The 71,333-nt window shown below is 47.0% G+C and overlaps 2 protein-coding genes across 5 annotated transcripts; both read right to left on the reverse strand.

Annotated features, from left to right (window-relative positions):
- Positions 1-17,224: 17,224 nt before the first annotated feature.
- On the reverse strand, positions 17,225-38,362 carry DEF6 (DEF6 guanine nucleotide exchange factor; the record flags this gene model as incomplete). Its single annotated transcript, XM_084259284.1, has 11 exons — positions 17,225-17,451; positions 17,607-17,697; positions 19,123-19,321; positions 19,431-19,597; positions 20,579-20,877; positions 21,085-21,193; positions 23,415-23,561; positions 23,649-23,885; positions 25,793-25,990; positions 26,621-26,761; positions 38,267-38,362. 11 exons carry the CDS (start codon positions 38,360-38,362, stop codon positions 17,225-17,227), a joined length of 1,911 nt encoding a protein of 636 aa, XP_084115410.1.
- A 2,409-nt stretch (positions 38,363-40,771) lies between these two features.
- Positions 40,772-54,370, reverse strand: ZNF76 (zinc finger protein 76; the record flags this gene model as incomplete). Of its 4 annotated transcripts, none has more annotated exons than XM_084259600.1 (13): positions 40,772-40,876; positions 42,339-42,452; positions 42,983-43,147; positions 43,766-43,929; positions 44,021-44,254; positions 45,049-45,154; positions 45,407-45,516; positions 46,106-46,181; positions 46,489-46,605; positions 48,577-48,776; positions 49,807-49,884; positions 49,987-50,067; positions 54,298-54,370. In XM_084259600.1, 13 exons carry the CDS (start codon positions 54,368-54,370, stop codon positions 40,772-40,774), a joined length of 1,623 nt encoding a protein of 540 aa, XP_084115726.1. The 4 variants fall into 4 exon arrangements, with proteins under 4 accessions (XP_084115726.1, XP_084115725.1, XP_084115728.1 ...); XM_084259599.1 differs by having other exon boundaries at positions 45,049-45,228; positions 45,391-45,516; XM_084259602.1 differs by lacking the exon at positions 44,021-44,254 and having other exon boundaries at positions 45,049-45,228; positions 45,391-45,516.
- Between the last annotated feature and the right edge of the window lie 16,963 nt (positions 54,371-71,333).

The following is a 71,333-nucleotide window of genomic DNA, read 5'->3' on the forward strand; positions in this document are numbered from 1 at the left end:
ATAAAATCTTTAAAATGAAAAATCCTGACAGTATGTTATCAATAAAAATCAAGCTTTTAAGAGAAAATTCAAATTATGGAAAACATCCACCACTGTGAGCTTGGCAGCACTCCAATATTTGATGGCTTTTCTGATAAGATTAGTGGTGATACTGATCAACATAATTTAGTGATACTGCAAAAAGATATATGTAAACATCTACAGATCCATATAACTCAGTAAGCCAATATTTCCCAATTGCCATTCAAAGTGCAAGATAGATGGGTTTTGGGCCTCCCCAGTGGCGCAGTGGTTGAGCGCTGGGTTGCGAAGCTGCCACCAGCTTTTCAGCGCTGGTTGGATCCCCAGCTGCTCCCCAGCCACCGGAGGAGGGTCCCACATGGCACACAGACCTCTCCTGCTGCCCACTGCTCCCCTCAGCAGTGTACTTCAGTCCTTCTGCCTGCTCTGCTCCCCACTCTGGCTCTGGTGAATTTTCTCACCCTCCCGCACTTCTGACTGTACCCTGTGCTTGTATAAATAAATAAATAAATCTGTACCAAAAAATTATTTTTTTTTTTTAAAAAAAGATAGATGGGTTTTGGGCCTCCCTGGTGGTGCAAGGGATTAAGACGCAACCTATAAGGCTATATGTAGCCACTGACGCACGAGTTTGATCACCAGCCAGGAAGCTACCCATGTGGAGCAGCAGACCTCTCCTGACTCACCCGCTGCTCCCCTCAGCAGTGCATTTCTGTCAATCCACCTGTTCTGCTCCCCACTCTGTCTCTGCTGAATCTGCTCACCCCCCACACCTCTGGCCTGTACCCAGTTCTTGTATGCATAAATAAATAAATCTTAAAGAAAAAAAAGATAGATGGATTTTAATGTCACAAAAATATGAAAAGTTTGTTGATAAGGTATCAGACTCTACATTCCAACCAACCTTTAAGAAACTACCACTCGAGAGTTTTGGTATAGTATCAAAAGGAATACACAAAATTATCTGCAAAAACAATTAAAATAGTATTCTCTTTCTCAACTTCATATTGGTGTGAGGCCAGATTTCTTTCACATCCTTCAAACAAAACAACATATGTCAATGTCCAATGAACACAGAAGCAGTTATGAGAATCCAACTGTCTTCTATTAAACCAGACATTAAAAGAGATTAGTTACTCCTCTCAACTTTGTTTTGAAAGTAATTTTTCATTAAAAATGTCATTTGTAATCAAGGCAATGGGTTTACTATTCTTATAGTAAATGAATTAATAAATCAGTAATTTTTAATTCCTGCATTTTAATGATAACGTGCTAAGCAAATGTTTTAGGGATCTTTAATAATATAAAGAGGTCCTGAGGCCCAAACCGTGAGAATCACTTTTACAATATTCTAAAGGGGACTTCAAAAAAACCAACTTTCTCTAAAGGCCAAATGAGAAACTATGTTTCTTCAGAGACAAAGTCAATCTTCAGTGGTGACTCGCTCCTCTAAATAAGTTCACTTGTATAGCATCATGTTCTTGGTACCCACCAGTTCTCCAACATAAAAATCTTCTCTCTTGGACCTCCCCGGTGGCACAGCGGTGGAGCGCTGGGTTGCAAAGCTGCCCGCAGCCTCTGCAACGCCCGGTTGGATCCCCAGCCACCAGGTGAGGGTCTCACATGGCAAGCAGACCTCTCCTGCTGCCTGCTGCTCCCCTCAGCAGTGTATTTCGTTAGTCTGTCTGTTCTGCTCTCTACCCTGACTCTGGTGAAATCTCTCGCCCTCCCGCGCTTCTGACTGTACCCAGTGCTTGCATAAATAAATAAATAAATCTTAAAAAAAAAAAACTTCTCTCCCCAACTAGGTTCCATACACTTGAGAGGTTGTAATGGCACCTGGCCCACAAAAGTATCTCAGGTGGGAAAGACTAAGTTGGAAAAACCACAGCTCTTTGAGAGTAACACTGAAAAATCTGATAAAGCGATAGCCTCACCTTTGCCAGTGGAAACTAAGAAAGAAAACTTCTAGCTGGGACTGGAAGCTCAAAGCTCAGGAATGAACTGGATAAACCACCTCTGGACATGTGTAACTGACAACACTATGGCCAGCAGCTGCAACAAATGACAAAGCAAATGGACTCAACTCAGCAGCTTTCCCTGATCAAGGGGAACTTCCACCCCATCCCTTCTCAGGGAACCTCAGAAGCCTCACAACCCCCCTTCTTCCTCTGTCACATTTCCTTCAGAGGAAAGGACTTGGGATGGGTTTGAGAACAGGAGGGGCCCCTGCCTGAGGTCTTCCTGCAAGATCCACAAACAACCTGACCCCCACAGCCTGACAGACACATGGGCTCAGCACCCTGTTAGGCAACAGGAAAACCCGCAGGGTGTTAAAGGCAGAGAAAGGGAAGTGAAGCCCATAAACAGCTACTGGAATCACTGAGCTTCAGAGATTAAAACAAATCAGACAGGAGCCCCGTGTTTCCCCTGGACTCCAGCAGGAACCTCACCACAGCCTGGCCTCCCAAACAGTTGGGACAATGAACATCAAATTCCCTGGAGTTCTCTTTCTGAGTTTATAAAATCTGTCAGGCGTCCTGAGAACAAATAGGGATATAGCAGTGGGACACCCAAAGCACTGTTCAGCCTCTGGTGAGAACCCACCACCCAAGCAGAGATGGAAGAAACAATTCTATCTATTGTGCCCAACTCTCAAATATACCAGCAAACTACATACCCACGAGACAGGGATTGAATCTGTTTTTGTTGTGTTGTTTTTTTGTTTTTTTTTTTTGACCTATCATCTCCCAAATGCCCGGTATTATGTCTGGCACATAGCAGGCACTGAAAACTGTTCAATGTTTGCATAAATGAAAGAGAATAATGGACAGTCACTTTGTGGTCGGGTACCCATATGGGCGGAGAAGAAAATGTGTTCATTTATTCATTCAACAAGTATTTATTCAGCCTCTCCTCTATGCTAGGTACTACCCTAGACACAACAGGAAACAAGTTCCTATCCTTGTGAGGTTTATGGTTTAGTAGGTAGAAACATAAAAATCTCAATGCTCCCCCCAAAAACTGTTAGCTGTAGATAGTCAATAATTACTTAACGTGTGCAAGTAAAGAGTTTCAAATGCAGTGACAGTTACCCAGAATTTGGGGTTCAGCTCTAGAGAAATTATTTCATCTGCTAGGAGAGGATCCTGTATGTAGGATGTGCCAGTCTGTTGTCAGAGACCCCTGTTTGAGGAAAATGAGATTACCTCTTTGGTGCATCTGTCCTCATCTGTTGGTGAGCAGAAGCCACTGTGTGAGTACCACCTGCATGCCCACACCACACAACACTGCAGGATAGAAAGAAACCCAACAGTTTTAGCTGAGAGGTACCAGGAGTTAGAAATGCAGCCCTAAAGGGGTTAAGAGGCAGAACTATGAAGCTATCCACAGCCACTGTAGCACGAGTTCGATCCCCAGCCAGGGAGTTGCCCACATGGTGCAGCAGACCTCTCCTGTCTCGCCCGCTGCTCCCCTCAGCAGTGTATTTCAGTCAGTCTGCCTGTTCTGTTCCCCACTCTGACTCTGATGAATCCTCTCTCACACACCCCACACCTCAGCCTGCACCGCAGTTCTTGTATACATAAATAAATCTTTAAAAAAAAAAAGGAAAGAAGAAATGCAGCCCTAATCTATACAATTAAACACCAGAGTATTCTCCAAGGCAAACTGGCTCCTCCTCTTTCCCTTACACATACTGAGAAGTTACGCTGAGCCTGAGTCAGCAAATATTTCCCAACCCTGGAAGTAGTCTGCTCATTTCCAAGTAAGCAGATACCAGCTTTGCTGATTTTACCAGGGAGGGGCAGAAGGAGCTGGCAAGGTGAAGCGCTGCAGCCCAACACCCGCTATGGGTGGCACTCATAAATTGAGACGCCCTGAGTCATGCTCCATTCCTTGACCAAAGCCCGTGGAGACAAGACTGAAGTCACACCCTAATCTGAGGTATAAAGGCCAGGAGACATCTGCCAAGGAAGGGCACTCAATGCCTAAAACCTGATGCAAGGGCTATTTCCTCCCTGCCATGCTTAAGCAAGTGTCGACCTCTCCTCTGACTCTGTGGAATTCAGCTGCAGCAAGGAGCTCCTTCCCCTGGATCCAAAGGCACAGAAAAATGCTCAGGGACATCAACCCATCTCCAAGAAGCTGCTGAAGGGATAACATGATGCAGACAGGGCATTATGCATCAAACTTCTGACACACACAAGCAAGGGCCTAGCAGGACAAAGTCCATAGAGATGCTGGGTAGGGAGGAAAAGTGAGCATTCCCACCACGGACAATATTGGGCAGTGGGGCAGCTCCTAGCATTTCCAGGCCATAACAACAGCACTGAAGGAAGGGTCAACAGTTTAGCTTCCCAGCCAGCAAGGACACCCTGGGACATGAGTCTTGGTGACAGGATACGGCTGAAGCCTTAAGAAGTGACAGGTCTAACTCCTGAGAGAGGACACTGTCCCAGGACCTGCCAGGATCAGCGGGCCCTAAGACAGCTTACACAACAGCCAGGACAGCTGCATTCTATTCAAAGCAGAGTGCTACTAGCTTCCCGGGTGAGTGCCCAACACTGGCACCAGGCCCTTGGGAAAGGGTCTGAGGGATCACAGGTGGAGTTGGAAGGTTGAGTAAGGACAATTCTTCCTGAATAGGCTGAGGCAGGCACCAAAGAAGGAAGAAAACAGCGGTGGAGACATAAGGAGAAAGGCAGACAACAAAAAAGTGGTTCATTACTTAGTTCATGTCAGGGGTCTGCACACACTTATGAAGAGGAGGCAGGCTGACCCAGGATTTGCAAAAAGTGTTAGGTGGGAACTCTGGTAATTGATAAACGTGACTACCCACTCAGAAGAATGGAACTACCTGGCAAGGACTGGGCTTGACCACGTCAAGCCCTGCATAGCTGGCCCCTCTGCAGAGTATTATTAATGGGTAAGCAAAGTGAGAGGAGCAGCAAACTGCTCAACAAAACAAGTGAATTCCTTTTCGCAAGTCAGAAAATGGACTAAATTACTGGCAAAAACGCAACCTCAACTTCATTAGGATGACCCACTAAGGGCCTCCCTGGTGACGCAGGGTTAAAGTCTCAGCACTATGAAGCTATTGCCAGCCACTGCTGCACAAGTTCGATCCCCCACCAGAGCTGACCCACATGGCTCAGCAGATCTCTCCTGTCTCGCCTGCTGCTCTCCTTAGCAGTGAATTACAGTAGATCTGCCTGTTCTGCTCCTACTCTGTCTCTGGTGAATCCTCTTACCCCCTGCACCTCTAGCCTGGACCCCAGTTCTTGTATGCATAAATAAATGAATAAAATAAATTGGAAAAAAAATTACCCAATGCCCCCCCCCCACCCAAGTGCTGCTTAGAGGGGGCTCAGCGATCCAATTAGAGAACTGGTTCAGTCACGCCCCCACCCCCCATGCTATTCCTTTCACAGAAAAGGGTCAGTACACAAGAGGATTCCAAAACTTTAAGTCTGGTCTAGCTGATTCAGTTGGCTCTCCACCAAGATCCTTAGGTTGCCAATTCTGTGTCCAATTCTGGCTCAAAGACAGAGAGCACAATCCTCAAAAGAGGAGACCTAGAAACCCAAGCCAGGTGAAACAACGGGCCTTCATTTCTAAACACGAGAGTGGGTCACGCTTTCAGCGTCCTCCGGGATCAGAGTGGGCAGAAAGAGAGGATATGTTGTTTCCTCAAAATCTCTCTAGGGGACCAACAGCAAATAAAAGAACTCAAATTGAAGGTATCTGAAAAGAGCCTGCTATCTGGCCAGGTTAAACACCCAGACCCACTGCAAAGGTAGTGGGCTCTCTAGCCCCCAGAGAAGATGGTCTGTGTAACTGGAAGCAACTTATATTCCTAAGACAGTCTAAGTAATGCACCCACAACCTGTCCAGGCAGATACTGGCCTGACACCCTTGCTACACCCTGGGCAAAGGGAACAGAACTTCGGTGCCAGCCTCTCTCTTGGAGCCACAAGAAATTAAGCTCCCAAGGAAAATGGAGAGAGAAGAACTTCCAGGAGAACCTGCCCCAGTGACCGAGATCAGAGGCTCTGACACATTCAGTTGGTCAGAGATGTGTGAGGGAAAATCAGCAGCTGGCAGAAGCCACCAATAATAAAAGGGACAGATGCCAGGCCCAGGACTATCAGGCCAGCAATCTATTTCAAAACTCAAACAAGAAAAAAAAATGTTCTGGAGTCAATACAGAGGAAAGAGGTTGAGGACCACAGGCATTCTCTGGGGGCATAGATTCTCGATACTTTTATCAGCTCTTTGGGATGGGGGATAAGATGGAGGGTAGAAGTTGAGGGCAAGGATATGCTAGGGTATCATGGTTTCAATGTGGAAAGACACAGAGCCTTGTTTCCTGGAAGGGGAATAGAGTTGGATCAGTCCTCCAGCTACCCCTGGCACTCACCCAACTCAGCAGCCAGTCTCTCCCCAAGGGTTCCTGGAAGTCAACAGACCCATAAAGGGGAAGTATTAAAGCTGAGACTAGAAGAATGCTCTACAAATTGGCCATCATCACTGATGCAACACCCCAGTAAATTCTCCCACACAAACATACCTCCCATTTACCTCAGACATTCAGTCCCTTATTTTAATCAGGGGTTGAACACCTCGACCCCACTACAATCTCAACTGCAGGTCGAGGGAAAGCTTAGTAGTATGTGGAGCTGATGCCTTTCCCTAAAGCAGAAGCAAGGAACTTGGGATTTGGGAAGGGAGAAATGCAGGGGACCGGGCTGATTTGAAGGAAATCAGAGAGGGGGGCAAAAACATGGTTTCTGGGGGGATGCCAGCATGGAGAGTCAAAGGTAGATAGGGATTGCCTGCTGGGACTGAAAAGTCTAACCCCCTGAAGAAGATGGGGAGCCGGAATATTTGAGGGAGCTCAGGCAACGGGAAAAGGAGGGAAGAGGGAAGAAAAAGAGAGCAGAGACTGAGGGCAAGGACGGAGGGCGACGGCAGGGGACAAGGGAACAAGGGCAGAGGGGATCCCCCAAGGAGACCCTGCTGAAAGAGGACCACGGATTTGGGACACCAGAGAAGGCTTGAAGGACGAGGTCAGAGGCAGGGTGAGGAGTGGGAGAGCCCCCTGACCCTGACACCGGGCTATCAGGACACAGAAGTGGAAGGAGACGGAGCCACGAGGCCCAAGAGGGGACACAGAGTCGGGGCGGGGAGGCCCGGGTGCGGGCTCCACAGCGATGGAGCTGCACAGGGCTGCGGGCGCAGGGACAGCGGGGCGGCGCGCCAGAAGAGCAGCCGGCGACAGCGAGCGATGACCGCCGGCCGGCCCCGGCAGGGGCATCTGGAAGCGTCAAGGGCTCTGTCCGCGGACCCCGGCCGTGCCCCCGCCCCACTCCCCGCCGGGCCTGGCGCCCCAGTCCCTTCGGCCGCCTCAGCCCCGGCCCGCCGCTTTCCCCCACGACCCGCCTACCCGCTTCCCGCGCCCCGGACTGACCTGTCCCGGCGGCCTCCCGCGCCGCCGCCGCCGTCCCGCAGGTTCCGCAGGATCCTCCGGCTTCTGCCAAAACTTTTCCCATTAATCCCCAGCTCCGCGGCGGCCGCGGCGTCACACGCTGCGCGACCCGGCCCCGCCCCTGCCAGCGCGACGTCACCGCGCAGCTCGGGCCTCCTCTCTCCACGCCCCCTTCCGCCCAGCTCGCGGCCAATCACCGCGCCTCCCGGGGGCTCCCCTGCTGCTGCGTCTCCGCCCACCGCACGCTCCCCTGGGCCCGCCTGCAGCGCCCTCTGGTGCCCGACGCGGGCGCCGCCGCTGAGGGAGGAGCTGGGAGGGAGCGCCGGGGCCGGTATAGCGAGTCTGGCGAGTGTCACAAAAGGGGGTTTAAGGCAGCGCAGAGGTCAGCTAGGACAACGCCCTCAGCCTCCCAGTGCAGAAACGGTGAGACTAGGTGCGTGACTTGGAGTAAGAAGCAATGCTGAGGCTAGAACCCGACTCCACTGGAGGAGACTGCGCTGCCTGTAATTTTAGTAAAAGGGCATGTGCTCCCTCGACACTTCTCCAGCTGGAAATTTATGGTACTGAGCTTCTTACCTATCTTCCCGTGTTCTTACCTAATCGCCCACCTCAATGGGGAGTATCCTCCCTACTGTTGTAGAAAGTTCCCGTGTTCTTATCTAATCGCCCACCTACATGGGGAGTATCCTCCCTGCTGTTGTAGAAAATTCTGTTCACACTTCTTGACGTGGGGCTTCGGAGCCTGTTATCCCATGCTGGCCCGAGGTGCCATAAAAAGGTACCGAGCAGAGGGGGAGGCAGCCTGGTGGAAGAAGTTAGTCAGCTGGTGGGGAACGGAACTTGACTCACAGGAATATGATCAATGGGTAATTCCCTCTTCTCCACCGTCTTTAGAGTAAAGATTACCCCTCCCTTCTTGCGTACTCTCCTCAGGCCACACCCTCAAATATCTGGATGGTACAACTATGAGTGATTTTTCTCCTACTTCTCTTTTTCCCTCTACGTTTTGAAACGAATGTGCATTACTTTTGTAATTCAGACTTCACCCTCTTGCCCTTCGAGGTTGAAGTCAACAATGGGTTTCTGCAAATTTCTGGGGATTTATATTATTTTAAATAGCTCTGCCTCTAGTCTTGTGGTTGTACAGGGGTATTGCAGTCCCAAAGTTCAGAAATGTAGAGATGAAACTCAACCTTCCTGAGGATGGCCCATATCTTCCTACACAAAGGATTCACAAGTATACCACACAGTGTGACGCTCTGGGCCCTGAAGCAGGGTCACGTGATGCATTATTGTTTAAATTTACTCATCAGACTGTCTTTGAAGTCCTTTCCACACCCCCCACAGAGCTTTTCTAACTGGCCCTTCACTCTTTAGGAGCTGCCCCACCATATTCTCCTCTATGTCACCCTCTCCAGAGAAAAATACGAATTCCTCTGGTTTTCCAAGTTGAAAGACACATCTTAAGATATCTCTTAACTGCTAGATTTCCTGGCAACACACTCAAACCTGAAGATCTTACTTTCTATTCTTTTTTTTTTAGATTTATTTATTTATGCATACAAGAGTTGGGGTACAGGCCAGGGGTGGCGGGGGTGAGAGGATCCGCCAGAGGCAGAGTGGGGGACAGAACAAGCAGACCAACAAGAAGTACACTGCTGAGGGGGGCAGCAGGCGAGCCAGGAGAGGTCTGCTGTGCCATGTGGACCCTTGCCAGCGAGGCTCTCGAACTTGTGCTGCAGTGGCTGCGAATTGCTTCATAATTTGCATCTTAACCCCTCCCGTCACCAGGGAGACCCTTACTTTCTATTCTTAAGAGGCTTCTTTCCACTAATAAAGGCCGCTGTTGCCTTAAAAGAAATTCTAAGGGCACTGTTAAGATCTATTTTTCACTTCATTTCATTTTTATTTTTTTAAAGATTTATTTATTTTTTTTATTTATGCATACAAGAGCTGGGGTCTAGGCCAGAGGTGCGGGGGCAGGAGTGGGGGTGGGTAAGAGGATTCACCAGAGACAGAGTGGGGAGCAGAGCAGGCAGATCTACTGAAATATACTGCTGAGGGGAGCAGCTGGTGAGACAGGAGAGGTCGGCTGCACCATATGTGGGTCACCTCCCTGGCCGGGGATCAAACTCAGACCACAGTGATGATAGACCTAAGACTTAACCTCTAGGCCTCCAGGGAGGCCCCTGAATTATTATCTTTATATTTTTTTATTTTGGCATTTTTTTCATAATGGAAACTTTGTTTTTAAAAAACAAAAACCTTCCTCATACTGAGCTAAAAGTTCTATCCTCTGGTGCACCCAATTTCTGGTTGTAAGCAGCGGCAGTATAAGAGCAGCATCCAGCACCAGTGATGTCATCCATGGAAGCAGCTAAGTCTATAATCAGAGGTGGCAGTTGGGTTATCTTCCTAATAACTGTTGTGTGTCATGATTTTGGGTATTTTTCCTGACTACCCAACCTCCAAGCTGGCTCCCTTCCATATAGAATCCTCTATACTTTCTTTTTCTTTTTTTTTTTTAAAGATTTATTTTAGGTGGCACAAGGAGCTAAGTCTCAGCACTATGAAGCTATCCACAGCCACTGCAGCACTGCATGAGTTCTATCCCCAGCTGGCCAGGGAGCTGGGGTGCAGGCCGGAGGTAAGGAGGTGAGAGGATTCACCAGAGACAGAGTGGGGAGCAGAACAGGTGGATTGACTGAAATACACTGCTGAGGGGAGCAGCAGGCAAGACAGGAGAGGTCTGCTGCACCATGTGGGTCAGCTCCCTGGAAGGCTGGGAATAGAACTCGTGCGTGCTGCAGTGGCTGAGGATAGCTTCACTACTAACCCATTGTGCCACCAGGGAGGCACCTCTATACTTTCTTAATAAATTTCCTTTTGTACTTAAATGGGTCAGTTCTGTTACTTGAATCAAAAATCCAGATTAATACAGCTTTGCCCACAGGCACAACTCAAGGAAGGAAAAGTTAGGCCCTGCAAAACTTCTGCAACTTTTTCCAGGCTAGGCTGAGATCTCAGCTACCAAAACCCAATGTGATACCTAGTTACAGTGTAACTGAAATACAAGTAAACACTGCAGAATAAGAAGGCTAGATCTGCTATGAGATTCAGGTGTCTGCGGTGGCTGTTTCAGGCTCCAGCCAGCAAGTGGGGGGGTTCCCTAGCCAACAGATACCAGCCTCCTCAGCATCCTCTCTTCCCTCTCTCACCTACTACAGAGGGGCGATAGTGGCGCTTTTTAGCTGGCATTTGATGAGCCTGGGTAGATACTGCTCTTGAAGAGGAGATGCCTTGCATATCCTAGCAACGCTACAGTGGTCGTTCCACCAACGCTACAGTGGTCGTTCCATACTCTCTTCACATACAAGTCATGCAGAGAGGACCTGGTAAAACCATGACTGGGCTGTCCAAGTGGCTCCCAGAGTTTATGGGTATCTCAGAGGGCATCAGAGATTGGACACATTCTCCTTTGTCCAGGATGTTGGAAAGGACAAAGGAGTTATTTTTCTTTCTTTCTTTCTTTTTTATAGATTTATTTATTTATGCATACAAGAACTGGGGTACAGGTCAGAGGTGTCAGGGGGTGAGAGGATTCACCAGAGACGGAGTGGGGAACAGAACAGGCAGATCAACTGAAATACACTGCTGAGGGGAGCAGCGGGCGGCAGGAGAGGTCTGCGCACCATGTGGGACCCTCGCGGGCAGCCGGGGATCGAACCAGCGCTGCAGAGGCTGTGGTCAGCTTCACAGCCCAGCATTCAACCGGTGCGCCACCTGGGAGGCCCTCATCATTAGTTTAAAACTTAGTAGTTACAGAGGATGGATATAATTTCTGCTATTATAAATATTGACATTTTAATATAAAACTGCTATATTACACTTTTTTATTACACTTTCATATGTACTGACTAATACTCTTATCCCATAATGACTTAATACTCACCATCATCCATCTTAAAAATAATGTTTTTCTGGGCCTCCCCGGTGGTACAGCGGTTGAGCGCTGGGCTGTGAAGCTGCCCGCAGCCTCTGCAGCACCGGTTCAATCCCCAGCTACCAGCGAGGGTCCCACATGGCGCGCAGACCTCTCCTGCCGCCCGCTGCTCCCCTCAGCAGTGTATTTCGTCACTCTGCCTGTTCTACTCTCTGCTCTGGCTCTGGTGAATTCTCTCACCCTCCCGCACTTCTGACTGTATCCAGTACTTGTATAAATAAATAAATAAATCTTTAAAAAAAAATGTTTTTCTTTAGCAATCAAATTTTACATTGTCTCTTTTTCTCCTTGTACTTCCATTACATTTCCCCCTCAAAAATATCATCTTAATGTAATGTATTTTTTTGTTTGAGTCTTTTGTTGATTGCTACATCACAAGTCTCTGCAACCAAAATATGTATGTAAGTTAAAATGGTTAAATGGTTTCAGCTTTTTAAAGTTCTAAGTGAAAACTTTTCTTCTGGTTTGAGTGGCAAATAATAATAATAATAATAATAATAATAATAATATCTGATTGGTGGAAACAACACAAACATGAATTTTATGAATATTAAATATAAATGCAAAAATATATTGGAAATATATTTTTAATTGAATTTATTTTATTTTATTTTATTTTTTAATATTTTCTTTTACATAATTCTTACATCATTTTTCATTTTGCACAATGTATGCCTTTTCATTTTGGTTATATTCCCCATACAATTGCACCCCCCTTATTTTGACCCTAATCTTCCTTTTCCCACCGGTAGTGTGTCTCTGGTTTATGGTTGCTTGTTGATTTTGATTTTTACTTTATTATAATTAGTCTTTCTCCTGGTCCCTTATGTAGCTTTTCTAAATTCCTGCTATGAGTGAGACCATCTGGTATTTTTCTTTTTCTTTCTGGCTTATTTCGATGAGCATGATCCCCTCTAGCTCCATCTATGTTGCTGCAAATTGCATGAGTTTATCTTTTTTGATTGCTAAGTAATATTCCATTGTGTATATGTACCACCTCTTCTTGATCCAGTCATCTATTTTTGGGCATTTGGGTTGTTTCCATAGCTAAGCTATTGTAAATAGTTCTGCTATAAACATAGGGGTGCAGGTGCCCTTTTGAATTAATGTTTCTGTGTCATTTAGGTAAATACCTAGGAGTGGAATTGCTGGATCATATGGAAGCTCTATCTTTAGTAGGTTGAGGAATCTCCACCCAGCTCTCCATAGTGGTTGGACATGTTCGCACTCCCACCAGCAGTGCAGGAGAGTTCCTTTTCCTCCACATTCTCGCCAACATTTGTTGTTGCTAGTTTTTGTTTTGTTTTTTTTTTTTTAAAGATTTATTTATTTATTTATACAAGCACTGGGTACAGTCAGAAGCACGGGAGGGTGAGAGGATTCACCAGAGCCAGAGCGGGGAGCAGAGCAGGCAGAAGGACCGAAGTACACTGCTGAGGGGAGCAGCGGGCGGCAGGAGAGGTCTGCGCGCCATGTGGGACCCTCCTCCTGTGGCCGGGGAGCAGCCGGGGATCGAACCGGCACTGCAGAGGCTGCGGGCAGCTTCGCAACCCAGCACTCAACCGCTGCGCCACCGGGGAGGCCCGTTGCTAGTTTTTTTAATATGTGCCATTCTCACTGGTGTAAGATGGTATCTCATGGTAGTTTTGATTTGCATTTCCCTGATTACAAGTGATGTTGAACATTTTTTCATATGCCTGCTGGCCATTTGCATTTCCTCTTTGGAGAACTTTCTTTTTAGCTCTTCTGTCCATTTTTGGACTGGATTATTTTCTTTGTTTTTGTTGAAGCTCTTTGTTGTTTTGATGAAGTTTTCTCATCAGCTCTTTGTAGATTTTTGTGAACAGTCCTTTGTCATTAGTGTTGTGTGCAAAAATTTTCTCCCAGTCGGTGGAGTTTCTCTTTGTTTTGGTTATTGTCTCTTTTGCTGTGCAGAGAAGCTCTTTAATTTGATGTAGCCCCAGCTGTTTATCTTTGCCTTCACTATCACTGCTTTAGGTGATGTGTCTGTAAACATGTCTTTGAGGTGCATGTCATGTAGTGTTTCGTCTATATTTTCTTCTATATATTTTATGGTTTCAGGTTTTATGTCTAGTTCTTTAATCCATTTTGAGTTGGTTTTAGTGCATGGTGTGAGGTAGTAGTCAAGCTTCATTCTTTTGCATGTAGCTACCCAGTTTTCCCAGCACCATTTATTGAACAAACTTTCTTTGCTCTAGTGCATATTCTTTACTCTTTTGTCAAAGATTAGTTGACCATAAATCTGTGGGTTTATTTCTGGATTTTCTATTTGGTTCCACTGGTCCGTGTGTCTGTTCTTGTTCCAATACCATGCAGTTTTGATTATTATGGCTTTGTAGTATAATTTGAAATCTGGGAGTGTGATGCCTCCATTCCCTTCTTTTTTTTTTCAGGAGGGCTTTGGCTATTCGGGGTTTTTGGTGGCTCCATATGAATTTCATCAATATTTGTTCCATTTCTTTGAAGAATGACATTGAAATTTTTATTGGAATAGCATTGAATCTGTAGATGGCTTTTGGTAGGATGGCCATTTTGATAATGTTAATTCTTCCTATCCATGAGCAGGAGATGTCTTTCCATTTCTTTTTGTCTTCTTCTGTTTCTTTTAACAGTGTTTTATAGTTTTCTTTGTATAGGTCCTTTACCTCTTTTGTTGGGTTAATTCACATTGGAAATATCTTAATGAAATAACTGGGCTACTTTCTTCCCCAGGTAGTTCAGATGTTCATAGTTGATTACTTATTCATAGAATGAGACTGCAGTCAGCATTAATTCTAGTCCTGTTTTTTCATTTTTAAGCTGATAACCCTGTTCACATAAATAAGTAAATGGGAATTGAATTTTTGTGTAGTTATGGTGTCTGATTCTAAGTTGTTTGCCAAAACTAATCACAGAGCTCTATTATAGAAAATATTGTTAATGTTTTTTTAGCTGACAGTGCAATCAAGTCTTTGCAGTTTTCAAAAGCAAAGATTTGGAAACCTCCTGACTTGAAAACAAAAAGAATTTGTAAGTTCAGCTTTTTTTTTCTTCTTTTTTTTTAATCTCCAAAGTTGTTCAGCTTTTGAACCATTTGCTTTCCCAGCACCCACAGTCCTATATCAAGATTTCATATTGTTGTTTTGTTTAATGTTCCAGGAATGTTAAGACTCAAATGTGAGTAGTTTGCTATAGAAAGATAATAACAATTAAGGTAGGAAACGTGAAATTGTAAAAGAGGAAAGCAGTTTTGGTAAAAAGAACACTTGGAATTTCAAGATCTGCAAATTGATGATCTTTAAACTCCTGTACCTAGAGGTTCCCCACTTCAATGAAAGTGGTGTCCTCCCATTCAAATTCCAGAATCCAGACTTCTTGTACCCATCAATGTATCCTGCTTCTTTCTGCTTGTTATTCTTATGCTCTCTTACCGTTATTTATTTTTTTTTTAACAAACTAAAATCCTAGCTCTTTTGTTTAAAGATTTATTTTATTTAGTTATGCATACAAGAGCTGGGGTGTAGGCCGGGGGAGGGGGTGGTGGTGAGAGGATTCACCAGAGGCAGAGTGGGGAGCAGAACAGGCAGATCTACTAAAATACACTGCTAAGGGGAGCACCGGGCGAGACAGGAGAGATCTGCTACACCATGTGTGTAGCTCCCTGGCTGGGATCGAACTCATGCTGCAGTGGCTGCAGATAGCTTCATAGGGCTGAGACTTTACCCCTTGAGCCACCAGGGAGGCTCTTTCTTATCGTTTTAAAATTTTAGGGGCCATCTCAAATCCAACTGCTACTTAACTCTTTCCTTTATTCTGAATTACTACCACACTTAGAGTTTGAATCTCATTCCCCAACCCTCAGATAGGCACTGTTACCTTGGAGCTTTGTTTCATGACACTTTAAATAGACTGTAAGGGAGCTCCTTTCAGTAGAGATTTGTGTACTTGCAAAAGACATTAACTTTGATATCAGCACATAAGCTCCAGGAGAGCAAGGACTCTTACGTGCTTTGTTCTGTGCCACATAGCCAGCACCTAGCACAATACCTGGTAATGCTCAATAAATAATTTATTGAAGAAATGAATAGACTTGAGTTTGAAACTGACTTTATCACTTTTAAGTTATGTGACAACCTGTCATTGTTTTATAATTTATGCATTCATGAAATCATTCGACAAATATTTGAGGGAAGCACTGTGCTAGCCAATGGGGACATGAGTTGAAAAAGATATTCCTTACCTCAAGGAACACAGGTATTTAGTTATGGAGACTACTATTATGTAGAGTGAGATGAAAAGGACAGCCAGTGTGCAGGCCCAGAGAAAGAAAAAGGAGAGAGTTTTAAGGCAAAGGCATAGAGAGTTTTAAGGCAAAGGCATAGAAATCCATTCATTCTGAGCTAGATTGTTGTGAGTCTCATGCCACACTTGGGAATGTGAACTTGACTGTCCAGGGTACCACTGAGAAACTGGAGAGCAGAAGGATGAAGGGCAGATATGTATCTTAGAAATCCCATTCAGATAGTCACAGGGAGAAGGATTAGCAAGAAGACCCAGTTAATGCTCTTATCTGGTTGAAAGATGGCAAGCGCCAGAGTAAGGCAGTAGCCATGAGAAATGGCCCCAAAGGGAGGATTTGAGAGTGATGGAGAAAGTCCAATCAGTTGGACTTGGAGATGGGTTAGATTGGAGCAAGATAGAGAAGGAGTGAAAGGTCAGCTTGCAAGTAGAGGATAGAAAGGCCCAAGCCATGGCAGTAGCCATGAGGATGAAGAAGGGGGGATAGATAAGAGAGTATGGAGATAGAGAGAATCTATTGGATTTGATGATGGGTTTTATGGGGGTAGGGGGAGTGAGAGGAGGAAGCAAATCATCCCAGATTCCCAGATCTGTTTCAGGTAACAAGGTCAAGGAGTCAGATCATATGTGAAGAGAAGCAAGTTGGGCAAGAGGTTGGGCAAGTAACCTAACCTCTCTGAACCTCAATTTCTCCATATGTAAAATGAGAATAACAATATCTACCTCTCAGGGCTGCCATGATAATGAAATCACCTATGAAATTGCAGGGCATAGAAGAGACACGCAATAAGCACCGTTGCATGATACGAACGTTGCTTGTCACATGCCAACCACTTAATCCTCCCAACCCTATAATGTAGACACTATTGTTATCTGTGTTTATAACTGAAGCACAGAGAAGTAGAGAAACTTGACTAAATCACCCAGTTAGTAAGTGGCTACTTTCCTGGCCACTGTCCTATATCTCACTTCTTAGACCCTTAACTGGACTTAAGGGAAGGAGGGAGGAAGTAGCAGGAGAGACGGACAGCAGACCTGATCAGCAATTCATTCCAAGAGCAGTTTTTATTTGGAAATGTGCCTCCACAACTTGGTGGCTGTCTGGAGGCAAGGTGGTTCCTGGCTTGCTTGTTTATTCTCTCTGCCAACACAAGGCAGAAGGTCCTTGGGGATTAAGGCACAGGGTCTCAAGGATCAGCATCCCAGATTGTCTCAGTGATCTGGGGCTTGGGGCTGGTGTAAAAGTGAGCCAGATTCCATGATGGACTATTTCATGCATCATGGTTGGAAGGCCTAGGCCCCTGGTGCCAGAACCCCAGTTCTTTCTTCTGCTGGTGCCAGGGTCTCCCACAGGCCAGCTGTGGCCAGGTCCTTGTGGGCACGAGGTCGAGGAGAAAAGAGGTTAGCAGAGACTAATCTTCTGGTGCTGGGTCCAGGTTATCTTCCTGAGGGGTGGCAGATGGGATGGGAGCCTCCTCCTCACCGTTGAGGGACTTCTGCTGCTCATTGCTGCTGGGTGAGGGGGTTCTGTTTCCCTGGGATCCCCAGCGGGTTAGGCGCTTTAGGGAGGAGTCACGGCGGACAAGTGAAGGGGGCTGGAAGCCAGTGAAGGAGCTGCTGCTGCAGACGGGACGCTTGTCTGGCAGAGAAAAGGCAGGCATACAAAGGGGATAGGTTGCTCAGCCCTTGGGGAGAGGAGAACTCCTGACCTTAGTGCTCTGCTGGCTCTGGAGATCTGGATCTCCTTCCTCCCTCCCCACACCAGGGAGAGCTCCAGGGTCCACCCTATCTCACCTCCAGGTTCAATTGGATGCATGAGCCGGTTCATCTGGACATTCCAGTGTTTCACGTTGGTGCTAGCCTGGCGCAACTTCCTCTGGGCAGCCTGTAGGGGCAGCGGGTGGGTGGTGGGTGGGGGGGGGGGTGGAGGTCAGAAGCACCATCCAAGACCTTTTCAGATTCACAGGCCCCTTAGAATCTGACACAGGCCATCTTTCCAGAAAAACCCATGTACGTATGTATGTTTATAAAGTTATCATATGAATAGAGCTGGCATCTAAGTTCAGGGGGCTTATGGGCTCCCAAAGGGTCAAGAATAATTATAGTTTCCAGGGCCTCCCTGGTGGCTCAGGGGTTAAAGTCTCAGCACTATCAAGCTCTTCTCAGCCATTGTAGCTTGAGTACGATCCCCAGCCAGGGAGCTTCCCACATGGCATGGCAGACCTCCTGTCTCACCCGCTGCTCCCCTCAGCAGTGTATTTCAGTCAGTCTGCCTGTTCTATTCCTCACTCTGTCTCCAGTGAATCCTCTCACCCCCGTATCTCTGGCCTACACCCCAGTTCTTGTATGCATAAATAAATAAAAAATAAATCTTTAAAAACTAATAACAATTATAGTTTCCATTTATTAAGCAGCTAAGATGTGCTAAGTATGTTTGTTATCTTACTTAGCCTGCAAAGCAGAAGTTAACAACAAACAGGTTTGAAAGAGGACAAGCAACTTGTTCAGGGACACACACTGAGCTCTAAATTACTGCATCGTGCTACTTCTCCAGGACCTAATACAAAACCCTCTTCTCCAGTGCTCAAGTAGTCATTAGTGGTGGTTGTGGGGTGGGTGAGTCAGAGAGATTTGCTTTCTTTCTGTTGTATATTTCTGTGTTCCAATTTTTTACAATGACCAAGTAAGCCAATAATGCAAAACAAAATAATCACAACTGATAGAAACAAAACATCAAAAATTAAAAAAACAAAAACAAAAACAAAACAGGGCCTCCCCGGAGGCACAGCAGTTGAGCCCTGGGCTGCAAAGCTGCCCCGCAGCTCTACAGCGCTGGTTCGATCCCCGGCTGCTCCCCGGCCACTGGAGGAGGGTCCCACATGGCGCACAGACCCCTCCTGCCGCCCGCTGCTCCCCTCAGCAGTGTACTTCGGCCCTTCTGCCTGCTCTGCTCCCCGCTCTGGCTCTGGTGAATTCTCTCACCCTCCCGCGCTTCTGACTGTACCCAGTGCATGTATAAATAAATAAATAAATAAATAAATAAATAAATAAATAAATAAATAAATAAATCTTTTTAAAAATAAAAATAAAAATAAAACAAAAAAATGCCTTTTCTGAGAGATTCAGGCTCTGATGAGGTCAAAGTCCAGGAATAGCAAGGTAGGGGCTGGAAAGAATAGTTTAAGCAATTTGCCGGTGGGCACACGGCCAGAAATGATGGACTCAGGGTTTTAGCGAAGGCTCCAGAGCCTGTACTTGAAGGTGCTGGCCCCGCAGACTCCATCCCATCCCATCCCATCCCAGGCCTCACCTCCACATCTTCATCAGCCCTCTGCCGGTTCTGCCGCACCTCCTCCAGTTGCTGCTGGGCTTGCTGCAGGGAGCGGCTCTGAACTGCCATCTCTTGCTGCAGCTCCTGCTTCTCCTGCTGCGCCCTCTCTATGTATCGCTCCTGTTCCTCCTTCAGCAGCAGCAACTGCTTCAGCTTCTCCTCCTCCTCCTCCAGCAGTCTGCAGGGTGTGTGCTATGTCAGCCAGTGCCAAGGCCCTTGAGGGTGCTCAGCAAGTGGGGTGGTGGGCAAGTCAAGGAGGAGACCCCTAAGGGTTCCCTCAGGCCTACCTGGTCTGGGCTAGGCGCACAGACTCTTCGTCTCGCCGCGCCTTCACCTCCAGTTGCAGGGCCTCCTGAAGCCGCTGCTGCATTTCCTCCAGCTCCTGGATGCGCTGCCGCTGCCTGGCCGCTTCCTCCTTCTTCAGCTCCATTTCAGCCTGCATGGACGCCCGGGCCTGTGCAGGCACACAGAGCCAGGTCAACAGGGCACAGGGGAAGGAGGCAGTAGGTTTGCTGCCCTTCTCCAGGCCTCTGCTAGGCTGCCTCAGCCAGCCTCTCCAAGTGAGGGTCTGGGGAGTTCCTTCATGTCCAGGTTTCCCGACCTGATCCCTTTCTGAGAGCCTGACTAGTTCAGATAATGCTCAGTAAATGAAGACGCGACATGGCAGGATGGGGCTCAAGTCACCTTCTTCCTAGCACAAGATTTAATAATTATTAGTACATATAATAAAATATATTTTTATGAAGGTTAGCATTAGGAAGGGGTGACTGTAATAACTGTTGTAACAAATGAAAATGTCTCATTTGAGCCTCACTATACTTCCATTAATAAAGTTCTGTTAGTATCAACATGTCACTGATAGGTAATTGAGGTACAGAGAGGCTGAGAAACTTGCTCTTCAGAGGCAGAGCTGGGGTTGAATCTAGTGTCTCTGACCCCAGATTTAGACCTCTTCAATCCTAGATTTAATTGCCTCTGCATGCCGTTTGTTCTGCATTCCCAAAACTGGTTTTGCTGTAAACTCAGATCAGGTCTAGTCCGACCTAGTCCAGCCTTGGCCCAAATTTACCCCCAAACACACAGTCATTAGCAGCTCCTGCCACCCAAGCTCCGCCTCCAGTCAAGGCCCGCGAACCAAACGCCACCCTACAGCGAACCAAACTCCTCGGCCCAGGCCCCGCCCCACACCGTCCCTCCCCTCCTGCCCCAGCCGGTCACGTTCTCGCATCCCCGCCCCTTCCCCCTCCCACAGGTCCCGAGCCTGGCACAGGCTCTGTCCGGTACCCATTTCTCAAGTCCAAGAGCTACGATTTACCAGACCCGGCCGTCCCAAGCCCCGCCTGCACAGGCTTCCTCATCTGGCCTCGCCCCGGGCTCGACTGGAACATCCTCTGCTCCCCCGATTCCCCTTGCACCCCGCGCTGCTCAGTCCCACCTGCTCGGCCTCGCGCAACTGGCCCTCGAGCGCCTGCTGCAGCTCGCGGTGTTGGCTGCGGCGCCGCTCCTCCTCCTCCTGCAGCAGGCGCTCGGCCTGCCGCTGCGCCTCCTGCAGCAGCTCCAGCTCCTGCAGCTTCCGCTCCTTCTCTTCCTGCAGCTGCTGCAGCCGCACCAGCTCGTCCTCCTTGGCTGCCCGGCGCCGCTCCCGCTGCTCCCGCTGCTCGCGCCGCTTCTGCTTCAGATCCTTGTGCAGCGACGTCTTCCCCTCGGCCTGCAGCCGGATGGCCGTCTGGATGGCTGGAGGCCGTGGGAGAGGATCAGCAGGGGGCTGGGGCGGATGCGGAGGGCCCAGGAGGGGTCTGGAGACGGCCCACCGCCCGCAAAGGGCCTTCATAGTTGCAAGGGTCCTGCCTCCCAGCTTCGCGCTGGGTAGTGTCATCTGCACCTTTTTACACGGATGAGGCCGCTGAGGCCCAGGCGGACCCAGGCGCTGGCAGCACTCACCTGCCGTCCACTCCTGGCGCTGGCGCGTGTCAGAGGCGCTCATTTCGTAGGTGCGGGTGGCGGTCTTCACACAGAACATACAGCGCTTCCCCTCTCGGTCAGGCAGTACCTGGCAGAGGGCAGGCGGCCCCAGTCAGGGTGGCCTTACTGGGGTCAGGGCAGCACGTGTCCTGGGGTGCCCCAGCTCAAGTCCCTACCTCACTCCTGGCTGACCGTCTCCCCTGGCCACCCCTCCACTCTGCCAGGAGCCTGCGTGGCCCAGATGTTCGCTGTGGGAGCGCTTGTGTAGGAGGGAGCTTAGAGCTTTGCTCTTTGAGGTGGGACGGGGCCATTTTCATCTCAGTGTCTCTCCACGGGGGCCTAGCCCAGAGCTGCCACCAGGTGTCTATGTGGGTCATGCTTGAAAATCTCTAGTGACAGGGTCCTCGCTATCCAGTTTACTCGTTGTCACATACTCCTGCCTGTTGAGAAATTCTTTATTCATTCATTCCATGGATATTTTTGAAGTGTCTGCTGAGTGTCACACGTTATTCTAGGCACTCGGCATAAAGAGCGTGACTACCAAGTCATCCCTGCCTTCCCTAAGCTTACCTTCTAGTAGAAAATAATAGCTATCGTGTATCAAGCGTCTTATGTTTTAGAGTCTGTATGTTTTATGTGCATCGTTTTGTTCACTCCTCCCAAACAACCTAGTTAGGCAGGCTTTATTAGCTCCACTTTGCAGAGAAACTGAGACTCTAAGAAGTCCATCAAGTTGTACAATTCATACCATTTGGTACTGGTGGAGCTGGAGGTCTGCCTAGAGCTGTGCTCTTTTCACAGTGACACCATTTTCCTTATATAACAAAAATGGGGGGCCTCCTGGTGGTGCAAGGGGTTAAGTCTCAGCACTATGAAGCTATCCACAGCCACTGCAGCATACATTCAATCCCTGGCCAGGGAGCTACCCACATGGCACAGCAGACCTCTCCTGTCTCCCCCTCTGCTCCCCTCAGCAGTGTATTTCAGTATATCTGCCTGTTCTGCATCCCACTCTGTCTCTGGTGAATCCTATACCGCCCCCCCCCCACTCCCAGCACCTCTGTCCTAAACCTCAGCTCTTGTATGCATAAATAAATAAAATAAATCTTTTAAAAAACGGACAGAGCCTAGGATGGCTACAATAATAATTTTTAAATGTCACATCAAGTGTTGGAGAGAACATGGAGAAATTGGAATCCTCACATTCTGCTGTTGAGAATCTAAGATGGTGCAGCCACTCAGGAAAACCAGTTTGGCTGTTTCTCAAGATGTTAAACAGAATTACCAATGATCCAGGAACTCTGCTTGGGTAGTTATGTACCCAAGATAAATTAAAATGTACGTATGCATATGAAACTTGACATGGGTGTTCACAGCAGCATTACTCATAGTAGCAAAAACGTAGAAACAACTCAAATGTTCATTAACAAATGAATGGATAAACAAAATATGGCAGACTACACATCAGGATATTATTTAGCCATAGAAAGGAATGAAGTTCTGAGCCATTCTACAACACAGATCAACTTTGAAAATACTATGCTAAGTGAAAGAAGCCAGGCACAGAAGGGCAATTATTATATGACTCTATTTAGATGAGGTTCCTCGACTAGGGAAATTCTTAGACACAAAGCAGATGAGAAGTTACAGCTGGGAGGTAGGGGGCAGAGAGGGAGTAAGGAGTTAGAGCTTCATAGGCACTGTTTCTGTTTGGAGTGTTGAAAGTTTGGGACGTAGTTAATAGTGATGGTCATGCAGCATTGTGAATAATACTAACTGCTACTGAATTTTATGATTAAAATGACAAATTTCATGTCATTTATATTTATTACTATAATTTAAAAAATTATTTTAAGCCTCTAAAATAATGGATAGAGCCCAAGGAGAACAGGGAGCAGAACGGGGAGAGAAGAGAGGTATAGAGAAAGAATAGGAAGCTATAGTTGCTAAAGAGAATGGAATTTAGGTGAAGGAGAAAGACCTTTAAAGGGAATTTTTTAAAAAAGTTTTGCTGCATAGTAAGAGACCTAAGTAAGTCATCACCTCTTGAATCTTTTGCAAAATCCACATTATCCACCAGTGGCTTTGATTTGGAGTTCCAGTTTTTTTTTTTTTTAAAGTGCTGACATGGATGGCAATGGCCCTCAGGCGCCCAACTATATTTGTGTTATACTCATCTAAGCAGAAATTCGTGCCACTGTGCCTTTTTTTTTCCATTTGCCCTCTTTTTTGACACCTCATTGCCTTCACAACACACTGGGGACACTCTGGGCCCTGAGTCATCCTCCAGCTTCGCCTGCCCCCCTCACCTCCACGCAGCACTGCGAATCCAGCGGGATAGTACCCCTTTTCTCCTTGCACTCTTCACTCCCAAAGTAGCAGAGGCAGGTGGGCTGCAACTGGAACCAGCGTTCTGTCCAGTTCCTCCTCAGGTGCGCTCGCTTCCACAGGTAGCCCTGCCAGTCAAAGCAAAGTCAGAGGCTTCACCAGTCACTTCTTTACTCCTCCTTGGAGTCCTCCCCTAGTTCCCAACCTGGCCTGACCTGCTTCAGGACATCCTGAATGAGCTCCTGGTAGACCTCGTGGATGGCCATGCTGAGGGTATCTCGCCCCACGCCTCGCAAACAGCGGCCCGAGTTGAAGAGCTCCAGGAACTGCCAGACACTGAGGCCCCCAGTCGTCTGGGCTTTCTGGGCCTCCTGGGCCAGCAGCTCCTCCATCTCCCCCAAGCCCACCTCCAAGCCCATGCTGCTGAGCACCTTCTTCAGCAGGTATTCCACCTAGAAGGGAGAAGGAAGTGAGCGAGTGCTGCAGTGTTGCCAGAGCCACCACCAGGGGGCACTCTCACCTGGTTCCCAGCTCTGGGCCTGGTGACCAGGGACAGGGGGATGTGGGTAGGGGGTTGGGACTAAATGCTGCTAGAGACCAAGGTATAGATTCTGGAGAGGGTTCTGGGAACTTCAACCCCAACTGAGGCCTCCATTCTCTCTTCCCATCCTGCAGTCTTGCTCCTTTTCCTCTCTTAAATTAAGGGCAGAGTGAAGGTGGTAACTAAGGGCTGGGGCCAGGCAGAGACCAGTCATAGAAAATGTCAGAGGACATGCAAGGACCAGCTCATCCGATACACTTACTTCTGCAGGTAACACAACCAAGGCCTGAAGGGAGAAGTGACTCGTTCTAAGTGACTCGTTCTAAGTCACACAGTAAATGAGCAGCAGTCTGAGCTTGATTCAGATCTCTTGAATTCCATTTGAGTTCTTATTCCAAGCCCCATTCCCTAAGTCTGGGGATCTTTCCTTTAGGGGAGGGCGAGGGCATTGGGGGCGGGGACTGAGCAGGTACAGGAAGTCTGTTACCAAGGGACAGGAAGTGGTGGTTGGGGTATATCCTGCTGCAGTCTGTTCTCACTGTGTGTTAATCACAGAGCAAGCAGCCTTCTGAGAGGCCACCTAACTGTGATAGACAGGGAGCTGTCTGTGGACACATGCCCCTCTCCTGCCCAGCAACTTTTTGGAAAACTACTTCTAGAGTTGGGTCTCAGCTTGGGGTAGGGGGGCACAACAATTTAGCATTTAGGTGGCTTCTCTCTTCCCACAAAGAGAAGCAAGGACACAAATCTGAGTGTAATTATACACATCAGGCCCTTGTACAGAGGCCCCCTTCCCTGTGGGCCCTATGTACCCTGACATCTTCAAGGCTGCCAAGAGGACTAAAGGGTCAGGAGAAAATAGAATGGACAGGAGAATTGAGGAAGACTATAGGTCAGCTGGAAAAGTGGGCAGTCACCCTGGCTTCCGCTAAAGATCTAGATTCTAACTTCCACTCCCAGGCTGACCTCTCTGGGTCCCTGGGTGGAGTCTGCCCAGGCTCTTCCCTATCCTAAAGGCAGGAAGAGGAAATCTAGAACCAGGGCCAGACTTGGTTGCCCACTAGGACTAACTGGAGAGATGGGCCAGGAAGGTCTCCCTTCTCCTTGTCTGGCACCCTTTGCAGATTGCCACAGTGCCGAAAATCTTGCCATGTGATCTTAAAAGTTTCATTTAAAAATGCCTAGTAATAGGGCTGCCCTGGTGGTGCAAGGGGTTAAGCACCGCACTATGAAGTGATCCGCAGCCTCTGCAGCACAAGTTCAATTCCTGGCCAGCCAGGGGGCTACCCACATGGTGCAGCAGACCACTCCTGTCTCACCCGCTGCTCCCCTCAGCAGTGTATTTCAGTCAGTCTGCCTGTTCTGTTCCCCACTCTGTCTCTGGTGAATCCTCTCACCCCCCGCATCTCTGGCCTGTACCCCAGATCTTGTGTGCATAAATAAATAAATATTTTTTTAAAAAAAAAAAGAGCTGCTGAAAGAAATTAAAGAAGATATAAGTAAATGAAGAGACATCTTAAAAAAATGCCTAGTAATAGATCAGTCATTCCCATCTCTGTGTAAACATAATTGGCACATCATTTTTCTATGGTGAGGACTAACAACGGAACCCTGATGGAAATACAAGTGTAGTTCTCCTAGAAGAAGGCACAACTATTCGAATACGGGCAGATCTAGGCATCTGGAGACAGCTGGGTGTGAAGAGATATGGTGAGACAAAAAGGGGATGTGGGAAAGTATAGAGTCAATTTGGCCTTCATGGTCTGGCTGATGCCTGTCCCCATGTGACTCACTCCCTGGAGCTGCCATCACTCTCACCTCATCGGGAACCATGATCAGAGGGTACTTGTCTTCAGACAGGAAGTTGAAGAGGCACCAGAGCCGGAAGGCATCCTGATTGGAGAGCATGCTGTTCCCGTTGCTATCTGCCCGGTAGTTCTTCTTGGCGGTCAGGGTCCAGCACAGCTCATCAAAATTCTCCTTAACAAAAGCCCCCTCCTCCACCTGCCACCAGGCCTGAAAGTCAGCAAGATGGCTGCCCCGTCCATACCCTACCACCACCCTAGGCTCCAGCTGCTTTCTTGGGGTCATATACTACCCTGCTCTCTCCTCCCTCCCCACAACCCCTCCGAGACAGGCTCTAACTTAAGGAATCCCCAACTTGATTACCAGTTGGTTCCAACCACGCTGTACCCCCCCCCCAAAAAAAAATCCACACCCACCCAAGTGTCTATCAACAAAGAAATTCTCGTCCCTCAGCCCAGAGGAGAAAGATGGGGAAGCCCAGGAAGGAGCAGACAGTAGTCAAAAATAATCTGAGAAGAACTGGGAGAAGGCAGCTGGAGAAACTTGTGTAAAGGTTACAGGCTGGACATTGGGGGTGTGCCTAAGCAGGGGTAGGGTGAAGATTATGGGAAAGGCAGCGGCCAGCATAAAGAAAAAGAAAATTGAAGGTAAGTTAAGGGTAGCAAGGAAGGTAACAAGTAGCTGGATTACGAAGGATGGACATGGGATAAGAGGGGCAAACAGAAGGGACAGAAGCAGGAGTTTATAGGGGGACAGAGTTAGAGTAGCAATGTATTGAGGTGCTGGGCAGGCAAGGCAGTGGGGAGAGGTGAGAGATGACCCCCTGCAAGTTGGGCCCACCTTATCCAGGATGTACTTGTTGAGGTAGGGCATGTATCCCTGGCTGGAGACAGGGCCATCGTCATCATCTCGGAAGTGCTCCTCCAATGCCACGGGGTCGTGGGGGATGTGCAAGACGGTGTACAGGTTGTGGGACAGCACCTGAGGCGGAGTGGTGGTGCTGTGTCCCAACCAAAATTGGGCCAAAGACTGCACCCACCTCCCTGCTTATCACCAACCCCTCCTGGCTAAGTCCTCTGCACACACTATTCTGTTCAAATATAATTAAAATTTATACAGTTACTATGCACCAAGCACTGAACTAAGCATTTAATGCCCCCAACAACTGTTAATATCCCCATTTTACAGAAGGGAAAACTCCTGAGACTGTGAGATGTTAAGTGACTCACCTGAGGTCACACAGCGCTGGGAGTTAGGCCCAAAGAGCCATGTCCATAGCCACTCATTAGGTGTGGGTGTCCATTTTCTGCAGGCAAGGACAACTTGCCCAAGGACCAAGGATGCACAGTGAGCAAGAGCCTGGAATTCAAATCCAACTCCGCAGATCCCAAGCCCAAGTGCCTCCTGTGAGGCTGGGCTGTTGCAGGGAGGCAGACTGCCACCCTGGGTCAGAAACCCCGAATTGTGATCAATTGCATCGAACACCGTGTTCGGGTTGCAGTGTTCCTAGCACCCGGGTATGTCTGCTCTGTGGGACTTCATCCCTCTGAAAAGATGGAAGGGAGCTGGAGAGGGCTTAAAGGGTCATCAAAAATGATCGGTTGGGGGCCTCCCTGGTAGCGCAGGGGATTGAACACCGTGCTATGAAGCAGTCTGCAGCCTCTGCAGCGCAAGTTTGATCCCCCGGCTGGCCAGGGAGCAGCCCATATGGCGCAGCGGACCTTTTCTGTCTCTCCCGCTGCTCCCCTCAGCAGTGTATTTCAGTCTGTCTGCCTGTTCTGTTCCCCACTCTGTCTCTGGTGAATCCTCTCACTCTCCACACATCTGGCCTGTACCCCGGTTCTTGTATGCATAAATAAATAAATCTTAAAAAAAAATGATTGGTTGGATAGGTAGGACAAGGTCTAGAAGGGATGGCAGCCATGACAGTGTGGAGGAGAAATGGATTGGTTATCAAACCCACGACATTAGCACAAAGAGGTTAACGTTTGAATACAGAAATCAGGAAAATATAAAACTGCCTTTTAGTAATTCTGTTATCGTATGTATCCCAGGCGGCATGAGTGATTAAGAAACCGTGGCTCTATCAGCTTGGGCCAGCCACCATGTGCGGTGCTTTATATGACCCACGTCTCATCTCCACAACAACCATGATACACAGACACTACCATTCCTGTTTTCACATGAATGTACAGACTTGGAGTCATTAAGAGAAAATGGCAGCGCTGAGGTTGGAACCAAGTGTGCATGGCCCTGAAGGATGCATCCTCATTAGAATATTGACTTAGTAATTCTGACCTGGACTTGGGTGACAAGGTTCATCTCTAAGTCTCACAGCACCTACGTCCTCTTATGCACACCAAAGGCGGTCTGTAAATGCTTTATTTAAGGGATATTTTGCTACCAGCAGTTGACTTGGAATTAGTTGCTGAGGCAGGACCCGGTGTGTGTGCATGCCAACTGCATCTATCCTCTAAAGCTTAACAATCCCACAACAAGAGTATACCTTTTGGGCCTCCCCTCATGGCGCAGTGGTTGAGTGCTGGGCTGCGAAGCTGCCCGCAGTCTCTGCAGCACCGGTTTGATCCCTGGCCGCCGCAGGGGAGGGTCCCACATGGTGCGCAGACCTCTTCTGCCACGCCCACTGCTCCCCTCAGCAGTGTACTTCATCAGTCTACCTGTTCTGCTCCCTGCTCTGTCTCTGGTGAATCCTGTCACCCTCCCGTGCTTCTGACTGTACCTAGTGTTTGTGTAAATGAATAAATAAATCTTTAAAAAAAAGGAAATTTATTAAAAAAATTAATTAAAAAAAGTTAAAAAAAAAAAAGAGTATACCTCTTTTTTTTTTTTTCCCTAGAGAAAGCAGAAATCCTAGGACTATTTCTTTTTGGCCCATGTTTGGTCACGTGTCCATGCTTGAACCAATCACCACGACTGTGACGGGCCCAACCTGCATCCAGGTGGGGAGGGGGAGAAAGGATTGAGACTTGTCCCTAATGTTCTCCTGGGTCTCAGGTTCAGCTTGGTAAAGTGAGAAGTTGGGGGTGTCCATCAAGGGGGTCAGTGTTTCTCTTTTCTTACTTCCTTCTGGGGGCCTCATTGCCACACTCTTCAAATTATCTCACATGTCATCTTTGGTTCTGTCATTTTCTGTTCTTCAAAGGACAGAAGTTTCTTCCTTATTTTCATAAGGAGTTTGAGTTTCCTTTGAGAAGTACCTCTCTCCCACACTCTCAATACCTGTGGTGGTGGTAGTTGTACTCCTATCCCACCTGGATGCAGGTTGGGTCCATCACAGTTGTGGTGATTGGTTCAAGCATGGACACATGACCAAATATGGACCAAAAAGAAATAGTCCTAGGATTTCTGCTTTCTCTAGGGAAAAAAAAAAAAGAGGTATACTCTTGTTTTGGGATTGTTAAGCTTTAGAGGACAGATGCAGTTGGCATTTTTGTCCATTTGCAGGAAATGCCTGCTTAACAATAAAGCCATCGGTGAGAAAGGCAGAGTTGAGGGATAGAGTCATCACTGGAGGACCTGGATCCAGGCATGCTGACAGCCAAATTATGCTTGGGGTTTTGTTTATATGAGCCAATAAATAACATCTCCCCTAGGCAATTCTGAGTTTGGTTTCTATAACTTATATCCAGAAAATATCAAATACATTTGTAACCATAGGTTACTAACCCCCTCTAAGAGGTACCGCTGACTCAGTGTCTCACACTTGAAATCCAGGATGATGACAGAATACTAATGCCAAAAAGCCACTTCTGAAGCGATACGATAGGTATTATTCTAAGGGTTTTACATACTTCCATGTGCTACCTCTTCGAGTCTTTACAGTACTTTATTAAGCTTCCTGCATGACCCCAGCCTAATGGATACACTTCAGTGAGGGGAAGGGACATGGAAGGCAGGGAAGCTTCACTACCCAGTGGTGGGGTCTTGGATAAACCCCTTTATCCTCTGAGTCTGTTTCATTGTCAGTAAAACAGGGATTGGAGTGAGATAATACACATGGCATGTTGAACTCAGGTCAGCATAGAACAAGTGATAGCTCCTGTCCTGTACAGAAAGTGATTTTTAAAAAAAGATTTATTTATTTATGCTTAAAAGAACTGGAGTATAGGCCAGAGGTGCGGGGGATGAGAAGATTCACCAGAGACAGAATGGGGAGCAGAACAGGCAGACTGACTGAAATACACTGCTGAGGGAAGCAGTAGGCAAGACAGGAGAGGTCTGCTACACCATGTGGGTTAGCTCCCTGGCCGGGGATGAAACTTGTGCTGTAGTGGCTGCAGACAACTTCATAGGTTGCATCTTAACCCCTTGCACCACCAGGGAGGCCCAGAGAGTGATTTTTTTTTTTAACCTAACAAATTGACAAAGATGGAAAGACTAATAATATTGAGCACTAAAGAGACTATAGAGGGCCTCCCCGGTGGCACAGCGGTTGAACACTGGGTTGCGAAGCTGCCCGCGGCCTCTGCGGTGCCGGTTCGATCCCCGGCTGCTCCCCGGCCTCCGAAGGAGGGTCCCACATGGCGCGCAGACCTCTCCTACCGCCCGCTGCTCCCCTCAGCAGTGTACTTCGGTCCTTCTGCCTGCTCTGCTCCCTGCTCTGGCTCTGGTGAATTCTCTCACCCTCCCGTGCTTCTGACTGTACCCAGTGCTTGTATAAATGAACAAACAAACAAATAAATAAATAAAAACATGCCTCTATAAAAAAAAGTATTAAAAAAAAAAGAGAGACTATAGAGACATGGGGACTTGAATACAATACCGGTGAGTATGAATTGGTCATCTTTTTGAGCTAGGGGACTAGAATCCATCAAACTTAAATTTGGGCATGGCCTTTGCCCCATCATTGGTAATCTACCAATCTACAGATGCTCAAAGCCACACACACAAGAACGTTCACCGAAGCATTTTTGTGATATGAAGACTTACAGATAGCCTGAGGCTTCTTCAGTGGGGGACTTACACATGTTGTGGACCTAAGCATGCATGAATAGATTATATTTCTGCCACGTGTGTGCTCATGGGCAAGTAATTTAACTTCTCCAAGACCTTAGTTTTCTCCTCCATGAGGATAACAATGTGCTCCACACAGTTTTTTAGAAATGAAGATTTTAGGGCCTCCCTGGTGGCACAAGGGGTTAAGACGCAACCTATGAAGCTGCCTGCAACTTCTGCAGTACAAGTTCGATCCCCCGCCGGCCAGGGAGCAACCCACATGGTGCAGCAGACCTCTCCTGACTCGCCCATTCCCCTCAGCCATATACTTCGGTCAATCTGCCTGTTCTGTTCCCCACTCTGTCTCTAGTGGATCCTCTCACCCTCTGCACCTCTGGCCAGTAACCCAGCTCTTGTATGCATAAATAAATAAATCTTAAAAAAAAAAAGAAATGAGTTTAATATAGCACCTGGTGCATTGTACATGGCTTAACAAAAGTTGTGAGCTGTTTTTATTACTTTATTTGTATGAACAGACACTAAAGTATGATATACTAGCAGGTGAAATAAGCAAGATATAGAAAGAAATGTTTGTAAAATAAACGTGTGTAAAGGTTAGGTTGAACCATACCAGACAACTATTTCAGTAAGTCCAAGTGATCAAACGTCAGAACATATGCTTCAAACTGATATGTTTATTTGTACAGAGAAAAAAAATCTCTGAGACTCAGCAAACTAACAGCTATCACTCCATCACCCCTCACTAGGGAGGAGAGAAACTTTCATCTTTTTTAAAACATTATATGTCTTTGAATTGCTTAAACCAGTAGCGTGCTCTACTTTTGTAATAAATTTCATCTTCTTTAGCATTATGCACTTCTGCAGTCTGATTTTTTTTAACCAGGAGCATATATTGTTTTTATGACAAAATTTTAAAACTACCCAGGTAAAAAACAAAGGGTGCCATCAACCACTGTTATTAATGTACCCCATTATTAAGTTGCTCTGTAATAACTCTTTTGCTCTCTGTGTTCTATATTCCTTGAGGACAAGGTCTCTAATTTCAACCCTTACTCCAGAGCTCAGCACAATGTCCCCCACTAAATGAATGTTTTTGACTGACTCAAATCTCATATGAAAAATACACTCTCGCCCCAGGGCCTTTGCACTTGCTATTCCTACAGCCGGGAACATTCTTCCCCCAGGTGGTGGCAAGTTTCACGTCCTTTCTTCCTTAGTCTTTTCTTAGACATCCTCTCAGGGAAGGCTTGTCTAACAACCTTATTGAAATCTCTAGCCCCAAACCCTTTAGTCCCCATAGACCCTATGCCTAGTTTCCTTCAAGTCATGTATCAACTTCCATCATGATACATTTTTACTTAGTTTATTTACCATTGTGTTCTCTGGCTAGATTATCAGTACCACCAAGGGGATTTCTGTCTGTTTTATTCACCGCTGTATCACTGGGTCTGGCGCATAATGAACACTCAACAAATAACTGCTGAATGAACTGAGATACTTCATGGGGAAAGTCCATCAAAATTAGAAAAAATACAAGTCTTGAGAGACATGGATTGAATCTCTCTAAGCAAATTAACTTCAACGGGCCTGTTTTCACATCCTATAACAGGAGATTCGGGACCCCCTTCTACCCTAGGACAGAACCTGCACATACACACCGCGGCGTTTTTTTAACTGTTCTTTGGTTCATTCACCCACTCTCTCCTCCAAGTCCTACCTCTAAGACCTTCCTCACCTGTACCTTTTGCCATTGGATCTCAGGGGCCCGCAACGGAGAGGCCCAGGAGCCATCAGGTGTGAGGACAGGAGGAATTTGTCTCCAGACACTCAGCGCTCAGGGCCTCTCCCCAGAAAACTGAGCAGACCTCAGCCTGCCAAGCTTCCTGTGCCTGGGTGCGGGTGTGGGCTAGGGTTGGGGAGAGGGTGTAACCAGAAGGCCCTGTTGGAAAGGAAATGACAAGGGCGGAGGCCAGAATGCGCAGGCGCTCACCTTCTGATTTCAATCAGTCCTCAGCACTGGAGGCAGGGTCTCTCATTATCCTTGGTTTACACAAGAGGAAATCAAGACTCAGAGAGGTGAAGTGTCTCATCCAAGGTCTGATCTCTGTGCTATACTGGCTCTGGCTGAGCATCACAATCATCTAGGGAGCTGAGGGAGCTGAAATATGCTGAGGCCCGCCCCAACACTGACTCAGAGTTTCCAGGGGTGGAGTCCAGGTGTTTGCAGTTTTCACAAGCTGCCATTCAGGCTCCCTCAGAGAGGACTCCTACAGTCTCCCCCCACCCACCTCGGCAAATCCTGACCTCTGGGGTGGCAGTCATTGACCTTTGAGAGGCTTCATTTATTCACTGTTTCCTCTGGAGGCATGTGGGGAGTGGTTCTCCTCTGAGGATGTGGGGCCCCCTCAAAAACTCAAGTGTGGGGAATAAGGGTGGGTGCCAGGCCCAAGGCTGGCATTTCCCAGTCTTCAGGTATAGATGCAGATACATAAGATTTGGGAATCCATAAAACACCAAGCAATGACAGCAGAGAGAATGAATAATCTTTTTTTCTCTCCTAGATGGCCTTTAGCCTTTATATGTAGCTAGGTGCTAAGTGATTTTTTAAAAATATACAGATCTTTTAAAGAGTTGCTGAATATATTTTCTCAATCAGTAGGTACTAAAGCGTAACTACTATCAAGAGGGAGGAACTTCTGGAATTTAAAAAGGTGGGAATTTGGGCCTCCCTGGTGGTGCAAGGGTTAAAGTCTCAGAGCTATCAAGCTATCACCAGCCACTGCAGCAGAGTTCCAATTCGAGTTTGGGTTTGATCCTTGGGGGCTGCCAGGGAACTAACCCACATGGCGCAGCAGAACTTTCTTGTCCCGCCTGCTGCTCCCCTCAGCAGTTTATCTCAGTAGATCTACCTGTTCTGCTCCCCATCCTGTCTCTGGTGAATCCTCTCGGCCCCACACCTCTGGCCTACCTACTCCCCAGTTCTTGTATGCATAAATTAAAAAAATAAATCTTAAAAAAATAAAAAGGTGGGAATTTCTGGATTAGTTGTGTGCCTGCTAGAGCAAGAAGGAATCAGAAGAAGCTCTCCTGTCTGCCTGTGTCACCGCTAGCATCTCTTCACAAACCCATCCCTTTCAGGGGGAGCGCTTTCTGCCCACTTGTGCTGTGCAAGCCTCTTTTATTTTCCTTGTTTTTTAAAAATAAGAAACTTGGGCCTCCCCGGGTGGCGCAGTGGTTGAGCGCTGGGCTGCAAGGCTGCCCACAGCCTTTGCAGCCGGTTTGATCCCCGGCCACCAGGGGCGAGGGTCCACATGGCGCACAGACCTCTCCTGCCGCCCGCTGCTCCCCTCAGCAGTGTACTTCGGTCCTTCTGCCTGCTCTGCTCCCCGCTCTGGCTCTGGTGAATTCTCTCACCCTCCCACGCTTCTGACTGTACCCAGTGCTGGTATAAATAAATAAATTAATTTAAAAAAAAAAAAAGAAACTTGCCCTTTTGGATATTAGAAAAAAGAGCCGGAGGGGTTGGAGGTGTGCATCAGGAGAAAGACAATGGCTCATAAAAGCGGAAGGAGAGCCTGAGGATCAATTTCTTTTACTTAACATACTTCATTAAAATTTATTTTTGTGGGCTAATTGAATAGCTTGGTGATACCCAGTTCAATCCTGACTTTCCAGATGAGTGACTGGAGCTTCAAGTAACTGGGCAAGTTAACTTGCCCGAAATCAGCCAGCTAGGAGAAGTGTAGGTGTAAGCCTATGTGGCTCTGAGTCAAGTGCTCTGTACATCACTAAATCCTCCTCCCCTCCCCACCATTCTCACTCAAGGAGAATGGCAGGTAGGGTCAGGGCAAAGCTGACGACCCTAGCCAACACATTCCTGGACTTGAGTTGTCCTCTACCAAGGAGACATCTGTACCTCCGCAGCGTAGGCAGAGCATGAAGCTCAGAGTCTCTTGGTGGGCAAGAAACCTGGGCCTCGGGGACTCCCTGGTGGCACAGGAGTTAAGTGTCAGCACTATGAAGCTATCTGCAGCCACTACATCATGAGCTTTCCAGGGAGCTACCCACATGGTGCAGAGACTTCTCCTGTCTCGCCTGCTACTCTCCTCAGCAGTGTATTTCAGTAGATCTGCCTGTTCTGCTCCCCACTCTGTCTCTGGTGAATCCTCTCACCGCCCCCGCCCCCACTGCCCGCACCCCAGCTCTTGCATGCATAAAGAAATCTTTAATAATAATAATAATAATAATAATAATAATAAAAAAATCTGGGCCTCATGACTGCCAATTGGAGGCTCAAGAGCTGAGAGATTTGACATGGAAAAGTAGGGAAGGCCCATGTTTGCCCTTCCTGCCGCCTTCCTGTTCTTGGCAGTCAAGGGGAAGCGGTAGCCTGGCTGCTTCCTGAGCTCCTCATCACGCCTGAGACACAGCTCCATCCACATCCCGAATCCAGTCCTCTCACCCCAGGTATGGCAGTCAGGGAGTGACTGGCCAGTTTCTCAGCAGATGCCCCAGGAGACCTGAAACCAATGCTGCTCACTCAGGAAGAGGTGTGGCCCTTAGAAAACCCTTGATTCCCAAAGGCCTTCCTCCCTGTGGCCCAGTTAGGGGGCCTCTTCTCTCCTAAAATTCTCTAGAGAAGGTGGTTCTGAAGACCCTACAAAAACTCATAGCCCTCAACTCCTGAAAAATTTGTGTTCAACCTAAATCCATCCTGGACAGAAGTGTCATTCCTATCAGTCTATTTTTACTGTTCTCTGTCCAACTGGACAATGGCCACTGTATTTACTACATGAATTCATGTACACGATTTCTCCCCCAAGTCTCTGCTCCAGAGAAAACAATCCTGACTCCTTGTGCTATTTCTCTGAGGACCTGCTGTTCTTCCTCCTCCGTCTGGTCTCACCGTGGGCTTGCCCAGACAGCCAACACATCAGTGGAGCAGTGATTGTCACTGACGTAGTTTGTTCTGTCTGCCCTCTGTGCTGGGACTGATCTCTTTTTTTTTTTTAAGATTTTTATTTATTTATTTAAACAAGCACTGGGGTACAGTCATAAGCGCGGGAGGGTGAGAGAATTCACCAGAGCCAGAGCGGAGAGCAGAGCAGGCAGAAGGACCGAAGTACACTGCTGAGGGGAGCAGCGGGCGGCAGGAGAGGTCTGCGCGCCATGTGGGACCCTCGCCCGGTGGCCGGGGATAGAACCGGAGGCGCTGCAGAGGCTGCAGGCAGCTTTGCAGCCCAGCGCTCAACTGCTGTGCCACCGGGGAGACCCTGGGACTGGTCCTTTGCCTGGTCCCAACCAAGGACCCTCAGGCCAAGGATAGTTTTAGTGAGGACAGGCTAACCCTAAGATCTTTTCCCTTCTCCCTAAGTCTTTTCAGGGAAGGGATGGACTCTGCTGGTTTATCTCTCATCTGCTTCTTCCTCTGCCTTCTGACCACTTCTCTATTACTCCTTTGCCTTTCCGGCATCCCCACCCCCAACACTATCACTACTTCCTCCCATTCCACTATCTACCCCTGTGGGCTTGGGGGAGAATTGCCTTCCTTGTCCTTCTCTTCTATGACAAAGGGCCCTTGCCATTTCTCTCCTCACCCACCACCAGGTCCAAGACTCCCACTGCTAGCTCAGATTCCCAGAGTGGACAAGTTTTTTGTTGAGCTGTGGAGAAAAGTACCATTGATCCTGTGTGACCAGAGAGGCTGCTGTCATGGGCTTGATTTGAGCTGTAATATTGTACAAAAACAGCAGACAGTTCAAGTATGCAAGCTCCCCATGGAATTGTCCCTGTAAATACCCTACTTGTGTGCGTGGGGATTAGGCACTGGTCCACTTAAAGGCTCCAGCTAAAAAGCCTTACTACTGATGGCACCTAAAAGGGGGAACCACCTAAGGGCTGTATCCTCCATACGTGAGATGCAGAGACAGCCTGGAGAGATCACAAGGGCTGTAGATAATAAGGTGTCTTGAAATATGGTGTCTTGGAGGCAACTAAGTATGGAGGTTGGAATTACTCCATACAAAGGGATACAAAGGGACAGAGTGGGAGGTGAATATGGGGCATGGAGTTTCTGCAGGGGTGGATTTGGATTATTTTCTTTTCTCTATACTGAAGACCCAACTAGATTTAAGTAGAATGTAAGGAAGAACCTGCCGGTTGGAAGGCTCCCCCAGGTGATCAAAGGTGGTCCTTCCTGGCTAAGGGACAGGACCAGTTTGGGACATCCAAGTTCATTGTGTCTGGCAAAGTTGGAGGTTGGGTAGGGGAGCGGTTTGGGCATAATGCTTATCCTGACCCATTCATTTCTCTGGTTTCTAGGTACCTTCTACCCTGGTCATTGAGAGTTTTGGGTCTGTACCCCTCTTTTGTTGGGGCTCCAGGGAGATACCATTATGGGTCTTAGTCCCATTCTAGGCACATAGTCAGTTCAACTGACTATGTGGGAAGTTAGGAGGGGGACCAAAAAGGAGGCTGGTGTTTTTCTTTTCCTTCATTCCCTCTGGACAGCCATTCCTGACTCCCTCAACCCTTATTCCCACTCTTCAAATTATCTCATGTGCCATCTTTAGTTTCGCCTTTTTTTTTTTTTTTTTTGTTCTAGAGGACATTTACAGTTTCATCCTGAATAAATATTTGTAGAATGAACTAATGAAATCCCTAAGGCATGTCCCAGAAAGCCGAGACCTACACTGCTCCTTTCTCCCAGTGTCCCCTGGTTCCAATGGCCCAGGGTGGAGAAGGCAACACCAACCCAGGACTAGAGGAAGGGAGGGAAAAAACTTTTTGGCCTTTCAGGAATTATCTAGGGCCAAGTAATGAACTTTAGGGCAATCACAATTCTTCAGGCTCGGATTCCAACCTTTCCCGAACCAAGGTCGCAGGTATGCTTCCTAACCTGCTATGTAGGGGCTGGGGATGGTGAGCTGAAAGCATTCTAATGGGGACTTCAGTCCTTGCCCCTGCCCTGTGAGGCAGTGCTTAGAGAATGGCTTAGAGAAACTGTTCTGCCAGAAGATGGTGAGCGACGACACAAGCCTGCCAGGTTTGGTACTGGGAGAGGCCCTTTAAGCTGCTCTCTTAGCTCTGGAGGAAGAGATTGACAAGTACTAGCTAACTGTCTTTTCAAAGCCAGGAGGAAGAGGCAGGAAGGAGTAGGGTGCATGCCCAAGCTTGATTCTGGAGAGACGTGTGCTCATCACACAGTCTGGGAAGTAGCTTGGCCCATGGCCCTCCGAGCTCCATGATGCCCCACCACCCTTCCGACAGTTGGGGGGCAGGGCTCTAGGCAGCAAATCTGCACATACCTCACTGGGCCATCTGGATAATGGACAGTGGCATCCACCAGGCCATGGTGCCTCAGTAACCCAGTACTGGCCTCTACCCCAGGTCTGGGCCTCCGGATGGCTAGGTGCCCCAGGAGTAGCACAGGGTTTACAACTGGCTTCCAGGTGGCAGAGGCTGAAGAAATGCTACCTCCTGGCTTCCCGAGCCCCGGTTGCCCCTCACCTTGAGCTGGGACTTAGAGACCTTGCCGCTCTTCTCCACGTCCAGTGCAGTGAAAGCGTACCAGATGGACTTAAGCAGCTCCTTGCGAAGGGCCATGGCTGAGGCGCCAGCCCGGCCTTGGGGGCGGCTCTGACACAAAGATCCGGTTTCAGGAAATGCAAACGGCTGCAGAGACCGCAGAGGGGCCATGGCGCGGAGCGAGAGCTCCACCTGCCTGTTCTCAGACTCCCCGTGCAGGCAGGAACCCGCCTGTTGCTCTTGCAGCACTCAGCAGCTGACTTCCTTGCTGGGGACTAAGCCCAGGAAATCCCGAGCCTCTTTATAAAGAAATCTATTTTATCCCAGAGCTTTCTAGAGCCTCGTGGGTTCCCAGCAGCAGCTTGCTGAGGCAAAAAGAAAGCCCCTCCTGACTTTGGGCTGGCGATCCAGTCTCAACTACCAGGTAAGCCTTGGATAAGCACTTAACCTCCTTGTACAGTTTCCTCATTGGTAAAGCAGGAAAAATACCTACCTCGTCAAGAGAGTCGTAAGAATGTCTGAGGGTGGATGTAAAGCACAGAGTAGGCACAGATAAAGCGTTTCTTTCAGCATTACTGTGGTGGCGGGGTGGGGGGGGGGCCTCCCAAGTGGAAGAAAACAAAAGCAACAACACAAAGCTGGAAGAGGAACTGGGCCAGGCACCTCTCCAGGTCAGGCGGACTTAGCACGTGACTTATTGCCTCCCCGTCTTCTGGGCTTTGGCTCTTAAACTCAGAGCACTGCCCACTGTGGGGCCCATTGGCCCTGAAGACTGAGACTGTGACGCACGTGGCGGTAAGTCTCATGGTGGGGCCCCGCTTCAAAAGTGCCGGGCGCAAGAGGCTGGGAGTCAGGAACCTGCACACCTAGGCATCCACTTAGACCTGCTGCTGCCGGCTGGGGCATACCCCCGCCAGGAGCAGTGCTCATGGAGGTTAGAGAAGTCTGCTCAGGCAATGGAGACCCCCTCTGCCTGGAAGCATCCCCCAGGACCTTCTGCTTCCAAGTAGTCACTGGCAAGAGTGACGGGGAGTTTACCACGCATCCCAGGAAAGGATGCCTGGGTCAGGGAGAGGCTTCCATGCCAAGGTGGCAGGACAGGACTTTTGGTACAGCCGTCACAGTAGAGAGTTTTTGTACCTCCAATCCCAATAATGTTCTTATTCAAGTTCTTTCTCCTGCTTCCCTTCTTTCCAGCATGGGTTGGTCTGGTCCTACTATACACATTTAAGTGGAGTCCAGTGGTAGTTCTGGAATTTTACAGTGTGGTCCAGATGCCAAACTGTCAAGACTTCAGCACCAGAGACATCAGAGCCCCTCAGTATCCATGGCAAAGGCGACCCCAAGTCCTACTCCAGTATGGGGCTTTGCCCACATGGATTCACCAACTGTGATCAGTATGTGTATTGATATATTGATGAATATTTCAACATTGATATATATGGGGGGGTGTTGTAAGGTAGAAAAGTAGTTCTTCCAGTACAACCATCTTGAGACCTGAGATCCAACCAGAGCCTGGTTTTTTTGGCCCCCTTAGTGCCCATCTGCTCAGCTGCGGAAGTCACTGGAAGCTCCTCAGTGCTTATTTTAAACTGGGCTTCCTCCCACCTGTGCCCCTCGTAGGGCAATCCCACTAGTTCGGCACTGTGGCTGAGTGGGGGTTGTGCTAGGGATAGTGGGTCAAGAGCCTGGTTTGACTAGCCCAGTCACCAGGGCGCAAAGCTGAAAGGAGACAGGGAGGGACCCAGGTGGAAACTTGGAACTTTTATTAAATACTCATTCACCCGTTTGCCACCACTGCCCAGAGCAGGGAAAAAAAAAATATCAAAATGGAATTAAAAAAACAAAACAAAACAAATTAAATCCACTCCTCAGTATGTACAAAGGTGCTCCCTGCATTTTAGCCACAGAGAGGTTGGGGAGAAGCTGGGAGGTGGGGGCTGGGCACCCTTCTCCAGCCACAGGCCCCTGAGCAATTCTGATTGCAGTGGCAGGAAGTCCCTGCTGCCAGTGACCAGGCATCTTGGCTGGCCTGCGGGAGGTGGTTATTGCTGGGAGGGGCAGGGCTGGATCTGCTCTGCCCCAAATGGGGCTGAAGAGCTGTCTGCCCTCTTACCCTATGGGCAGTGACTAGTCAGAGTGGAGGACCAGTCTCCATAGCAGCCCCAATGGCCACCTGAGAAGGGGAGTAGACTGAGGGCAGGAAGGGTGTTCCTAGAGGGAGAATGGGCACCCAGCTGATTTTGAGGGGTGGATAGCCCAGTGCAGCCTGATGACCAAGCCTGTCCTCCTTAGCTCCTGAAGATGATGCACTCCTCTGATTCCAGCTGCCAGTCCTCCTCTTGGGCAGAGCTCCAAGTTAGGCCGTTTTCCCGCTGCCTTCTTGCCCTGGAGACGTACATGGTCACCTTCCACGAGTCAGCCCTTGGAGGCAAGGATGCGGCATGCCATTTCCTCCAACACCCTGTGGGACCCAGTTCTCTGGGCTCAGCAGCCACTCTCTGACTCCGTGGTCTCCAGGGTCACGGTTCCTTGCTGCATGGCAGCAGTGGCCACACTGATGGCTTCCTCTAAAGTCTGCTGCTCCTCCAGCTTCAGAGAAAGGGATGGAGAAGGAAGGACAGAGTAAGCCCTCCCTCTGGATACTTTTGTGGGCTATTTTTCAGAGTGTCTGCCATCCACCAAGGGCCACAGGGTGTTGAATATGATCCCCCAAAACAATCTTTGATAAAGGGTTTGATAAAGACTTGATGAAGAAAGAGTCTATTAGGCTGAAGCACACCCCTGGTAGCCACTGAAAAATGGAGAATGTCACCAAGCTAAAGGCTCTTTTAAAGGACATCGTGAAAAAAAAAAGAGTTTTAGAGCATCTAAAAGCAAGGGTTTGAGCAGACATTTTCAGTGATCTAGGTGATGAAAGTGAAAACTGACCATCACTGTCTCATAAAAAACCTTCTAAATTCAGGACTATTTGGAATTCAACAAATATGAGTATACAGCTTCTGTACTTAAAGAAAAATTTTATCAACTATAGTTCCACTAGACAAACAGTTTCTTATTCATGAACTATACACACTGGAAGAATCAAAGGATGCCAATATGATTTGGCCATCTAAGAAAGGAGAAGGGGAAAAATATGAATATTGAATATCCTCATGTTTCTCAAGCAATAAAGAGATCACATTTCCCTTGGGGCTTCTTTTATCTTAAAATGTATATGTATTGGGCCTCCCTGATGGCGCAGGGGTTAAGTCTCTGTGCTAGCAAGCTGTCGCTAACCTCTGTGACATGAGTTTGATCCCCGGCCAGGGCACTGCACCCACATATGGCACAGCAGACCTCTCCTGTCTTGCTCACTGCTCCCCTCAGCAGTATATTTCAGTAGATCCACCTGCTCTGTTGCCCACTCTGTTTCTGGTGAATCCACTTACCCTCCTCCCCATGCCTCTTGCCTAAACCCCAGTTCTTTATTTTTAAAATAAATCTTAAAAAAAATTATATGTATTAAATAACCTATTTATTTCCCTGATGTTACCAAAAGGCATTACTTGTATTTGTACTTTGGAGAAATTTGAGTTTCTGAAAAATATTTAGCCCTTCATGTTTTATTGCATTTTTGAATAAAAGTTAACTGCCATCTCAAAAAAAAAAAGGTTATTAGGCTGGGCATCACCAGAGAGCCAGAGGATGGTCCAGGGTCAAGACTGGCTTGCTCACAGCAGAGGAATGACTAGTTGGAGAGGACCTTAATAATCATCTACATCCACTGCCTTATTTTTCAGATAAAGAAATGGAGATACAAAGAAATAAAGGACTTAGACAACTAGGGATACCACCATCAAAGATATTCTAAAAGTTAGAAGGCTCTTCACCACTCTGTCAAGAAAGTTTTGATATATGTGTGCAGATGTAGGCAGAAAGGGATCTGTCCTCTGAAATTGGCTCTTTTTGAGCCCAAATGGCCTTTTCTTTAAGATCTCCATCTAATCTCGCCCACCCCCACCCGCTTCCTTGTTCCTTTCTGACCATGGGATCCTCCCAGACTTCTACCCACCTGTACTGCAATGTGTGTTCCATTGGCTGTGGCCAGCAGCGCCACCTGTTGATGATGAAGGGATGCTACACTTGAGTCCTCCGCCACTACAGCCCCAGAGGTAATGATGGTGACCTGGAATATAGGAGAACTAGGTTTTCTAATCTACCAAACATTACTCTTCCTCCCCACCCAAGTAAAAATCCCTCCAAGAAGGGCACCTAGGAACCCAGAAGGAATAGATAAAATAATTATGGGTCAGATTAATTAGCGTGGGGCTCAGAGCTAAGTGAGGGTGTTTTTTCTCTTATAGTCCGATTTAATTTAGAGATTTTAAATCATAGGACAGAGTTATAAAAGGGCCTAGATATAATTTAGTCCCATCATTTTAAAATGGAGTGAATCCCATGGAAAAGTGACTTGCCTAAGGAAACAAGGCAAATTAGGGGTAGGTGGTGATTTAGACCTGTCTCTTCATCTCCAGGCCAAATGCTTTCTGAGATGAGACTTGCTGATGGCCCAGGAGGCCCCCCCCCCCCGCCTTTTTTTAATGGGGGTAGTCTTCTTATAAAGAAGGCTTGAATAGTTTAGCTTGTGCTTTTTAACACCCACCCCACCACAGGAAGGACAAGAGAAGAAACCCCAAGCAAACCGCCTGGTCATACGGGCTGCGTCTGGGTGCCATCGGCGCTGACCATGGTGACCGTATGTGTGCCAGATGTGGCAAGGTTGTCGTCATGACTGGGGATGGCAAGGGTGGTGGTGCCATGCTGGGTCACCATACTGATGGCACTCCCCAGAGCCTGCAGGTCTTCCGGGGACAGACTGACCTGTCAACAGGGAGGAAGATGATAAGCCCGAAGTGCAGTAAAGGGCTGCCTGAAGTCCAAGGCAGATGTCTCTGCTGTCTCAGGTTAAAATTAGCTGATTGGCTAAGTAGGTGAGCTTCATGTCACGGGGATGAAGTGGGCTAGGGACAAACAATTACAGGAAGTCCTAGGTTGCGAAGAGGCTATACTAGAAGTTTTGCCAACCACTTCTATTTGCCACCAATTTGCTCAGAGCCCTGTTCCATGCAATTCAGGGCCTCATCTAATTGCATTCTCATGTCAACTCAAACGATTGGAGCACTTGCTGACAAGGGTCAGATTATACTGCTGGATAGAAATCCCATGTTTCCAGATCCCACAACCTTCTCTGGCCCCTACACCATGTTTCTCTTGAGAAGAGCAGCCATATTTCTCATTCAGATGATCAGGACCTGTCAGCCTCCATGTAAAGAGGGAAACTATTAACTGTGCTCCATATATTCTAGAGACTGCTCTCTGAGATCCAACAGCTAGAAACTGGGGAAGGGGAGTGCATCAGAATTTGGGCCCTTCAGAGAATTGTGGGAGAGGGTGCCAGCCAGAGTGATCCATCCCACCCCTGCCTCCCTGGGCCTATACCTGCTGGGCACCATCCTGAGTGATCAGAGCCACCTGGGAGGCCCCGTCCTCCTCAGTCACCATGGCCACTTGGGTTGGGATGTCATCACCCTCTTCTTTCACCTCCGAAAGGTAAGTAATGCGGGGTTGTTTAGGTGGTGGACTTTCCTCGGCTGCAGAGGCGGCTGGGAGAGGAGAGCCAGGCTGACATCCGCCACTGGATGGTCACAGGGCACCTGGCTTGTTCCCACTCCACCTCCTGCCCACACCCCTCACCCTCGAGCTGCTGTTGCTCATAAAGGGCCTGCTCGCTCTCCTCCGTGGCCTCCAGCTCGCCGTGGGCACTGCGCTTGTGCATGGCCAGGGTGGAGGTCTGCCGGTATGTCTTGCCGCAGGTGCTGCAGGTGTAGGGCTTGCAGTGTGTGTGCACCACATGGTGCTTATACAGGCTCGAGTACTCGGTGAAGCGCTTCCCACAGCCTGGCACCGTGCAAACGTATGGCTTCTCCCCTGGGGACACTGGGCTGTGAGGGGGGTGGGAACTGGGGCTGGCAAGGGGGAAACTAAGGGGGCAGGGGTGAGAGACAGGGGTGGTGAAGGGAAAGCCAGAGGGAGGGAGAGGAGCTGACCTGGGACTCGGAGTGGACAGAGTTGGGAGAGAAGACAGAGGGGATGTGGTGTGGGAACTCTGAGTCCAGAGACAAGGTGGAGAGGAAACAGAAGGAAGGGCAAGGCAGGGGCTAGTAGGGGAACTCAGGGGCTTGTAAAATGGAGGGTTCTAAACAGAAGAGGCAGGAGATAGAGACGGGTGACTGACATGTCAGGTTCAACAGGAGAGTGAGGGGACACGCGCAGCTGAGGGGGATACAGAAGGGAGGCACCTAGCACTAGGAAGGCGAGGGTACAGGAGTTGAATGGGCAGTGGGTTGCGTGAGGTGCCAAAGGTATTTCACTCTGCTTTTTCCCCATCATGCCTGACACCCTGGCCTTTTCCTGGGGGCTCAACTGAAGGGAGAGAATTCAGGGTGGATGGAGAGAGGTGGCAGGGAGCAGGGGGACTCTGGAGAGGGTTGGCAATATCTGTGAGATTGGACCTAAGTGGAAATGGAGGAACTGCTCACTACAAGTGGACTGGGGACAGGGCTGGAATCACAGGAACCCCCTCACGCCTCCCCCACATCAGCCTGGAAGAGCCACAGAGAAGGGCTCTGGGCTGTGAGCCAAGACTGAGCCTCAGGTCAGAAGTCTACAGTGAGGGGGTTGGGGCTTCAGAGGGGGTGGTCCTTGCATGCCAGCTGGCCCACCTGTGTGGATGCGCACATGATTCTTGTAGTTGGTGGCACTGGTGAAGCCACGGCCACAGTGGGGCTCAGGGCAGGTGTAGGGCCGCTCACCCGTGTGGGTGCGCACATGTACCTTGCGGATATTAGATGTGGTGAAGGAGCGACCACAGCCCTCAAAGGGGCATCGGAACGGGCGTTCACCTGTGGAGATGGGGTGTGTGAGGGGTGGCTCAGGAAGGGTGGCCATGCCAGAGCCATGCCGGAGCAAAGTGCAGGGACAGCACTGGGCTCCAGATCCGAGACTGAAAAGGGATTCAAGTCCCCCTTCCCTGAGGAACGGGGCAGAGGGAGGGCCCAGCCTACCAGTGTGGGTCCGGACATGCTTCTGCAGGTCTCCTGAGGTCTTGAAGGCCTTGCTGCACAGCTCCTCTGGGCACTTATATGGCTTCTCACCAGTGTGTGTACGCACATGACTCTTTAGCCCGTATCCTGCCCATGTTTGGTCGGGGGGAGGGAAGAATACTCAGTGTGGCTTCATTCTTCACTGCCTCATCTTCCTAAATTAGAGGCTCTCTGTCTTAAGGTGTGCCCTGTGAGGTACCAGACCTCCCTGGACACAAGAAGCCTGTGTTTTCCTCTATCCCACCTGTCTGGGCCAATAAAGAAGGGCACACTCTGTTCCCCTCACCAGGCAGCTGATTCCATTCCAGAACATGAGGGGGAACCAAGAGACCAAGAGAGCCTGTGACCGAAGGCCCTTATTTCAGAGGGAAAGAAAGTGAAGCCCATAGAGACACAATAGCTGACCAAACAGCCCACAGACGGTCAGCGTCAGTGCCGACACAGAGGCAGGGTCTCTCTACTAACTCCAGACTCCCAGTGGCCCAGACCACGTGCCTCTTGCTTCCATACAAGTTGCCTCCAAGGAGAGCACCTGTAAGTCAAGGAACTCTGACAGCAGTTTCTCCAGGAAGTAATCTTGTGCTGGGTTCCCTTGAGGGAGTTCTAAAAACTAATCTAGAGCTCTCTGACCTCAACTGGAAGCGGCCCACCTTTGATCTCCATCCAGGTAGGATACCTGTGGCGAAGGCCTTTCCACAGCTGGGGAAGTCACACCTGTATGGACGGTCACCCGTATGAGCTCTCTCATGCACCTGTGAGGCAAGCAATCACATAATTCAGAGGTATGAATGGGTCCTTCAGCTCTCCTTAGGGCCCAAGGGTATCAGTATTGGCCCTCCCTTATTTTGCCTCTTCTTCAGTCAAGAGGTCACCTCCTCTTGAAAGCCTTCCCTGATTCTTCTCCCTTGTGCACAGCCCCCTGTACCGACATTTCTATATCTCTTCCAGTAGGCAGTGAGCAACTTGAGGGCGGGGACCAGTTACAAGCTAAGCGGAAATGTGGAATTCTGGTCTGGTGAGGAAGCTGGCGAGGCTGAGCGCTCTCTGTGCTAATCTTACCTTTAAGTGATGAGCAGTGGTATAGAGACGCCCACAGCCCTTGTAGCCGCAGCGGAATGCTCTGTCCCCAACCTGGTGCCCTTTGCCATTATGGGGATCCTGGCTGTCATGCAGAACCTGAGGAAAAAATTTGGGGGGAGTCCTCATATGTATTCTCCTCAGTGAAGGGAGGGAAAAGTTGAGACACAGGGCCCAGCTGGCAGCTTAAATCCCAATAATCAGGATTAAACCTCTTGGAAGGAAGGGTAACTCAGTGTGACAGATCCAGAGAGAAAAGGAACAGACATTGGGATAAGCTGCAGAAGAAATAGGGCTAGCATGTGAAGTCACCACTCATCTCTGATTGCTAGAGGGAGGACTATGTCTCACAGTGGCTATGACACCTATGAAAGAGAGGACATTCCACAGACATCTAGGTAAGTGTTGGGGGGGGGGGGGACAGGGGTGTTCTGAAAGGCCACACCTGAGCTAGGCTGAAAGCCAGCAGCACACACCAAGGCTGCAACTCTGAACAACTCTATTCTCTGATGGGAGAGGCCCCCTTCCTCCCGTGCTCAGAAGGGACATTAACAAGGGGATGTGTCATGGAGACGAGCTCGTGTGGTTTCCAGAGTGAAGGGCTGCAAGAGCAAACCGCAAGAGCACCCAGTGCTGGGGCTTGTAGCCCCCCACCAAAAGGCTCAGTTCTAACCAGTGTCCACTAGCTAATGAGACCTTCCCTTTCATTTCTTCTGGAAACACCACTAGAGCCACCCATTTCACACTAGCCTCTAGCGTCAGGGAACCCTTACTGCACTATTCTATTTTCTTGGGAAGGATCCTGCTGGGACATTTGTTTCTGTTTCTGGACACTTTGGCCTTTCAGGGAGCTCCTAAAACAGAACTCTGAAAGTCATAGTGAACAGGGGACAAAGGAATCAGGCCAAATTCACGGCAAGCTTCAGGTCAGGGGGTCAGGCAGCTGGCAAAGCTTCATGGACACGTAAGCAGCTGGTGGATAGGGGGGTGAGAGTCACAGGTAGTCAGACCTACTCAGCAGGCTAATCTACTCAGGCATTCAGATTCCATTCCCATGTCTCCCTAGATCTTAAGAGAATTGAAGGAAACAAACATCAGGCTAGAAGTGACCTCTGAGATCATCTGGTCCCATCTCATCCTATTAGAGCTCCAAGTCTGACACTGAAAGTCAGACCAGGTAGAGGCAAAGGCAGCACCAATTTCAGTACTTATGAGTTAAAGCCCAGTTATCTTATATCACCAGCAAGTCTCAGATTTGGCTTTTAAAATATACCTTGGGGTGTAGGAGCAGTTGTCATGGCCCAAAGTGACCTGCTGTAGCTTTACACTTCATTTTGAAAAGACGCCGAGAATCCGCTCTTTTATGACACAGCCACACTAGTTTTATTATAAAAACAATTCCCCCCAATCTTTGGTAAAACTCGTGCTCCGGGAAATCTACTCTATCCACCCTGAGGTTCTGTGGTTCATCCTAGGGAGTGAAGGATCCAGCTTGGAAAGCTACACCTATTTCCTTTGCGGGCAGGATTGTGGTTTCAGTAGAGCTTGGACTGACAGACCTTGGACATCAGGGATCCTTCTCCTTTGCAGCTGAGCTACTGTGCAGGCCTCATGTTCCAAGAATCCCAGCTGCTCTGCAAGAATCCTCGTCACTGCCTACTAGGATTGCATTCCCAAATGACTAAATGAGTAGCACAGAAAAAATAAATACAAGAACATCTGAACTCAGTGGACTGGAAAACTAATAAAAATCACTGGCAAGGGTTTTCTCAGGCAGCACAGAGCATTATTATTACAGCAGCTCGAGTGAAGCTGGGCCTAAATTCTCACCATACAAAGTCACGGTATCTTACAGCTGTCTTCGCTCTGCAAAGGCAGCATAAACAAGAGTGAGTGTAAGCAGCTGTCTGCACCCTGTCATGAACACCCTGAAGAGGTGAGTAGGGGGAGCCAGGGAGGAGTAAGTAGTACAGGCCGTGTCCAAGCACAGGACTATGCTTGTCCTCTAGAGGTGGCAGTTTTGGCATGGTTGAGATGGCGGGTGGGCTGCGTCAGACTCTGCATGCTCACCTTGCTGGCATACTGCTCCAGGGCCACCACTGTGTCTGCACTGAAGCCCTCATCGTCCTCTGTGGCCAGGTCCTCCAAGCCCACCTCTGTCTGCACAGCCAGGATAGTGCTTTCGGATGGCACAGCCGCGGGATGGTGAATGTAGGCAGTGGAACCATCTTCCAGCTGCACGGCTTCCAGGGTGCTGGGGTCATAGCCCTCTGCAGGAAACACACAGTTAGCCCAGATGACACACCAGGGCAAGAACTGAGGGAACCATAGTCATCTTGGCCTATAGGACCACAAAAATCTCTAATTCACCCCTCTAGTTCACTCTGGCAGTAGAGAGGGATCTTTGTCGGACACAAACATCATCATGTTAGCTGACGGCCAAACAGTTCAATTGCCTCCAGCTGGGCTCAGAATAGAGCCCAAAACCCTATCCTGACACTCAGGCCTGATGCTCTGGCCCCTGCCATTCTTTATTCTGCTTCACCTGGCCCCTCTGCCCTCATCCCCAGCACGTGAACTCCCAGCAGCTTCTTGAACATGCCATTCTTTCTCCACATTTCTCCGTTGCTGGGTCCACATATGCTGTTTCTTCTGTCTCGAGTATTGAACCCTTCCTGCCATCCCTCTTCCCCTAGCTAAATCTACTTCAAAGTGCAGCTCTCAACTCAAGCATTACTTTCTATGAGAAGCTCTCCCTGACCCTGATCCTCACTGGCAATTATTGGTTCATCAGTCATGGTTCACTTACTTCTACCTCCCCCACCAGATTCTAGGAGAGCAGGAAATGTGTCTCCTTTGGTCTCCCTGCTATACTCCACACCTAGACAAAGCTGTGCATGCAGTAGTCACCTAAGAAAGTACTTGTAGAAGCAATAAAATATTATTCTTTAATACCTTAGCAGCTTTATTCTTAAATGTTAGTTAAGTTTTTATTCCTGGTCTAAGAAGATGTCTTCAGGTCCTACTGAAAGTCCTAAGATTTTATGGTTGTGCTGAAGCCAAGGCTGTCAAGGTCCATGCTATTAAGCCCCAAGGCTCAGCTTGGTGGGGCCAGAAACAGCTGCTCCCATGTACCAAGGATGGTGGGTGAGGCTGTTAATCCAGGTGGGCCAACCTGTACCGTCAGGGCCATAGCTCCCATGTGTATGCCTCAAATTCTGGGGTGTGCCACCCCATGCCCCAACCTCTGCCATTTCTGCCTCCCATCCTTCCCACCAGTCTTGATGATTGTGACCCCACCTTTGGGTGTTCGGTGTATGTAAGCCATGCTGCCATCTTCCAGCTGAACGGGCTGTCCATCCTCAAAGGAAAGAGGTTCTGTAATAAGAGAAATGCCAGCCTTTCTCTGGAGCTCAGAGCCACTGAGGGGTCCCTAGTGGGGGCTGCCTGGCTTCCCTCCATGAGGCAGGGGTGTCTCACCTTTCTGTACTGTCACTTGGTGAATATATGCAGTGGTCCCATCCTCAAGTTGGATCACTTGCCCTTCGAGCAGCTTCTCTCCTGTGGAGGTGGGAATGGAGAGAAGTGGGACCAGGCCCAGAAGAGAGCTGAGGCCTGACTGAAACAGTCTGTGTGTCTAAGCACAGGAGATTTTCTCCATGTTGCCTGGCTCCCTGCCTCCCCAGGCCTGGGCCTCAGAGGCAATGGGAATGAAGACATATTTCCATGAAAAACCCTACAGTTCCCAACAGACTCCCTTCCTGTCACCCGCTGCAGGAGCAACTTAATGTATTATTCTACCTACACTTGCCAAAGTAGGGACTTCCAACCAAATAATACATGGCTGAAATGAAGGACAAAGGCTGTCTGAAATCTAGGAAAGTTGCAAAGGATCAAAATTTAGATATGACCCAAATTACCTAAATCAAAATATATTCATCTCCCACTGTGACAGTCTGCTAAGGCAGAGCAGCTCAGTGATAAAAAGGAATGGGCCCTGGAACAAGTCAGACCTCCTGGGTTTGAATTTCAGCTCTACCTCTTTTAAGTGCTGTAATTTTGGGAGAGCTTATTTAGCCTCTCCGTGCTTCCCTTTCCCATTCTTATAAAGAGGATTAAAAGTTGTGTCTTCACTGGCATGATAGTGAACTGCGTTAATAAACATAAAACACTTAGAACAGTGCTGGGTATGTGGTTAGCGTTCAATAAACCTTAGTTATTATGATAACCCCAAGCTACATTTTATTTTATTTTATTTTTTTTAAAGATTTATTTATTTATTTATACAAGCACTGGGTACAATCAGAAGCGCGGGTGGGTGAGAGAATTCACCGAGCCAGAGCGGGGAGCAGAGCAGGCAGAAGGACCGAAGTACACTGCTGAGGGGAGCAGCGGGCGGCAGGAGAGGTCTATGGCCATGTGGGACCCTCCTCCGGTGGCCGGGGAGCAGCCGGGGATCGAACCGGCGCTGTAGAGGCTGCAACCCAGCGCTCAACCGCTGCGCCACCGGGGAGGCCCCCAAGCTACATTTTAGAAGAAACAGAAAAGAAAGCAGCACAGAGCTATGTGAATGTGACCACTATGCTATTTTGTGTCCTTAGTCTTGTTCTACTGCCACTGTTGGGTAATGTCTCCTTCGCTGATCTCTGACCTCTACACTTCAGTTTCTCACAAAAATAATCAAGTCACCTAAGGCAACACACAGGCTAAATAATAAAATTCCTGAGTCTTAGCCATCACCCTTTATTTCAGATTCCTAATACAAAGCACTTAAAAGAAAAAAACTCTTAGATTTAGAATGAGAATTAGGTAGGCCTCTCTCTGTGTCCACAATTTTAGAGGGGGGCAAAGGGAAAGGAAGTGAGAAAGATACAAGGAAAGGGAGATTGAAGAGTTAATAACAAGTCTTTTGTTTCTTTGCAGTTTCCCCAAGGTTTAGGAGTTTGAGTTCTTGCGTAGGCAAAGGACCAGGCTAAGTGCTTCCGGTCCAGCTCTCTGCTATCTCCCCCTCAGAGGAATTCCTGACCCTACTTCTAAAATGAATTTTCTTGGGTCAGTAAGTAACAGTCCTACCACCCAGGTGAAGACAGGTAAGGTAAAGTTTTAAAAAAAAAAAAGCAGAAGACGAATACATAGGTAAAAAGTAGGAGAGAAAGGCAGATGAGATGGGGGAGGACCCGCTCTCTTCCCTTCCATCCTGCAAGCAGTAAGCTACCTACATTTTTATATTTTATCTATCATGGCAAAGTCACCAGTAGTTGGGGTTCTGGAAGTACCAGTACAGATTCTGCTAAAAAAGGGGAAAGTAAAAAAATAAAATAAAATAAATAAAAAATAAAAAAGGGGAAAGTGCTTCAAGAAAGAAAACAAAATGTTGACAAGAGCTATTTGAGAAAAAATTATAAGCTAGAATTTCCTCTAACCACCAAAGACTATAATGGGGAGAGGTTGGTGGCTGACATGGCCTTCATATCCCATTATGGAGGGGGGGCACCATAGCACCCACTTACCCAGAACAGGTAAGTTCCCCATTTATTCATAGCACACTTTTCTACTCTCAAACTTGTTGGTTTTGAATGACATTTTTTAAAAAAGATTTTATTTATTTATGCATACAAGAACTGGGGTGTAGGCCAGAGGTATGGGGGGTGAGAGGATTCACCAGAGACAGAGTAGGGAGCAGAACAGGCGGAATGACTGAAATACACTGCTAAGGGGAGCAGTGGGCGAGACAGGAGAGGTCTGCTATGCCATGTGGGTCAGCTCCCTGGCTGGGGATCGAACTCGTGCTGTAGTGGCTACTGATAGCTTCATAGTACTGAGACTTAACCCATTGTGCCACCAGGGAGGCCTCCTTGAATGAAATTTTTATGCTTGCTCTAATTTTAGATAAGTCTCATAAAGTTTTAGGGTTTCTCTGCTGACAGAGATGAGAGTGCCCAGTCAAGAGTTTCAGACGCGCTCCCCAGTGAGAGGCCCCTCCTGACATGCCAGCTCTACCCTCAGCAGTATGATATCTATTGTGTATGAGTGTGAGTATGCACACACACACTGCAGCACTGTGGAGAAAGCAAAGAACAGAGCCAGGAAGAGTGGTGAGAGAGACACAAATGGAAAGGTTGGGGAAGTAAAGGGACTCTGACAGGAGAAGGAAAGACCTAAGAAGAGTGAGTTTTCCCAGGTCAAGTGTGGCCACTTGCTTTTTATCATTTACTCAACCATTATTTCATAGCTGAATACTGAGGTATGCAAATTAAGTGGGTGATGGAGTAATCACAGTCCTGCCTGCAGCTCCTTATTCTTCCATGCTACTTAGGTTGCAGCAATGGATAAGGCCTGTGCTGGGAAGTCTACAAACAAAGGGTTTCAGCATCAAAAGTATCCTAGGGAAGTTGCACTCTCAAGAAAGGAAGTCAGCCAGACCCATGCGTCATGGACAACTCTTGTCAAGAAAGCTTTCCGGAAGGAAGCCCCCAACACCTTGTCATATGGAAAGAGCTTGCTATGAGGATAAAGAGCCTTTTGTCATCATCAGGAGTGAAATCAACAAACAACTGATGCACAAATTTGGGAACTGAAATACATTTGACAATTCGTTGAAATGAAGAAGAACGTTTCAAGGGTGGTGCAGTCATGAGGACAACAATGCTCAGAGTCTAGAAAAGGCAAAATCAAGAGTAGGAATGAAGTAGTGCTGGCCTGTGCTGTCCAAGAAGACATGCACACCATCTGGAATGTGGAGAATGTTGGCGAGAAAGGAGCCTGTTGTGAGGGCAGTGTCCCTGCTCCAAAGGCCCTGTCTTTTTTTTTTTTTTAAATACTTTTTTTTTTTTTTTAAGATTTATTTATTTATGCATACAAGAGCTGGGGTACAGGCCAGAGACGCAGAGGTCAGGGTGTGTGTGTGAGAGGATTCACCAGAGACAGCGGGGAACAGAACAGGCAGACTGACTAAAATACACTGCTGAGGGGAGCAGCGGGCAAGACAGGAGAGGTCTTCTGTGCCATGTAGGTTACTCTCTGGCCAGGCAGGGATCAAACTTGTGCTGCAGAGGCTGCGGATTGCTTCATAGTGCAGTGCTTAACCCCTTGCGCCACCAGTGAGGCCCCCAGCTGCTGTCTTTCAATGACACTCTGTTGATTCCATGCCCACCTTGATTTCAAATTCCTTGAGAATCAGAATTTGAGATAAATCCGAATTTGAGATAAGCAATGGATATTACTTTAGTATTTACTATTATCATTTTAGTATTTAATCCCATGCAGTATATGGGACATACCTAAACCACACATATTTTTGTTATTGTTTATCTACAATTCAGTTTTGTGTATCCTGTATTTTTATTTCTGAGGCATGACTTCTATGCTTGAGTGTCCTACTCTGAACCCAGAAGAATATCTTGTACATACAGATGTTCAGTAGATAGTGCTTAAACTTGCTTGAACTAGGAAAAACTGTTTCTAGAAAGCACTGAGAAATGACAGTATCTGAAAAGCAGGAAGTCATAACCATATGTTTGTCCTGAAATACTGATGAGCAACTCATTGTATGTAAGGAGTTCTGCCTTTGAAAGGTTTTGGCTCCTACAGCTGGGTTAGTCTGATTTTCTAGCTTGTCTAGATGGTATTTTTAAAGAGTTTCCTTTTCATCAGTTCATCAAAGATTTGCACGCAGAGCAAGTCATGGTGAGCAGGAGAGCGGGCGGAATGGTGGTGAGACTTGTGGAAGGGGACATGTCTCTTCAGAGGATGGAGACAGGATGGGATTCTGCGTTTCACAGAAATACTCACCTTTGACAGCTTGCTGGACATAGGCTGTCGTCCCATCACTGAGGGTCACCGTCTGCAGCCCCAAGCTCTCCATTGCCAACTGTTGCTCGTGCACTCAGACATGAAGTTGGCTTTTGGCCAGCACCGAGAGCCACAGCTGAGGTGAGAGGCTTGCTTCTGGGTCACAAATCTGAGAACATGGACAGTGTCACACATTATGAGTTGCACAGCTTCCTCCTGCTGCAAGGACACACAGGGAAAGAGTGAATGAGGCCAGCCGAGAAGAAAAAAAGATGAATTCTTCAAAGTAGAGAACTACTGTAGTTTTATGAAGAGGATTCAAAACACACAGATCTAAGAAATTTAAAAGTTATGTATATGAGAGAAGCATGTCAGCCAATTTGGTTGTAAAATAAGATACCATGGATCAAAATCCATTTTAAACTTGCTCCCCTTGGAAAGGAGGCCTTTGAAAGCCAGCAGCAGACAACACACTGGCTGCTGCTGCTTTCTGTTCATTCCAACACCCACCCGCCTGTGAACAGTGAACTTCCCACAGGCATCACAGACGGAACAAGCCACCATCAGAACTCACAACGTGCCACTGACCCCCAGAAATGTTCCACTTCTAGTATCCTCTAACTCAGGGATGACACTTCCAGCCACCTAGAATTTCTAGGGTTATGCTTGATTCCTCCTTTTCCCTCAGAAATGTAGGTACTAGGGCCTCCCTGGGGGCGCAAGGGGTTAAGACGCAACCTATGAAGCTATCCTCAGCCTCTGCAGCACGAGCTCCATCCCCGGCCGGCCAGGGAGCTACCCACATGGTGCAGCAGACCTCTCCTGACTTGCCTGCTGCTGCCCTCAGCAGTGTTTTCCACTCAATCTGCCTGTTCTGTTCTCCAGGCTGTCTCTGGTGGATCCTCTCACCAACGTGCCCCCTGCCCCCCGCCACCTCTGGCCTGTACCCTAGTTTTTGTATGCATAAATCAATAAATCTTAAAAAAAAAAAGTGTAGGGCCTCCCCTGGTGGTGCAGCGGTTGAGCGATGGGTTGCAAAGCTGCCCACAGCCTCTGCAGCACAGGTTCGATCCCCGGCCGCCGGTGAGGGTCCCACATGGCACGACAGACCTCTCCTGCCACCCTCTGCTCCCCTCGGCAGTGTGTTTCATCCATCTGCCTGTTCTGTTCCCCACTCTGGCTCTGGTGAATTCTCTCACCCTCCCATTCTTCTGATTGTACCCAGTGCTTGTATAAATAAATAAATAAATAAATAAATAAATAAATAATCCAAAAAAAAAAAAAAAAAAAACCACCTTGAAAAAAATTAAAAAAAAAAAAAGTGTAGGTACCAATTTCAGGTATCACCTCATCTCTAGACCACTGTATGTGCCCCCGAATGCTTACCTTTTCCTGCTCATTTTCTTTTTTTTTTCTTTTAGATTTATTTATTTATATAAGCACTGGGTTACAAGCCAGAGGCGCGGGCGGGTGAGAGAACTCACCAGAGACTGAGCAGGGAGCAGAACAGGCAGACTGACTGAAATACACTGCTGAGGGGAGCAGTGGGCGAGACAGGAGAGGTCTGCTGTGCCATGTGGGACTCTCCCTGGCCAGCCAGGAATTGAACTGGCACTGCAGAGGCTGCGGACAGCTTCACAGCACTGCGTTACTGCGCCACTGGGGAGGCCCTTCCTGCTCATTTTCTAACATTTTGTGGGGTGACTTAAAATATGTATAAACCTAAATCTACCACTTCCTTGATTAAAATGTCAATGGCTGCCTGCTGCCCTCAGAATCCATCCAGCAGGTAAGGCTGAGCCCCAGTATAAGGCCCTGCAGCCCTGGGCACCACCTCTTACTCGCACTCACTCCTGGAGTCACTTTTTTCAGTACTTGTCACTACCTATTTACCATTTGCTGCCTACATAAGACTTTGGGCTCCAATCTGGTTTTGGGTTCACTGGGGGGCTCTCCCCAAATCCTTGTGGAATCACTCACAAGGCCCTTGAGCGTGAGGAGGGAAGTAAGTGCAGGACCATCTTGCTGGTGGGCCTCCTCTGCCTGTACTGTGGCATGGAGCCTACTCAGCCTGAGAGCCCCCGCTGGTGAAGCCTCTGCTCTGGGTTCACTGGTAAAGATGATCTTTGCCTCCCATCCACAAAATTCTCCTGAGCTAAGAGTCTAGACTGCCTGCTTGATTCTTACTACCTAATCAGTGTGGCCAAAACTTTTTCCCTTAGGATACCCTGAGAGAAGGGTATTTGTACATCACACTGCAAGTGCTGTCACTTAAACAGCCAGCTGGGACTCCGTGGCCCCAAGGGTAGAGTGGATCAATATCTTAACATAACTACAGCTGCTTTGTGACATGCTCTACCCCAGACGTGACAGCTCCCTTAGAATTAATTACTCATGCATTCTATCCATAAGCATTTACTGACTGGGCTAAGCTCTGGGGACAGCAATACTCTTACCATTAATAATGAACACTGCTGTGGTGTTAAACATGCATGAGGCATTTCACATAGTTGTTAATTCACTTCTCACAACAATCCTATAATTAAATAATATTACCCTCATCTTACAGTTGAGGGAGCTGAAGTCTAAGACATTAAGTAACTTGCTCAAGGTTGCATAGCTATGTGGGAGCAGAAGAGTTGAATTTGGATCATCTGGTTCTAGTGTGTGTGCTCCTAAGGGCTCTGCTGGGCTGTAGACTGCATAGGCTTTTATCTGGGATTTATGAGCCCTGAAGCTTCCCAAAAATCCTTTTTTGGTGTGTGTGCATTTTCCTGAACAGAGGGTGTTTAAGACTGTCATCAGTGTCTCACAGGGATTCATGACGAAGAACCACTGGTAGAGGTGGGAATTCTGACATCTGACCCATCCTCTCTACTGGGATCCCAACAGTGACATCAACCTTGCTCTGGGAACCCCCACATGGTCCCTATCTCATGAAAGTTCTAGCCCTCGCCTCTCCTGGTCTACTCCATGACCTTCTACTGTCATGCTCTTAATTAGGAAAGCAGATTCTTTTGGTAACCTGTTTTTGTATAATAGCACTAGGCCACCTGAAAAACCTAGGTTTGAAAACAAAGCAGGCTGTTGGTAGAAAAGGAATTACAAAATGGCCTCAAATCTGTATGGCCAGGCCCTGTGGCTCCTGCCAGCAATGGCCCTTCTGAATTTACCTCATACATGCTCTCTTCGGGCTTCTGAGGAAAAAAATCAGTGGTGTGGGTTAAAAACACAGACTTCAGTCAGACAGACTATGTCCTAATCCTAACCCTAATCCTAAAAGTTGTGTAGATTTAGGAAAGTAACTCTGAGTCTCAGACACCACTTCTAAAAAATGGGGGAAACAGAGGACTCTCTTCACGTGTTGCTGCATGGATTAAATAAGGTGACACGTGTCAGCATTTAGCACAGTGCTGGCACACAGGAAGCACTGGCTCTGAGGAAAAGGGAATGGAAGAGGAACCTAAAGGGAAATGCTTTTGAAATAATGGGTATTTTTAAAATAGTGGTAGCCAAGAATAGTGGTAACAGCACTGGAAATGAAGTCTGAGAATGGCTTTACCGCCTAGGTCGGCCTGGATAATCTGTAAAATGAAGCACTAGCCCAGATGACCCTAAGATCCTTTCCAGGTTAATTATATTTACCCCACACATAGCCTTTAATATGTGCCAGTCACTGTTCAAAGCTCTTATATTAACTTTTTTAATCTTAAAAGTAACCCAGTGAGGAAGTAGGTTCCTTATTCCTGTATGAGATGAAGTAGATGAGGCTTATAGGTGGAGTCATTTGTCCAAGGCCCCACCACTAATAAGCACTGAAGCCAGGTTTCAGAGCCAGACTGGTTGGCCCAGAATCCTTTCCCCTCAATATCTGCTGCATGTCTTCTTCTGCTAACACACTGTGACATACTCAGCACTCAAAACACTTGAATATTGGTTCTTTCACTTCTGTCTCATCCACACTGCAACTTATTTATTTACTTAAAATATGAAACACTTCACAAATTTACATGTCATCCTTGGGCAGGGGGAGTGCTAATATTCTCTTTATGGTTCCAACTTTAGCACATGTGCTGCCAAAGCGAGCACTTACCACTGCAATTTAAACCCAGCCCTTGACCTAACCACAATGGAAAGAGGGAATAGCTGGTAGCACATTCCCCAAAATAACCCTTCTTAAATGCAAGGAAAACAAATCTCTACTCCTTTATATGTTCTTATGTCCAGGCAAAATAACTCCAACATTCAATTTTCCTCTGTAGGGTAAGTAAAGTATCAGGCTTTTCTGCCCTCCCGCCATTAGGATCCCTGTGGTCCTGAATGCATGCCTGATGGCGGGCACCTGGAATGGGGTGTGGCCATACACAGGTGGGTTCACCTGGGCTGAGACTGGGCTTATAAGGGCAGCGCCACGGGGACATCAGCAGAGCGAAAGAAAGAGCCAGCAGAGAAGCAAGGCCACGAGAGAACGCTGGAGAGCCCAGAAAGAGTGAAGACTTGCCGGGGGGCCAGCACTCCTGCCTGCCGTGTACCTGGTAAATCCCAATAAAACCCTGAAAAAGCCACCGAGGGCTCCAGGACTCCTCTTACCCCATCTGCTCGAATCACAGAGATGCTGCACCGTATCCTCCTGCCGCTACATCCTCCTTAAGCATTGTACTATAAATCTTAAACAGTGACTATTCTTGTTCTCTGACCTTCCCTGATTTCTGAGACTGCTTTGTAACAGAGCCCCCATCTTAGTGGTGAGGACACATGGCTCTTAGGAATGAACAAGTGTCTGAATTGCCATTTTTTTTCCCTCTCCTTTTGTTAAATGATGGTTTACCCTGAAAACTCCTGTGCTAGCACTCAACTAAAAACACACTAGCAGAGCCAAACAGAGGCTTGTCACTGTCTCCAGATGGCTGTGTCTGAGCAGTTTCTGTCTGCACTTGACATTTCAGATTCATGAAACAAATCCCAGAAATTTCCCCCTCTGAGAAAGGGTGGCGGGTGCAGAGAGAAGAAAGGGGAGCATCTGGTCTGTTTTCCCTTGGAGGATATAAGGTTTACCAGTTTCCCCATGACCTGAGCTGGGTAAAGGGGACAGCCTCAGCGGGGTGGGGGAGATAAGAGCCAAGACAGAAGGTAATAACCAAAAGGAAGCACTCCTGACTCTCTCAGAGGCAAGCCCAGTTTGTTTGTTGCATTTTCAAATGAACTTAACCTACTGTTGCCTGATACAGGAAATACACACAATGGCTTTGTAATATTTAAATGTTTTTCCTAATGCAAAAATATAAATTATAATTTTGGGAGTGAGATAACATTTACAAAGACTTTTTAGATACTTTGGATCTTTAGGTCTCTTGCTATAGAACAAACTATGCTTATATTGCCTTCTCAAAACAGAAAATTAAGGGATGGAAAAGGCAGGAAACTAAAGAGCAGCCAAATATTCGTGTTTCTCTTCGTCACGGCTGTGATCTAATCAGACCCACACCCAAGCTGGGTTTTGCCTTGACTACAGGCACCTGTTCGCTATTTCTATACTCTGCCTCAGCTAGCCCAGAGGGGGACTGTACTTAGAAGCCCAAGCAAAACAAAACATTTACTTGGGAAGAAAAAAATGTTCGACTTTGGGGGGGAAAAGGTTACTTAATTTTCACTCAGAAAAATCCTTACTGGGAAATAGAAAAATTGACCGAGGACAAAGAGGCAGCAGGTTGGTAGAAATGAAGGCTCAGGGAGTTAAGTGGCAAACAAATCAGAACCAGATTTGGAAGAGCTGTAGTAAAAGGATTCAGTATTTGTTTTTATAGAAAAAGGCTTCAATGCACACTTTAAAAAACCCCTAGTGAAACAGACTTGATTCTGTGGGTTTCCAAACACTAAAGAGAAAACAGGAAATTAATAACAGAAACTTGCATTAACACAACACACATTTTAAACATCAGCTAAACATTTCTTTGCAAAAGGCACAATGATGTTAAAAGTCCAAATCACATTTTAGTATGGTTCCTATTTGGCTACTACAATTCTATAGATTTGAATTAGTCACAGAAAAGGAGGTAATTAGGCAAGGTGGATTATTTTCATTTCCAAAAGGGCAATACATATGTAGACCCTGTTACTCCAGAATTGAATTCAGTTAAACTAACTTAAGAATCTAATTTTCAGTCATACGTTGAAGTGAATTTTAACACCTTTGTAAACATTAAACCAGGTTCACTAAACTGAGTTTCAAACCCACCTTTAGTCCATGAAAATAAAAGCCTAGAACAAAGGTATTTTGGAAGGGTTACCCTAAGGAAAGGCCACTATCAAAACACTAATAAGCAAATTAATATAGACATGCTGAAGTTGTATCTGAATCGTTTCTGGAATTCAGCCTGGGGTCATCAATGGCTTGAGAAGAACTATTTGAAAATAATCAGCATTGGGAGGAACTGCATCATCATGGTTTTTTTAAAAAATCATGCTATTTAAAATATCATCCTCGGGCAGAAAAGTTATATTTATTTCATCAAAATGGAATAATGTCCAGATCTCAGGAAGACAGGGTACTTCTGAACTTTTGAGGGAAAAAAAAAATGAAGTCAAAAGAGTTGGTTTAAAAAAAACATTAAAAACGTGCACTTGAATTGTACACTTAAAAATGAGAAAAAATGGTATATGCTATATGTACTTTACAGCAATAAAAAAAAAAATTGGAGGGGGGCCTCCCTGGTGGCACAAGGGGTTAAGCACAGCACTGTGAAGCTATCCTGTGAAGCACGAGTTCGATCCCGGCTGGCCAGGGAACTACCCACATGGCACAGCAGACCTCTCCTGTCTTGCCCACTGCTCTCCTCAGCAGCGTATTTCAGTCAGTCTGCCTGTTCTGTTCCCCACTCTGTCTCTGGTGAGTCCTCTCACCCCCCACACCTCTGGCCTGTACCCCAGTTCTTGTATGCATAATAAATACATCTTTAAAAAAAAATTGGAGAGGGTTGATGCTGGCAGATACAAACAGATCTCCAAGAATAACAAATTCCCAATATACAAATAAGGGTACAACATGACTTCCCAAGCAAAAAATTCTAATGGTGAAAAAATACAAAAAAATCACTTACTAGTAATTAAAAAAGAATCATGATACTATACTTATCAAATTACCAAGAATCAAAGAAGAGAATTAACATCCAAGAGTCCATATTATGAGAAACCATTCTACACACCTACTAGAATGGCCAAAATCCAAAACAATGACAACACCAAATGCTGACGAGGATGTGGAGGAACTCTCACCTATCACTGGTGGGAGTACAAAACGGAACAGCAAAATGGTACTCTGGAAGGCAATTTTGCAGTGTCTTATGAAGCTTAACATATTCTTACCACAGGATCCAGCAGTCCTATTTCTAGGTATTTCTCCAAGTGAGCTGAAAATTTATGTCCACAGAAAAACCTATACATGAATATTTATAGCAGCTTTATTCATAACTGCCCCAAACTGAAAGCAACCAAGAGGCCCTTCAACAAATAAACTGTGGAACATCCATATAATAGAATATTATTCAGTGATAAAAAGAAATGAGCTATTAGGTCACAAAAAAGACATGAAGGAACTGTAAATACTTAAATTTTGCAAAAAGAAAGCAGTCAATCTGAAAAGTCTACATACGGTATGAAATTCTACAACTAATGAAATTCTGGAAAAGGCAAAGCTATAGACAATACAAATATCAGTGGTTACCAAGAGTGCAGGGGGGAAAGGGGAGAGAGGGGGGAAGAACAGGTAGAACGCAGGGCATTTTCAGAGCAATGAACCTATTCTGCACGACAGGTAATGGTGCATACCTGACACTATGCATGTGTCAAACCCCACAGAATGTGCCACACAAAGAATGAATCTTAACGTAAACTATGGGTTTTAGTTAACAATAATGCATTAACATTGGTTTATTGACTGTAGCAAATATACCACACCAGTGCAAGATGTTACCAGGAAAAACTGGAAACAGGGGCAAGGGACGTATATGGAAACTCTATACTTCCGTTCAATTTTTTGTAAATAAAAAATTGTTCGGGCCTCCCTGGTGGTGCAAGGGGTTAAGACGCAACGTATGAAGCTCTCCGCAACCACTGCAGCACAAGTTCAATCCCCGGCCAGAGAGCTACCCACATGGCGCAGCAGACCTCTCCTGACTCGCCTGCTGCTCCCCTCAGCAGTGTATTTCAGTCTGTCTGTTCTGCTCCCCACTCTGTCTCTGGTGAATCCTCTCATACCCACACCTCTGGCCTGTACACTAATTCTTGTATGCATAAATAAATCTTTAAAAAGTTGCTCTAAGAAATAAATGTAGTAATTAAAAAAAATAACATAACCATCAATGGTGGCAAGGTCAAGAAGCAGGCACAAGTGCGCATTACCAATGGCACTGAGGCCACTCCAGGCTCTCCAGAGAACCTGTCAGTGCTTAATCGCGCTGGGAAAGGTGCATGACCTGAGATCTAATAACTGCATCGTCACAATTTATCCCACAAGAAGAATGCACAGAAACATGACCTACTTTCACAGGGATGCTTGTTTAAGCATTTTAGACAAAAACCATGAAGATCAGCTGGATTAACGGAGGAGGCTTAACAAATTAACACTAAGTGGAAAAAGTTGTAAGGCTGGACATTCATCCAGTCCCAGCTCACAGGAAACCCTAACTCCAAGTGAGGCGAGCACTAAAGAGACCAAAAAATGGAACAGTTGTGCTAAAAGAGGTATAACTTTTTAAAGAGTTGCGATGTGGTAGTATATACAGATGTTGGTTTATAATGATGCACATGTGAAACTTAAATGATGCTATAACGCAATAATACTTTAGTAAAAAGTTACAAAAAAAGAAAAAATAAAGGTGCTGAAATGAAGAGAGACCGCATTTCTGAAGGGCAGTTCCCCAGTGGACGCTAACTCCATTTGTTTGGTTGGCAGTCCCCCCTTCTCTAGGTTTTCCTTCATTCTCCTCAGTCTTCTATTCCTATCTGCACCTCATCCCTCCTAAGCCCTGCAGAGAAAGCCTGCTATTCCTCTTTCAGTGCCTGCCAGTTTCAGTACTGATGTAGGAAACTTAGTTTCCTTCCTTTCTTCTAAACACCACTGGCCCACTTACTTCTTTTGCATATAATTTTAAATGCAATATTCTTGAACTAGGCTGTCTTGTGGAATAGTGTCAGGGCGGGACCCCATGATTCAGTATCCTACATTAATCTTTAGTTAATCTCTATGTTCTTAACTCAAAACAGACCCCAGGAAGCTGCTGGGTAAATAAGCACAGCTTTTCATTGCTGTGTGGACAAGGTCTACGGAGGGCAATTTGGCAGTATGAATCAAAATTACAAATGTACCTATAGTCTGATCAGTGATTTCATGTCTAATATACAGATAGACATACATGTTTGAAAAACTGCAAATGTCTAAGGTTATTCATGGCATCCTATGTAGTAGCAGCAAAAAAACTTAGACACAAGTGTCTATCAAGATAGAAGTTCCACATAAATAAACAAAAATGTCCCTTATATACTGACATGGAAAGATCTCCACAACACATTAAATAAAAGTGGCAAGGTATAAAACAGGGCCTTCTGTATGCATACAATGTGCCACTGTGGCAAGACAGCTAAGAAATTATTAACCAGGGTTGCCTGTGGAAGGATAACCGAGTGACCAGGCCATTGTGATAGAAGGATGTCTTTTCACTCTGTATCTTTTATAATTAAAAATAGTATTAACTCTAGGTAAAATAAATAAAAATAAATGAATAAAAAGAGAAAGACTAAAAGCATGCTTCTTATTTCTTTTGTTAGGCTACAGAAATATGATCCTTTGTTCAGGAGGCATGGCTAGTCCAATGCTGATAGGATAGATTCCAAGATTCCCTACAGTCTGTAGCAAAACCACATCTGAAAACTTAGTTGCATATTTCATGGATTCCACCCTGGAGTATCCTATGGAAAGCTGAACAAGCTTAGCATCAGACAACAGCAAATCTATATGGGACCTGAGGACATGCTGGCTCCCCACTGTTTCTGTCTGATCATGACAAGTGGGTCCAGCTGCAGTGGTAATAGAGCAGGGGCTGCCTTTCTCCTTCACTCTCTCTGTGGCTTTGGGACAGCACTTTCCCAGTGGAGAGGATGATCTTAGACAGACAGAACTCTGGGCTCAGATGCCCCTGGCATACCCTCCACATCTAAAGCTTCAGGTCAGTTCTCAAGAAGCTCCTAGTTCCTTGATTCTCCTTGAGTCACTGCGTGGCTCTCATACTCTTATCATCTGTCCCACAGCAGCAGGGACTTCCAACAAATCATGAGTTATGCCCTCAAAACAGTATGAAGCTAACAAATTATATCTGAGCTTCTCGGAGATGAATCATTTACGGGAAGGGAAAGCTCTGGGCAAGTGTTAACCTGGCAGCACTAAAAGCTGTGCTTTAGCTTCCAGTTGGTGACCTGTTATGAGGCTTCAAATGTCGTGCTAGTCTTGCAATCTTTTTTGATTCGGAACTCCAAGTGAGGAGTGTCAGTGGGTCCCACACTCTACCAACAAAACAGATGGCTGAATAGAACTTGTGACACTCGCATTTCTAGCTCCTGACAGACAGTGGCAAGGGTGAGAGGCAATGGAGCTTAATTTGTCAGTAGCTTAAGGCCCCCAGTTAAAGACAATGGCTTCAGCTGCATTTGGATCTGTATTAGTTTCTTTTCACTCATCAGGACAAAAGTTTTTCATTCCATTACGTGAAAGAGTCTAAACTAATTTTGTGGGTGACCTGTCAATTAAGATGGGCTCTTTCACTCTTGTTAGCTGGTCAGACTCTCCTCACAATATAAACACTGACATGTAAATGACACAAGGATAAACTCAAGGGACTTTGCTTCCAGATGCAGTAAGGCAATTACATCGCCACGGGCTGTGTTTTCTTAAACTTGACTTTTAGTGAGGAATAACACTCCTGCTTCTGTTATACTAATTATAATTTAAGTTCTTGGAGAACATGTGTTTTAGCTTAATCCGCACCTAACAAAGAATGCGCACACAGATACACTAAGTGAATACTGCTATTAGGTCACACAGCTGACTGAACTCTGCAGCCGGAAGTTGAATCCTCAATTAGTTTCACTTACTGCGAATTCCATCTAACTGCCTTTCCTGAGACTGGATTGGAAACCCACCTCTACTATAGAACTGTGAGGTCCATAGGTAAAGCTCCTAGAGGAGGAATAAATGTTAGTGAAAGTATGAGGGAGAAAAGATACTGAGTTCCAGCACCCCATCTGCTCCTCCACCCTGGCCAGGCTGGCCACTTTCCCTCACTTGGAATACAATCTTGTCCTGTCTCTGTCATCCATATTCACTGTTTTCTCCCAGATTCTTCTCAAGAACAAGTCACACCAGATCACTAGCAGTGAAGCCAGCGACACCAGGCAGCCCCACTGCAGAGCTCCGCCGGGACACAGAGGAGTCCTCTTGTCAGATCCAGCACATGGCAGGCTTTCACGGGTATTACTTTAACAAAGGAAAGAGGACAAACACTGGTTACCCCATGTGGAGCTCAGCAGTTTCTACAATGCTCTCAGATATCCACATATATTATCTTGTTCACTCTAAGCACTTAATTCATCACTCTTACAATGGAAAGGGGCTGAGAAGTCAGCCGATGAAGACAGAGGCCAGAGCTGCTGGAGGAGTCCCAAAGGATCACACAGTCAGGCCTCATAGTGGAGCCACCAGCATTCTTCCCATCGTACTCCTTTGTCTCTTGAGCAGTAAGCGTTCTTTCAGTTCCCAGGAAAGCAGAAATTGAACATGTCTAACAGACTTATATATTTAACTACTGACTCAACAAATTCATGTCCAAAAAAATCTCAAACCTGGCATGTTCAAAAGTGGATTCCTTATCTTCCTCTTTCACAACCTATCCTTCCTCCAGACTTCCCCATTTCAGTAAAAAAAAAAAAAAACCAAAAAAACCCATTCTTTAGTTGCTCATGCCAAAAGAGGGGCAGCCATTCTAAACTTCTCTATTTCTTTGACACACCATGTCCAATTCATCAGCAAATCCTGTCAGCTCCTCCTTTAAAGTATTCAGAATACAACTGCTTCTCATTCTACCACTTCTTTAATTCAGGTCCGAGACACCAACTTTTCTCTCCTACACAAAAGCAATAAGCTTCTAACCAGTTTTCCACCTTCTGCCCCCTACAGTTTATTCTCAGCATAGTAGCTGGAATGATCCTTTATGTCAGACCATGTCACTTCTCTGCCTAGAACTTTCCGATGGCTCCCATCTCACTCAATTCACACTAAAATCCACTGGCTGATATGGCCCTATGTGATCTGTCCCCAGACTACTCCTACCCCTACATCTATGTTTCCCCTCTCTCACCTTGCTGGTGTCTTCATGTTTTTTAAGTATACTAAACACATTCCTGCCTTAGGGCCTTTGCACCTGCTGTTTACGCTAATTGAAATATATTTTCCCCATTCCTTAACTTCTTTAAGGTCTTTGCTCAAATGTTACCTTTTCAGTGAGACATTCCTTGGTCACTCTATTTAAAATTAATTATACAATGTTATAGCGTAATGTTATTTCAATTAAAAAACAAATTTGAGGGCCTCTCCGGTGGCGCAGCGGTTGAGCGCTGGGTTGCAAAGCTGCCGGCGACCTCTGCGGCGCCGGTTCGATCCCTGGCTGCTCCCCGGCCACCGGAGGAGGGTCCCACATGGCGCGCAGACCTCTCCTGCGGCCCGCTGCTCCCCTCAGCAGTGTACTTCGGTCCTTCTGCCTGCTCTGCTCCCCGCTCTGGCTCTGGTGAATTCTCTCACCCTCCCGCGCTTCTGACTGTACCCAGTGCATGTATAAACAAAACGAACGAACAAACAAACAAATAAATAAAAACATGCCTCTATAAAAAAAAAAAAAAAAAACAAATTTGATACCGGCTCCATATACTCTGTCTCTCTTCTCTGCTTAATTTTCTCTATATTTTACCTGTTGATCTATTTATTTTATGTACCTCCCTCATCCACTCACTAACAGGTACATTCCTTAAGTCCTGGAACTTTATTTTATTCACTACTCAGTTTCCAGGTACTAGGGTATCTGCTTCACCAAGCATTTGTGGAATGCACAAGTACACAAATGAATATCCATACTTTTAGGATCCCCCAGTAATCTGAAAAGTTTAGGCCAGAAGCAGTAGATGTTAGCTGATTCTTCACCCTCTTCCCCCTACTTTTTCTAAATCCCAATCCAGCTCTTTATCACGAGAAAGTGCTCCTGGGCTGGGGAGCTGGAAAGAACCAGGTTAATAATGCTCATCGCCAGGACATAATAATTCTGCCATAAGGTGCAGAATTCAGCAGCGTGCTAATATTTGTATTTAGCATCCTGATATCTCACAAACAAGAGGTCAGAGACAGAATAAGACTAAATTTGCTACTTAACCAACATAATATTACTGACTCAGTAACAGCAGTTCATTTGCTTGGAGGATTTTCCCAGGAAGAGTGCTATATTCACATGTGTTCATCTAGCTGCCTTTTCTAACGTCTTAGTATGGATTTCAAACTTACACAAAAATAGAACAATATAATGAACCCAACAAGGCTATTATCCAACTTCAACAACTACCAATGTTTTGCCAGTTTGATTTCCTCTATTCTCTGATCATCTCTGTAACCTTCACCAAATATATCCTCTAGTTGCTTTTTCGAGAACCGGTTTATATGTGACAGAACCTGGCCTTGTTACCACTGTGTATCAGCAATTATGTCAACCAAGTTTTACCAGAAATACAGTAAAAACAAGCACTTACACATAGCCCCCCCCCCCCCATATCAATGACTGAAAAAGGAAGTTCCAGACTGTTTAAATAAAGGAACTTACCTATTAACCTATTATCATATTAGGAGGGGCTTGGGGAGGTGAGATGTTGTGGCTACAAAATAAATGTAGGCACAAACTGTTTTCACTTGTTTGTACTTGATGTAAGATTACTGAATGAGTTCATTCAATCCAGTATTTAGTGACTACCTGCTAATGTCTTATTATGGATTTCAAACTTACACAAAAATAGAAAGAATAATGAACCCCATTATATTACCATTAAAATGACAGAAGATAAACCCTAGCCTCTGTTCTCAAAGAAATCACAGTAGGGTTAAGGAGTAGCTAAAAAAAAAGTACACAAACAACTAAGAGACAAGGCAGAATATGTTGTGTGTCCTAAGACTGAACATGCCTAAGGCAAAAAGTCTGAAAAATCAACTGAAAGAATTTATAGACACCAGACACCAGGATTTTCTCCTTCCTTAATTCTAGTTTTGCCCGCTGCTGTATTTATTGCTATACATTATGAGAGACCCAGTGATTCGTGACCCACAGAATAGACTTTTGGATGTGGATCTTTAATGACACATTTTGCTATTCACCATCCCAGCCTTCTGGTGGGAGGGGATTGGAAAGTCCTGGGGTATGGAAAACAATGGGGCTAATTCAATGCTGGCAGAGGCTGACACTCAAACCATTCTACCCTGAGGGCATATACAGCAGGGCTTCATAAACAGGACAGGATCGTGGGAATATATGAAGGAAAGCTGCTATATTGATTCAGAAGGAATCCTGAGGTCTCTCTCCTTGCTTCCTAATGAACTGAAATCCTGGTGATCTATTATCAGAAGTTCCTTGAGAAGAAAGAGTATAGTGCTTTGGACATACCAAAGAGGCCAATGAGTTGTGTGTGGAGAAAGTCGTGTGTGGAGAAAGGACAGCTGAGAGTAGCAGGGTCATTCAAGTAGCAGGGTCACAAGAAAACAGAATGGGAGAAGAGGCAGAGTTCAGAGATGGGATGGGAGAGAGGTTTACACCAATGTTATTGATGAGTTGGGGATGAACAGAAGACAAATGAGAGCAAGAAAAAGATACTGTGAGAAGAGACAGGGACACAGCAGGAGGGAAAAGGGGAAAGATGATTTCAATCTGAAAAGATCACTGAGGAAGATGCCATGAGATCTGAGAATCTGTGAGGCAGGCTCTCACAGGATGTTGGACAGGATGTAAAGAGGAGGGATCTTAGAGTAGGAGAGTGTATAGGGTATTAAGGGTGGGTTCACTTGGAATACAAGGTGCTAATTTCACTGAAGCTGGGTGAAGGGGGCCCCAACGGATGAGGCTAATTAGATGAAGGTTTCAGGTAACAGGATATGACTGAGGATTGACGAAGTCAGCCAGAATACCAAGAAAAGACTGAAAATAGAAAGATCATATGATGAAAGACTACTTGGCTAGAGGGGTTTAGGGTAAGTGAATTCCTGGGGGTAAAGGTCTTAACAGGATTCAAGGATTTGGAGAAGTGCCAGTGAGGCTGGAGACACCTCCAGCCTTAGGTTGTGTGAGATCAGGGAGTGAGTGCTAGGAGTTTCAAGGGTGAGGAGATAGTGTGAACAAAGGATGAAAAGAGATATTAAAGTACATGGGTATCAGGGCCTCTGGGTCAAAAGTCATGAGCAACGGGGTTAAGAAGTCACCAAATCATGGATAAAGGGTAATGGAAAGCTTGGGGGTCACAGAATGAGTTGATGTGATAAGGAACAAGAGGTTGAGGGTGACCTGGAAAACTGCATAGGTTTGGGGGCAAGAGAGGCAATGGAGCCAGTGAGTTTTGAAAGCTATCAGTTCAAATCACAGCTGTTACTTCATCGTGTGAATAAGCATTTATTTAAAACCAAACCAAATAAACCAAATAGTTCACCCCTAAGGGAAATAGGGGTGAACTAATAATGACCTCTTAGGATTGTTGAGAGATAAGCTTAATTCATACATACAAAGCTTGGCACATAGTAGGTGCTAGAAAAAAAGTGCCAATCACTATGAAGGCGCTGTCAGGGTGAAGAGCCAGATAAATGAGGAGGCTGCAGTAGACATAAGAGGATGGGGATTCCAAGAATCAGTGGCAGAAAGGTAATGCAAGGTATGGGTCCTGTGTTCGTGACTGATACCCTACCACTGAGGGCAAAATGATATCCAGTTTATGCTTAAGGGCTCCCCGTGGGCCAGGCATGGTGCCAAGTGCTCTGCATAAATTATCTCAGGCACTACTATTATCTTCCCTTAGTGGAGGTGTAGACTGGGTTCAGACAGGCTAACTGGTTTGTCTAAGGTCCCCGAACCAGAGTCATGGAGAAACCCAGGTCTCTTATTACATCTATGCCCGGGGGCTGGAACTTTCTGCTATCTGGTTTGCAAAGCAGTTAGCAGATGGGACCTGCTTACGGGAAATGGGCATGTAGAGGGTCATCGGAATGAGGAAAAAGGTGCATGAAGCAAGTGGACCCTGGAGTGAGGTTACAAGAGTAAACTCAAGGAGGGTACAAATAAAATCGCAAGCAAATATTACTTGACTGAGAACTGCAGAATGTCACAACTGGAAGGAATAAGAGATCATTTAAGCCAACCTTATCACAATAAGATGAAAAACTGCAGTCCACAGTGAGGAGGCAACCTCACCCCAGTTCCCAAAACACAACAGTGGCAGAGCTGGGACTTGAATCAGGGGCCACACACTCAAACCAAAATAGTTTGATGCCTCTAACTATCACTACTTCACATTCATCTCTGTATGCTCCTGGGTACCAGCAAAGTAGTGGGGCACTTGTAAGTCATGTGCTGATTGACACTGGGGGGCTGAGGTCTCAGGGGGCACTGCCCCAGGGAGTGTCAGAGAGGACTGCCAGTGGGGGTGATTTCAGGATCAGGGGAGACCATGGAATAAAGATCATGATATTACAGGGTACAGAAGGAATTACTGAGGGTCACGTAGATGAATGAGTGGGAGCAGAGTACTCCTGATGTAAGTAGGAAACTACTGCAGCACAGCTTAAGAGTAAACTACCAGTAAAGGTTGAGGGGGCTCACTAAGTTTGTAGGGAGCAGAAGGAGATGACCGCGCCAGTGGGGTCACTGAGGTTTGGGGTCCCCAAGGTGGCCTGTGGGGCTCTCTGCTCGTGAGTCACTGGA

The sequence above is a fragment of the Talpa europaea genome (genome assembly GCF_964194135.1).
Source record: "Talpa europaea genome assembly, chromosome: 2".
Classification (NCBI taxonomy): Eukaryota; Metazoa; Chordata; class Mammalia; order Eulipotyphla; family Talpidae; genus Talpa; species Talpa europaea.